The sequence below is a fragment of the Humulus lupulus genome, chromosome 6 (genome assembly GCF_963169125.1).
Source record: "Humulus lupulus chromosome 6, drHumLupu1.1, whole genome shotgun sequence".
NCBI lineage: Eukaryota > Viridiplantae > Streptophyta > Magnoliopsida > Rosales > Cannabaceae > Humulus > Humulus lupulus.
This window is the reverse complement of record NC_084798.1, coordinates 181,648,038-181,720,126: the sequence shown is the minus strand read 5'-3', so window position 1 is coordinate 181,720,126 and position 72,089 is coordinate 181,648,038. Positions and strand designations below refer to the sequence as shown.

General features: G+C 36.1%; 2 protein-coding genes across 2 annotated transcripts; one reads left to right on the top strand and one right to left on the bottom strand.

Annotated features, from left to right (window-relative positions):
* Positions 1-53,366: 53,366 nt before the first annotated feature.
* LOC133785704 (uncharacterized) lies at positions 53,367-56,671 on the bottom strand. Its single transcript, XM_062224922.1, has 4 exons — positions 56,645-56,671; positions 56,073-56,526; positions 54,316-55,977; positions 53,367-54,028 (listed from the first exon to the last, which is right to left on the bottom strand). Exons 1-4 carry the CDS (start codon positions 56,669-56,671, stop codon positions 53,367-53,369), a joined length of 2,805 nt encoding a protein of 934 aa, XP_062080906.1.
* Positions 56,672-69,069: 12,398 nt separating this feature from the next.
* LOC133782776 (36.4 kDa proline-rich protein) lies at positions 69,070-70,803 on the top strand. Its single transcript, XM_062222154.1, has 2 exons — positions 69,070-69,881; positions 70,507-70,803. Exon 1 carries the CDS (start codon positions 69,144-69,146, stop codon positions 69,876-69,878), a length of 735 nt encoding a protein of 244 aa, XP_062078138.1. The 5' UTR covers positions 69,070-69,143; the 3' UTR covers positions 69,879-69,881; positions 70,507-70,803.
* The last annotated feature ends 1,286 nt before the right edge of the window (positions 70,804-72,089 follow it).

The following is a 72,089-nucleotide window of genomic DNA, read 5'->3' as shown; positions in this document are numbered from 1 at the left end:
ATACATTGGCTTGTGAGAGATTCCTTGTAATATTGGATTAAGAAGCAATTTCTGATCGGAAGATTTTGTACAATAATGAAACATATGCATCTTTGAACAGCATATATATGTTTTTCATTGTTATAACTCTGCCACTTGCCATAGATATGTATATATATATATAAATTAATATATGGTAGTGATGTTATATAAAAATAAATAAATTAAAAAGTAAAAGGGAGACCAATCACATCAAAGTGAGGCAAGCAGAATCACGGATTCTACAAAGACCCAAAAAAATCCAGCTTCTCATTAATGGAGATATCCTTTCACCATTCACGGACGTGCATTAGAGACCAAACTGAAGAATAGATCACCACCATCCATTCATATACGTGATTTCATATCCCTATCATCACATTCATATATGCCCTATCTCTCTCTTCACATGCTTTGCCAGCTGTATTGTATCTCTCCTTTTTAATTAACCACTCATCATCTAATATATATATATATATTCTATTATATTTATAAGAAGTTTTTACTGTAGCGATATGCTTTTCTTCTCATCAGTAGGATTTTTTTAATTTTAGCATATGCAGTTTTTAAAAAATTCTAAAAAATTTACGGTGCTCAAAATATATTTCAAAATAAATTATTTCATGCGCATATAAATAGGATAATAATTTGTTTCATGTTTTCGGTACCATAAATTATTTAGAATTTTACAAAAATTTGTGAGAAGTTCTAAATAACTATAATGCATATCGTCATGTATAAAAAAAAAAATATTGTAACATATTCATGTGCAAAAAAAAAACAGATTATTTTGAAGCTTGTTTTATAGGTGCGTGTAACATATTCTTTGAAATCTATTTTCAGCACCATAAATTATTCGAAATTTCCTAAAATCTAATAGAATGTCTATTGTAACTACAATGTACAACATCATATAAAAAAAATTAAGCTATAATATTTTACGTACTAAAAAAATGAAACGTCTGTACCGGTGAGGACAAAAGCTATGTCCTCACTATACAATTTTCATATATTTATATGCATATTTGACAAATGTATATATTATTGTGTATTTCATTCCTCTACGTACGATACAAATATATATATAAATTATAGACCAAAAAATACTATTGTCAAAAAGGTTTCATAGGGTTCTCCAGTGCACCCTTTGGTGTTTTTGGATCGAGAATTATTTTCTCGGAATTTTTTTATGATCGTGTACATTGTATTTATTTAGATCATCCTATAAATTTTCAAAGAAATTTGAATAATTTACAGTGTCGAAAATAAGGTTCAAACAAGTTATTTTACATGCGTATAAAAAAAATAATCACGAGTGCAACAAATTATTTGAACTTTGTTTTCTACACGGTAAATTATTCAGAATTTTTCGAAAATTTGAAAGATGCTCTAATAACTACTATATACACGGACATATAAAAAAAATTGCCCTGAAAATATTTTTCGAGCCAAAATCTAGACGGTGGTATACCGGTGTGCCCATTTTTGAGAGGTGCACCAGAGAACTACCCAAAAATTTTAAGATGTATGATTAACTTATGTTTGTGGGTTAGTGGGTTAGTATCTTGCTTTGATTATCTCAATTATATATTAAGGTATGCATATATATATATATACACTATACCATGACCTAACTAACTGATTAGAAACACAAAATGAGCATTATAATCATAAATCAATAACCAATGCTCATGTAACAACCAAGATCACATTTTATTTAGGGAATTAATTACACAAATATAATCATACCTCCTAAGCTTGATATTGAGTCTCCAATGCTCATCTTTTTTCCTTTTGAATCTGTCCAAAACAACACACAAGATCAAATGCAAATGCAAGAGAGGGCTTATGGAGAGCAAACACTTACCAAATACCACTTTATCCCTAATTACCACTTCATACACTATATGTATGATGCCCTCTTACCCTAGAGGGGTATTAGTGAGCTAATTGAGCTCATTATAATATGAGGTGGTAGACTATAGTTTAATGGGTCAACACATAGTTATTAGGGTGCCACCATGTGTCACTAATGCAATTAGTATGTGTGAACCATCCCATTATGGTTATTGGCAATTGATAGGAACTTTAATTAATGGTTGTGATTATGGAATAATGTTTGTGATTATATTAGTGCATATAATAATTCTAACATTCTCCCACTTGGACAATATAATCAAACAACCACAGTATTGTCTAACACGCATATGGTAGTCAAATAAATCATACATAATATCATACTGATAGGATACACATAGTACATATGACTTGGCCCTGTAGACATTTAAATTCAATAACAACCATTAACTATCAAACTGAACATACATGAGGTGCAACAATTTGAGACTATGTGCATTCGTCTCTTTTTGTACCTGCCATTTCGATAAACAATAATATATATAATAATTACAATGAGAAGTGACTTCAAATATTATTATGCATGTTCAGAACAAAACACAAGGTATAAGCAATACATAAATAACAAAACTCCCACTGAGCTCAACGAGATGGCTCCTGACAATCTCATTCGGGTAACGTGCTCTAAAAACACACATACAGGTAAGCCTTTCGTTAGTGGGTCTGCTAACATGCTAGTGGTAGGCAAGTACTCAATAGAAATGAGGGACTCAGCTACTTTCTCTTTAACAAAATAATACTTTATATCAATATGCTTTGAGCGAGAAGTACTCCTAGTGTTCTTAGAGAAAGCTACTGCTATGGAGTTATCACAATACAATTTCAGCGACCTCAAAATAGAGTCTACAACACTCAATGCTGAAATAAAATTTCGCAGCCATATTGCTTGACAAGTAGTCTCATAACACGCCATATACTCTGCCTCTATTGTTAAGGAAGTTGTGAGTGTCTGCTTGACACTTTTCCATGAAACAGCTCCTCCAGCCATCATATAAATGGAGCCTAAAGTGGACTTTTTATCATCCACGTATCATGCATAATCAGCGTCACTGAACCCAACTATATCAAGAGTGTCAGCTCGCCGGTAAGTCAACGTATGATTCTTAGTACCCTGAAGATACCCCGTGACTTTCTTAGCCGTTTTCCAATGGCTAAGTCCGAGATCACTCAACTAAAGCAATATTAGGGTGTGTGCATACTTGAGCATACATCAAGCTACCAACCAGCGACGCATAAGGAACGACTTTCATTTCATCTCTCTCTTTATCATTTTGTGTACATTGAGCCTTTGAGAACTTGTCATCCTTCACTATTGGTGCCTTCCCAAGAGAACAAGCATGCATATTGAATCTTTTCAAGTTCCGATCAATGTATGTCTTCTGAGACAAATGAAGAATACCATTAGCCCTATCCCAAAAAATCAGAATCCCAAGCACATAGGAGGCCTCACCAAGATCTTTCATATCAAAGTGGATGAACAACAGTTATTTTGTCTTAGACAATAGGTCAGAATTATTAGATGCAAGCAGAATGTCGTCAACATACAATACTAGAAAAATAAAGCTGCTCCCACTGACCTTCATTTATATACATTGATCTACTACATTCTCCTTGAAGCCATTTGCGGTGACAATCATAGCAAACTTGAGATACCATTGCCTTAATTCTTGTTTAAGCCCATAGATAGACTTATTGAGCTTGCAATCCATGTGTGCTTTGCCAGACATCTCAAAACCAACATGTTGAGTCATGTAAACATCTTAAACTAGATCTCTATTCAAGAAGGCGGTCATTACATCCATTAGATTAAGTTCTAGATCAAAATGAGCCACTATAACAATAATGATTCGCAACGAATCTTTGGTAGAAACAGGTGAAAAGGTTTCTTTGAAATCGATACCTTCTCTCTGGCTATAGCCTTTAGCCACAAGTTTAGCGTTATACCTTTCCATTTGGCCATTTGAGTCACGTTTAATCTTATACACACATTTGCATCCAATAGGTTTGCAACCTTTGGGTACTTCAACCAACTCCCAAACTTTATTTTGTGACATAGAACTTAACTCACCTCTCAATGCGTCCATCCACTGCACAAATTGAGGACTATTCATGGCTTCTTGATAAGTGATTAGCTCAGAGTGTCTCCCACATCAAACTCATGTTCCTGCAAATAGACAAGGTAGTCATCAGGAATAGCAAGCCTGCGGGCTCTCTGTGATCTTCTCATCGTAACTTCATCATCCCCAACATCAAGATTTTCACCTTGTTCTTGATTCTGAGGTTCATCATGAGTTTCTATTGGAATATGCTCAATCATAGGGTCATCAATAGGAGCGAAAGTGATAGGTATAAGGATAAAAATGCATTCTTCCCTAAAAACAACTTCTCTTGACCCTTGACTTGAACCAAATTCATCTTCAAAATAGACAGCTTTATCTGATTCTATAACTCTAGTGGTGTGAGATGGACAATAAATTCTAGAACCCCTTGATCCAATGGTGTAGCCTACAAAATAGTCACTAATGGTTTTCAGATCAAGTTTCTTAGATTGTGGATTGTAGGGCCTCAGTCTGCTTTGCACCCCCAAACATGAAAATGATGCAAGCTTGGTTTCTTACTTGACCATAGCTCATAAGGCATCTTTTGGGACAGATTTGCTGGCTACTTGATTCAAGATATAAGTTACAATCTTTAATGTCTCACCCCATAAAAACTCTAGCAAACTAGAATGAATCAACATACATCATACCATGTCAAGAAGAGTGTGATTTCTCCTTTCAGCCATTCTATTATGTTAGGGTGTTCCTGGCATTGTATATCTTGCATCAATGCCACATACCTGTAAGTACCTAGTGAAAGGCCCGGGGTTCCTTCCATTTTCATCATTACGCCCATAATACTCTCCACCTTTATCATAATTAGCTGCCTTGATCTTCTTCCCCTTTTGAAGCTCAGCATTTGTCTTCAGATTTTTCATGAATGAGCTCTACATGGCCATACTGGGAAAATTCATGAATAAAGGTGATTGTAACGTCCTCCTAATCAAGGACTGTTACACTGTGTACTTTAAATAGTGCCAGACTTGCTAATCACGTCCCTTGGTTAAAACACGTGTAACTAAGGTTAATGACAAGGGTTAGGGTTAAAAATTTTGGTCAAAAGGAAACATTCACTTTTCATTTAGAAGTTTAGAATATACATGGGATCCCAAAATAGCATAAACAAGTGTTTAAAATGTTATATACAAGTCAAAATACAAGCCAAGCGACCTAGGCAGCAAAATAGGGGATACAACTCCAAGATAACCCTGATCGTGGTGGTCGAACAGCCGCATATGTACATGCTGCCACCGAAGCTCTCCAACTCATGACTGGTCAAGCTTTTCCTTCCCCTTACTTGCACCACACTGCACCCGTGAGCCAAGACTCGACAAGAAAACTTAAACATGCTCATAAGCAGTTAATAACATATCATGGAATCATAATAAGCATGCCTAGCAGTAATAACCCTACTAATGCATCCATTATATGCAGATAAGTGACTACCATGTCATAATGGGGACAGCTACCTTAAATAAATGATTAATAAGTCATACCGGGGCCATGCCCTAAGAAATGGGACTAATAAGTAACCTCGGGGCCCATTGCCTTATCCTCTGTATAACCAGTCTTGGAGCTGGCCCAACGTACTTAACGCTTCGAATTTTCCACGACATTGGGTTGGACAAACATATGATGCGCTCCTAATTAGGCCTAACCATATCGACCAGCACTCAGTGTGCTATTGCCACCCTTGACTTATAAGTCAATGATTTTCAAGTAGATAATGCAAACAAGTGTATATCATTTAATAATTATCTGGATACAGAGCAGTCAAGCATGCTTAATCAATGATCATAAGCATAAACATAATCATGTTCATTCTCAAGGGCCTGAGCTCTATTCATAATTATATTTAACAACCGGGCAAAGCCCTAATCACATAACCACGTATTGGGTGCAGTTTTTTTACCTCAGGTTCGAGTGAAATGTATAATAAGAACAACCCTCGAGCACGATCCCAGTTCCAAGCCCCTAGTGGTAACCTAGTCATAACCATAATATAGAATCCCGTCAATAACGAGCAAATTAAGGCTTCCAGACCGAGTCCTAACCTTCGGGGCATCGAGTTCTACTAAACCAGGTAGTAAAATTGATCCCAAGCCCCTAAGTCTGAGTTCACACACTCAAGACCTTCCCGGGGCTCAAAAGCCCTTCAAGCACCGCAGCCTAAGGCCCAAGAGTCACGGTCCAAAATGGAGGTTCAACACCTCCTTCTCCCTTATGTTCATGAGAGCCGCAGTGCCCCAAGAACATAGCGCGACTCGACATGAAAACCCACTTTTTCCCTCGTTTTCTTCAAGCCAAACTCACCAAAAACCCAACCAAACATAGCCAAATCCCAAAAACAAATTTTCCAATCAACTCAGCACTTCATAAGCCTTAAAACCATCCCAAAAAAAAAACTTAAAACTCCTCACAAAACCAAATTCGGATTTGAGTTTTAAAAACTCTAAAACTCAGCTAAAACCAGAGAAAACATAAAGAATTGAGGCTAGAAATCGATACCTCTACTGCCAAAACAACGCTAAGCCTTTCCCCAAGCAATCCCGAGCCTAAGCTAGCTTCGATTCCCCTTAGATCGCAAGAAATCTCAAAGAATTGAGAGAGGGAGAGAGAAATAGTACATGGGTGAGAGAGAGAGAGAGAGAAATAGAGAGTTTGATGTTTTTTCTGTGTGTTTTTTTTTTCTGTTTTTGTGTAGTTTACTTAGAGTTCAAGTAACTCTAAGCAAATCCTGAAGCTCGGGGTACCAAAAACGTCCCCGAGGGTAAAATGGTCAAAATTCCTGAAATTCCCTCCTAATCTCACTAACTCTGAATATATCCTCAAATATTTATTCATATTATCCAATATCCTGATAATGTACTAAATACCCATTGACTCACCCCGAGTCGGGTATTTGGTCCCGTTGTGACTCTCCCGCTAACTTGCTCCCTAGGATCGCCTCGTGCTGAGCAACCTAAATATATCCACATAATAATGTGGTCTCACACATATATCATATATATGCACATATATTCCAAATATACCCATAACGGGCCAATTACAAAATTTCCCTTATAATAAGAGTTGGGCCCACATGCATATTTAATACACCTAAACATGCATATCAAGCCATATTATAATATAGCTCACGTAATCATATAATGATACACATATATAACACTGTTATCCCCATTTCCTCTCAGGGTTTTGGGCCCTCGCCCCGGCCCACGGTCAGAGGGGCCGGTTCGGTATTTGGGTCCAACCCGCGGACTACGGACTGGGCCTGTGTAGAAGGGTCCGGGAAGTACCTCCGGGTTCATGATTCAGCTCGAACGGTCCCGGCACTTTCCGGAGTGCCCCGGATCATCGCGGCCATCGCGGCCCGCTCCCGGGCCCAGAATGGTCCGGGCCCGAAGTAAACGCAGCGGGCCCAAGGTAAACGAACCTGGACCGCTTCATCCCCAGGCTATGGGCCAGGCGTCCAGGACACTGAAGCTGCCTCATTTCGCGTGGGTCTTGTCCCCCCACTTTTCACCTGCAGAAAGGGTCTCCTTGGGATTGTCTGCTGGCGTGTCAGGACTGCGCAGCCAAGTACTCTGACCGGTCTTGTCCCCTGAATCTGCCTCGTGATTCGAAGTGGTCAGAGCCAAAGTGCCATTTTGTCGGGAGAATGCTTGCATCTCAGGGTAACTAATTGGGCCTGAGCTGGTTTGGGTTTGATGTACTATATATCTTTTTAGCTCGGGCCTCTACTAGGAAGGCCCCCTGTACACATATTCCAAATGGGCCCGGGTCAGGCCCGGCCCAAACCTGATGTCCCCCTCACTCTATAAATATAAGTTGTAATGCAACGTAGAAAGGGGAGAGAAGGCAGAAACTCTGCTCAAATACAGTTAAACAACTCCATTGTAAAAGCTTATTCTAGCTCTAATACAGACTTATATATAGACTCGTGGACTAAGGCTAGTTAATGCCCCAACCACGTAAAAATCTTGTGTCGATCCTCTATTCTCTTTATTATAATCAGTAAATATCCTTCTTTAAGATAGTTGCCGAAAAACTCGGTAAACAGTTTGGTGCTTTCATTGAGAGCTGAAGGAAGCTAGCGCCAACGTCAGGCCTTTACTACGATGGTGAACACTCGTAACACCACCTTCGACCCTGCCAACCCGGAGCAGAGCAACGAAGACCCACTGCCTTCTCAGCGCATCCCTCAGAACCTGCCTGAAGACGTGCCTCCTCAGACATCTCACCAAGACGAGTCGCAAGACTACGAGGATGAGACGGAGTACGAAGTAGGAAACGAAGAAGAGTACTATGAGGAGGAGAACGAGGGGGAGTATCATGATGAAGCCGCGGATCCCGAGGTCCCTCGCGACGATCAGCAAGACCCGGAGGTGACTAGACTGAGGCAGCAGATCCAGGATCAGGAAGCCAGGATGGCTGAGCAGGCGAAGGCGCACCGCCGGGTGCAAGAGTCTCTCCATGCCCTGCAAGCGCTGATGGCCGCGCAGGGCCCGGCGGCCAACCCCGTAGTTGGCCCGCACCCAGAAACGCAACATCCCGCTCCCCAAACGCAAACCGAGGGCCCCAGGGGGGCCAGCCCGATCCGTTTCCCAGAGCCTTCCCCCGACACGGCTCCGAAAGTCCCGGACAAGGAGCGACAGACGACTCGGAAAAAGACTACCCCCGTCAGTAAAGCCGGGGCACGTTCACGACCGTTACCTAGGAAAGAGAAGGTGTGCCCCGTCCCAGGACGAGGCCACCCAATCGATCCGCAGGGGGTACGGCCGTAGGACGATCAGCCGCGGCCCGCCCCAAGGGCGAACGGAAGGGAAAAGTCTTTGCACCCGAGTGCCTCGGTCAACAAGAACCATCGGGAATGACCCCGCCGCGAGGATCGTGACGCTCTCAGCTCCGGGGACGACACTTCCCGGGTAGATTTACGTGACGGACTGAATGCCCGGAAAGATCGGGCCCGCAAGCAAAAAATCCTTCCTCGAAACGGCGACCTTAGGAACGACATAAACGACAGGCGGAACGAGAGAATCCCCCTGGAGGACAGCGCGGCCAGGCAGCTCATGGAGCAAATGGCAGCATTAAAAAAGGTCACCGACCGCTTGGTCCGCAAGCAAGAGGGCGCGGACACTGACTCTGACAAAGAGGACAAGGAGCCGTGCGCGAGACATATCTTAGACGCCGTGTTGCCCAAGGGGTTCAAGATGCCAACTCTCACCGCCTACACTGGAAGCACGGACCCTAGGGATCATCTGTCCCGGTACAACCGACTCATGACCGTGGCTCACGTCAGCGACAGCGGCAAATGCCTCTGCTTCTCCATCACGTTGGGCGGTCCCGCCGAAGAGTGGTGGAAAAGGCTTAAACCGGGGTCCATCCAAACATGGCCCGGGCTACAGTCGGCTTTTCGGAAGCAATTCGTGGCCGCCATGAGGATGGACATGCAAATCAATGCCCTCGCCAACATTAAGCAAATGCCCGCAGAAACATTGAGGGCCTACATCCAGCGTTTCACTGAAGAAGCCTCCAAGACAAAGGTCGACGACGGACAGCGCCTGGTGGCACTACAGGCAGGAATCCGGGCCGGGTCCCCGCTCTGGGACGACATGCAGCGCAGTAAAGCCGCCACCCTAGAAGAATTTATTAGGAGGGCCCAAGGATTCATCAACTGGGAGGAGGCCCAGATCCAGGCCTTCGGGTGGCCCTCGGCCCCTCACCCAGTCGCTCAGACGATTCCGGGAGGTGCGGGACATTTCCCCGCGCAGTCCTACGCATTGCCCCCCATCGTCCCGGGGGGGGGGGGGGGGTAGTCGCGCCCGGCATTAGTTACACGCCTACGGTGTACGGTCCTGCCGTTTCGGGGTACGCCCCGGCCCAGTCAACGCCCTTCTCCGGGTATGGTGTCGCGCCGGCGGGGCACAACATGGCCCCCGTCGTGGCCCAGCAATCGCAGACCGGGGTAACCGAGGCAAGCGTGAATCCCTCCTGGAGTAAGCGGGCCGGCAAAGGCCAGAACCGGCCGGAATCGGCCAAAAAAGGGAAGAGGGGCTATGAGCCCCAATACTCGGAATACACTAACTTGGTGGATACCCGGGAAAACATCTACCTGGCTACGGAAAGAGCGGTCCATTACCGGAAACCTAGCCCCATGTTTAGGGGGGGGAGGAACCCCAGAGACACCAGCAAACGGTGCGCCTATCACAAAGATGTGGGCCACACCACCGACGAGTGTCGGCAGCTCAAAGATGAAATTGAAAACCTCATCAAGCTGGGACACCTCCATCAGTGGGTAAGGATGCCCATAGGCGTCCCGAGCATGACAGCAAATCCCGCGCAGTCCGCGGTGCCGGCAGTGACCCGTGCATACCCGCCCCAGGGAGGGTACGCGCAAGGGTTCCCGGCACAGACCCCTCAGGGGGCTGTCGCCACGCAGGCCCCCGGTCCTGGGACGCCCTATCCTTCCGGGGCAGCGCCCCCTCGAGTGGACGGGCACGTGTCGACCATTTCAGGCGGACCCCACCTAGGGGGCCCTTCGAAGAATGATCAAAAGCGCTATCTGAGCGAGCTGGACCATGACCAAGAAGTCTGCGCCCTCGTCCAGTACCCTGCTCAGTGCCCCAAACTGATGAACCTCCCCATCACGTTCACGGAAGACGACGCCCGTAACGTCCATTTCCCGCACCACGACCCACTGGTCATAGATGCTCAAATTGCCAACAAGATGGTGTCCCGAGTGTTGGTGGATGACGGAAGCTCCGTCAACTTGTTGTTCAAATCTGCCTTTTCCGCCATTGGCCTGACGGAGGCTAATCTGGCGTCGTGCCCGACCCAAATCTACGGCTTCAACGGTTGGGCCTGAGCTCTGACCCAAATCTGGTCAGAGCCAAAGTGCCGTTTTGTCGGGAGAATGCTTGCATCTCAGGGTAACTAATTGGGCCTGAGCTGGTTTGGGTTTGATGTACTATATATCTTTTTAGCTCGGGCCTCTACTAGGAAGGCCCCCTGTACACATATTCCAAATGGGCCCGGGTCAGGCCCGGCCCAAACCTGATGTCCCCCTCACTCTATAAATATAAGTTGTAATGCAACGTAGAAAGGGGAGAGAAGGCAGAAACTCTGCTCAAATACAGTTAAACAACTCCATTGTAAAAGCTTATTCTAGCTCTAATACAGACTTATATATAGACTCGTGGACTAAGGCTAGTTAATGCCCCAACCACGTAAAAATCTTGTGTCGATCCTCTATTCTCTTTATTATAATCAGTAAATATCCTTCTTTAAGATAGTTGCCGAAAAACTCGGTTAACAAACACATAAACACATATTTCGTAATTAAATCACATATATATTAGTGTGAATCAAATCTAACAATCATGTGCACCTGTCTATTTTACTCTTTCTTATATTGGCAGTTAACTTTCCTTTAATGAAATCAACACATGCAGTGAAATCTGAAAAATTGAGATCTTGAAGTACCCATTCTTTGATCAACCTTTCCATTATGCCTCTAGAGATATGGCCTAAACTTTTGTGCCACAACATAGAAGATTTCAAATCTAATCTTGCACGTTTAGATCCAACACCAGTATTAAGAGAAGAAGTAGAAGCAACAGGAGCAACATCATGCAAAACAAGTTTATATAAATTTCCACATAAAGTTCCATTTCCAACCAAAAGAGAGTCATGATACAAAATAAGTTTTCCAGTTCCAAAAAGAAGACTATAACCTAGTCTATAAAAAATAGATACAGAAATCAAATTCCTCCTAATAGAGGGTATGTAAGCAACATCCTATAACTCTAAAAGGTGTCTTGTATTCAACTATAACCTAACTGTCCCCAAAAATTCAACCTGAACTTTTGTATCATCTCCCATGTACACATGCTGCTCCAAACTACTCGCTCTTCTTCGACTTGTCAGTGCCTACAAGGAATTCGTAACATGAATCGTGGCTCCAGTATCTAACCACCAAGTATTTGAGGGCACATCAATAATATTGGATTCTAAACAAACCATCACAAGACAATTACATTTCTTCTCTATGTGAGCTTTGAGCTTTTGACAATTAGCTTTCTTGTGCCCAAAGTTCTGGCAAAAGTTGCACTTCCCTTTAAAAAACTCATTCTTATGAGCCTGACTGTCCATTCCCTTTAGGTTTAAATGCTTTCTTCTTAGGAGGCTTTTCCTCACTAGAGTTATTGGGAGTGAAGTTTCTCTTGTAAGGATTGTTTGGATTGTTAGGATTTGTTACCATGGAGATGCTTCTTGCTCTTCCTTTTCTCATGGCCTCTTCTTCCTTGGAAAGAATAGCAGACATCTCCCCAACAATCCATTGCTCTTGGGCTCCATCACCAACCATACCATGTAATCTTCACCAAGGTCCATACCCATGGCCTTAAGTTTGTGATAATAGCCCATGAGCTTGTCAATATGAGCCTTGACGCCACTTGAACAATCATAAATGGTGTGATGGAGCATGTTCAAGTGTCCATTATTCGAGAATTTCTTGTGATATCTCATGAGCATCAAGCAACAACGATTGGAGTAATCCTAGTCCTCATAGAATTTCTTATCTTTCTCAGTAGCATCATTAGCAAGCTAAGATGGTGCATCGATTCTCAAGGCCAAGTCCACTTTCATGAAAGTCAAGTTCATTGTAATAGATTCAACCCACTTCTTATGGTTGGTTGCATTTAGTGTCAAGACAGTGGAGGCTCTAGGATAGCTTAGAGCTATAACAAAATCATGTCATTTGTGCTCTTTTCTCATAAATTGATATATCAGTTATATGTAATAAAGTAAATAATTTTGAATTTTATACTCATATAATTGAGGCCAGTTTGGTCATATTGATAAAATTTAAGTCTGGGGTACCAAATATGTACGCTTTCAAATTATAGGGTAGCAGATGAGTATTATTGAAAACATAGGGTACCAAGTATGTATTTCGATAAAACACAGGGTACCAAATGAGTGTTTACCCTATATTATATCTAGCTATATTATATTATATATTCAACTAAGGAAATCTAAGATTGAACAAGAAGAGATAAGCCAACTTCAACAACGTGTCTATTTTTTCGTTCGATACGACCATTTCGCTCAAAAGTATAGGGGCAAGAAAGTTGATGAACCATGCCAAGAGAATCAAAATGAGTTTTAAAAGAACGATATTCACCACCTCAATTACTTTGAAGACGTTTTATCTTAGTATCAAATTGGCGTTCAACCATTGTTTAAAACTTTAAAAATGTAGAAAATACTTCATTCTTTGAATGCAAATGGTAAAGCCAAGAGAAACGACTGAAATCATCAATATACAACACAAAATAACGAACATGGGAGATAGGTTTTTCAAGGGCAACACCCCATGAGTCACTGTGAATGAGTTCATAAATATTTGTAGCTCGGGATACAGATAAAGGAAAAGGTAAACGATGAGATCTGGCTAATTGACAAGCCTTACAAAATTCAAAATGAGAACCAATGTGTTTTGGAAAATTTCAATCATCAGAAACTTTAGAAATAACATAAGAGGAAGGGTGGTCGAAGGCGATTGTGCCAAAGAGAAAAATCCCGAACATAGGTAAGATGAGCACATCAAGGAGAGGAGGAAGCAGAAGTAGGCAGAAGAGAAGAGGAATTTACCTTGTAGAGACCACGATCAAGCACCCCTGTGAGAAGAGTTCTCTTGGTGATCTAATCCTTGACAAAAAAATTGGTGGAATGAAACTCAATATAGGCATTTTTATCTTGACATTTTTTTTGAAACGCTGATAAGATTATTAGTAAGGGCGGGAGTATGGTTGACATGATTAAGAGATAGTGGAACAATTTTAGAGGGTAAAGTAACATGACCAATGTGAGAAATTTGTAAAGACTTATAATCACCAACCTATACTTGCCCAAACCCATGAGAAGGAGCAGCATGATCCATAAGCTGGAATCTAGAGTAAAGTGATGGGTAGTGCCAGAATCCATGAACCAAGACATGGTAGATGGAGTAGAAGAACTCTCTGAGTCGGAGAAACCAGAGAAAAGAGCAGTGAGAGCTATGGGGGTGTGTCATTGTATTAAAATTATGAGAGGATTGAGGGATGTAGGCCAAGTTTGTGCGATGATAAAAAATGTTGGCAATGTGATCAGTTTTGCCACAAATCTAGCAATAGGGGGTGAGGATGTGTAGTTCTTAGAGAAGCGGAGGTTGGAGAATGGGAAGAAAATGGGGTCAAGAATGCCAGGGAAAAGGGAAGAGGGTGGAGGGCTAGAGGGAAAATGATTTGTTGAAGGAGAAAAGGGAGGCGTATATTTCTGGGTATTGTTTGGGTAGTGGTGTTTGGTGAACTTCTTCCCAGTATTTAGTTGAGACAGATTAGCTTGAAGGGAGCTCTGAGTTTCATCAGTGGCATCTCTTTCCATTCTATAATCAAAACTAAGCAGTAAATTGTAGAGGGTTTCCATAGATGGTATATCATCTCGATTAAGAATACCTGTAACATATGCATCATATTCAAGGCCCATATCTCTGAGGAAGTAGACGAGCTAATCTTTGTGTGAGACAATTTCCCTATTCACATCAAGTCGATTGCAATAACCCTTCAACCGTTGAATGTATTGCGTTGCAGTAAGTTCGGCTTTCCTAATTGTCTGAAGTTTGTTGTGAACCTAAGTAATATGTGCCATAAAAGACGCTAAGGATATATCTTCGAGTGCTTCCCAATTCTCTTGCACCGTCCAAAGCTTTACTATCTCTCCAAGCATGGTTTCTGTAAGAGACAAATAAAACCATGACATGATTAATCAATTGTATCGATTCTGAGTTGTATTTTCTGAATTTAGGGATGTAGGTTGATTTAGAAGAAATTTTGATAGACAGGGATGGGTACCATCCAAGAAATTATCGAGCCCTTAAGCCATAATCACATTGAGCAATTGATTTTTCCAAATGAAATAATTGTATTCATCAAGCTTGAAAAAAAATGTATGATTCATTGAGGAGAATTTGAAATTGTTTTGGATACTGTTTGAAGGAGTTTCATCTGGGATAGTAGGTATTTTCAGAGATTGATTTCTACCATAAGAAATTTAGGATGATTCTTGTTCTTGAGCCATAGCTTTGATACCGTTGACACAGTTTTTCACCAATAGTGAATTAAGAGAATAACTGGGATGAAATAGTGCTTAATGATAAACCGTGATAAGAAAAGGACTCTCAAGAATTATCTAAAGGAAATTCCCAATGTAACGACCCAAAATCACTAATAAGGCTTAAGGGCCTTGATTAGTGTGTCAGGAGGGCATAATTGGTTTATGTATGAATTTATTAGTTTAATGCATGATTATGTGATAAGCATGCTTGAATGGTTATATGAATATACATGAAATGCATGTCTACGAGTATTAGTATGCATGTAGTCCCCGTTTAGCTTAAAGGGGTATCTTTGTAATTTTAGCCCGTTGAGAGCGTAAATGTGATTATATGTTATAATTGTGGGGACCACATTATTATGTGAGTAAATTTGCAGCATGCGACTTGAGACAATCCTAGGGAGCTAGTTAGCAGGAAAGTCACAACGGGACCTAATACTTGACTTGGGGCAAGTCAATGGGTATTTCGAGTATTAGATGATTATTTGGGTTATTGAGTTATGGAAATAAATAATCAGAGATATATTTGAGGTTAGAAAGCTTAGGCGGGAATATGGGGGAATTTTACCATTTTTCCTTCGGGGACGTTTCCGGTACCCTGAGCCTCGGGATTGATTTAATTGCTTAGGGTAGATAGATAAAACTTAGAAAATAGTGGAAACATAAGGAACCAACCTTTTCCTCTTTCTCTCCTTCTTTCTTCTTCTCTCTCATGGAAAATAACTGAAAACTAAGGGGGATTTGGCTGGGAATTCAGAGGTTTGAGCTAAGGATTTGGAGGATTAACTCAGTGGAAGCTAGGGAATCAAACTAGAAACTAAGGTAAGCACTGAATTAAATTTTGATCAATTGATTATGAGATTTTTGGGCTGAAATTCTAAGAGTTCTTAGGTTCTTAATTTCAAGGTTGAATTAAGGCAGAAAGCTTGGGAGTTAGCTCAGAATTTTCTTAGAGAAGTGGTTCTGCAGTGAAGTTAAGCTCCAATTTATGATCTAATGCTTGAATTCTGGTGTTTTCATGGCTGATTTTTTTGTTCTTGAGCTTTTGGGTTTCAGAAATTGAAATGGGATTTTGATGAGTTTCTAAACTAGGTCTTTGCTGGATTATGTTGTTGGAATCATGTTAGAAGTTTTGTGATCAATGGGTTTTGGAATTAGGATGGTTTTTGGTGGTTTTGAGCAAGGTTGGGATGCTAAAAATGGTGGATTTTCTGGGCATGAGGGGCTGGGTCGCGGCTCTGTTCTAGAGTGTCGCGGCCCTACGGAGCAAAGAAGAGCCAAGGAGGCTCTGCGGTAGGGAAGCGTCGCGGCGCCACAGGGTAGGGCCGCGGCGCGTATCTATGATCAGAGAGGCCTAGCCTCTGTTTTAGGGGGCGGGTCGCGGCGCAGGATTTTAGGGACGCGGCCCTTAAGGGAATTTTTGGTTATTTGGAGGTTTTAAGTGCAGGAATCTAACCTAGGGTGCTCGGGATCGATTCCACCACTGTGCTTGGTGGAATTCGATGTCTCGGAAGCTAGAAATTTACCCAGAAACCTTTATTCGAATATTAATGGAATCTCTTATCTTGGTTGTGACTAGGTAAAAGTTAGTGCTCGGGAGACGGATCCTGCTCAAGGGGCATTTCTCGTAATTGGAGCATTTGGAAATTAAAGGTAAGAAAACTGCACCCGGTTGTGGATTTATAATGGGACTAAGGGTTCCCTGTTTTGCATGCTTTATAGAGGATGGTATTATGCCATGTAAATAGTAAATTAACGACCTAAGAGTGCCAGAGTTTACATTAGCGCACAGGGCGCGGCTTGGCCACTAGTAGCTAAGGACAGCTTATTATGCACTGAGCTCAGTTTAAGCGAGCTGGAGTAAGTGGGGTAAACAGAGGGTGCGACCTAAGGTGTCGACCCTGACTATCATGTAAACTGACTATTATTATTGGTGGGTGGGTTTTGTCATGCTGAATAGCTGAGTATTAATTGGTTGAATCATTGGATGTATCTACGTGCTATGTGATTAGTGTGGAATGTTGGGTACATGATCATGCTTAAAGGGTTATTGAATTGTTATTATTGCTTGTGATATAATGTGATGTTTTCTTGCTAGGCCTTGGCTCACGGGTGCTTCGTGGTGCAGGTAAAGGCAAGGGCAAGCTTGACCATCCCTTACTCGGAGAGCTCTAGGAGCAGAATGTACATGAACAGTTGCTCAGCCGCCACAGTTGAGGGGAGACAGGGACAGGAGAACCATAAACGTTTGTTTTGCCTTTAGAATGGCTAGTGGTTGTTTGTGCTCTAGAAATTTTGTAAACTGACTTTTAAACGTTGTTTCCTTTTGGGATCCCATGTGTAAAAATGTTTAGTTATATGAAAAGTATCTTTTGAGACCAAAACCTTTTAACCCTAGCACATTAATGATTTTAGCAAACACGTTTTTAACTAAATGACTTGATTAGCAAGTCCTGCACCTTTATAAATACACAGTGTAACGGTTTTGGCTATCCAGAGCGTTACACCCAAGAACACTCATCTTTTTTACGTGGTTCAGTGGTTAAATCAACCTAGTCCATGATTCTATGTTATTACTTTCTTTCTCTCTTAATTTTGATAGAGTTTTAGTATTACAGAATAATTCTCCTTCCCCCTATCCAAGGTCTCACTATTTATAGAGAAAATCCTTGGACAGGTCTTGGGGTCATCATGTGACTTAACACCTATTTTTATCTGTATTACACTTATTATATATATTCCAATTTATCCTAAGGTATGGTTTGTTCAGGAAATAAAACTGATCCTGGATCCTAAGGGACATGCGGACATGCCTTGCCTGACCATGCACGATTATATTACGTGTCCGGGTTTTCAGGGATCCGCGGACATGCCATGCCTGACCATGCACGATTATATTACGTGTCCGGGTTTTCAGGGATCCAAGGACACGCAAGATCTTTAGCGTGCCCCGAGCTAAATATACCATGAGCTCGTGCCATTGACTGCTATGCCTTATACATATTATAAGTTCGTGCCTATCACTTTATACACCCCAGCTCGTGCCATCACCTTAGGAATCGTGCTGTCTTCGTGGAGAGTACATGGATTCATTGGCCATTTTGTTTTTGTGCCTTTACTTGCCAATTGTACACGAGCTAAACAAAGGACTCATGTTGAAATTGGGATGCACAGATATCATGAAAGAAAAAGAGCGTTGAGTGAATTTTTTATATTGAAATATGCAGCTCAAATATTTACAATTACACAAGTTAAGCTTTATACTCAATGGTAGGTACAACTAGAGTGTCACTTGCACATAATAGGAAAAAATAGCTAAACCATATTTATATACATCAATACATATTCAGAGACTATACTACTTATCAATACTAATAATTAAATGAAACCATCATTGGATCATAAATAAGTATCATGAGCTTGGTTTTGAAAATATCAACTTACATCTTTATATATTATAAATGTGAGTTTAACGAAAATTGTTGTGTTTCCGTTAGATTTAATATTTTTTTTTATTGTTTTCAAACACCATTAGTTTTAAAGTTATCTAAATAAGGTAAATAATTTTTTTAAAAATAATAATAAAATTATCTAAATAAGGTAAATAAATTGAAAAAATAAAAAATAAGTAATAAATGAGTCATAATAATTTCAAATCACATATTTTAATATTTTATATTAGAGTATTATAATTACTCTATCAACTATATATATTTATTTTTTCAAAGCTATAATCGAAAATATTAATGTGCTTAAATTTATTTTTTTCTTTTATTAATTATTTATTTTTTCATTTAACGTGTTTTGTTTATTTAAATGTATATGTAATAGTGAAATAATTTATAAATATATTTGTTCTTATTTTATCGTTTAATAGTTGTTTTGAATGAGAAATTAATTATTTTAATAACTCTAGCCATTAATTAAATAATGCATATTTATTTATAACTTTTTGTTGGCTTTTAAAAATTTTCAAATTAAATAATTAAAATTTGATCAAATAAACTTTTTAAATTCATATTTTTAATTTATAATTTTGTTTAATATTTTATTATATTGAAATTCATTAATATTTTTTCTAAAAGGAAATTAGAAAAAAAATATTTAATTTTAAAACTAGAATGCACCATATCTTTATATATAAAAAATGTATATTTAACGGATTCTTAGTTTAACAATTTTGTTATTTAAAAAAAAAACTATAGACAATGTTTTGCTTTAATTTATTTTTAATATGTTTTTGTCATTCTTTTATAATATATATAACATTTTTTATTTATTTAATAATCATATGACAATTAAAAAATATATAAAAATAAGGGTTATTCCACTCATCATTAATTAATTTTGAGATGAAACATATTTATTAAATCCCCACTCTATATTATGTAATTATGTGCGTGTATACATGTAACGACCTGGGTAGCCAGGACCGTTACACTGTGTGTTTATAAAGGTGCAAGACTTGCTAACCAATTAATTAGTTAAAAACGTGTCACTAAAACTATAATTGAACTAGGGTTAAAAGATTTTGGTCATAAAAGATACATTTCATTTAAATAAACATATCATACATGGGATCTCGAAAGAAATAGAGTTTAAATGACAGTTTACAAAAATTTCAGGGTTATATACAACTACAAGCCACTTTAAGGGAAAAATAGACATTTAAGGTTCTCATGTTCCGTCCATCCCTCGACCGTGGCGGCTGAGCAGCTGACTATGTGCATTCCACCTCTAGGGCTCTCCAAATCAAGGCTAGTCAAGCTTACCCTTGCCTTTACCTGCACCACGTAGCACCTGTGAGCCAAGGCCCAGTAAGAAAACCATAATATCATAGCTTGAACAATAGCAACAACCAAATAATTCATTAAGCATAATCATACACTTAGTAGTCCATAGCATCCACATAATCAGTAAATCCACAATCTAATAATCAAATATTCAGCATGTCAAATTTATCAAATTAACATCAATAACCAAGTCATACAATAACCAAGGTCGACGCTCTTAGGTCGCACCCTCTGTTTACCCTACTGAATCTGGTCTGCTTAAACCGAGCTCAGTGAATATTAAGCTGTCCTTAGCGACCAATGGCTGAGTCGCGCCCTATGCGCCAATATTAATTTCGACTCTCTTAGGCCGTTTATTTCATTTTCACATGGCATAATACCATCATATAGTAATGCATACAAGTATAGGGAACCCTTAGTCCCAACATAATCACACAACCGGGTGTAGTTTTCTTACCTTTAATTCTGAATGCTCTGATTACGAGAAATGACCCTTGAGCACGATCCCTTTCTCGAGCCCTAGCGTACACCTAGTCACAACCAAGATAAGGGATTCCATCAATAATAATTAAGTAAGGGTTTCCGGACCAAGTTCTAGCCTTCGGAAAATTGAATTCTACCAAACACGGTAATGGAATCGATCCCGAGTACCCTAGGTAAAGTTCCCTACCTAAAACCTCCTCAAAGACAAAAATACCCTTACGAGTCGCGGCCCTAAGCCCCCCATGTCGCGGCCCGCCTCCTACCAAAGGCCCAGCCTCCCCAAACAGCACATACGGGCTGCGGCCCTACACTCCCCATGTCGCGGCCCGCCCTTCATTTCAGCTCCCATCAGTTCTAGAGGGCCGCGACACACCAAGAACAGAGCCGCAACCCGACCCCTTTGAACCCATAAAAGTCACCATTTTCAACAACTAAAACCCAACCAAATTAACCCAAAATCATCCCAATGACATAATTTAGTTATCACAATAGTTCTAACATGTTCCCAGCAGTAAAACCCAACAGAAAACTAGACTCAAAACTCCAATTCAATCTTCAATATCAAGAACCCAAGAACACTTAAAACCCAGACAAAAACTACAGAGTTAAACAGCTAAAATCATAATTCAATGCTTACCTCAACTTCTGTCTAAACCACCAAATTGTTATTGAATTAGTCCCCAAGACTCCAGCTCAAATCCTTGAGTTTCTAGCGCAAATTCCCTTGGTTTCCACAAGTTAGCTTGAGAGAGAGAGAGTTTGAGAAAGAGATGAGTGAGCTGAGAGAAAGAGAAGGGTCGGTTTACGAGTTTCTACTTATTTCCTTAGTTTTGTTTTATCTAACTTAAGTTACTTAAGTTAATCCCGAGGCTCGGGGTACCAAAAACGTCGCCGAGGGCAAAATAGTAAACTTCCCCAATATTCCCTCCTAAACTCTCTAACGTCAAATATATCTCAAATTATTTATTTTCACAACCTGAGAACCCAAATAAATATCTAATACCCAAAATACCCCTTAACTCGCCCCGAGTCAAGTATTGAGTCCCGTTTTGACTTTCCGCTAACTAGCTCCCTAGGATCGCCTCAAGCCGCATGTTGCAAATATATCCACATAATAATGTGGTCTCCACAATTATAACATATAATCACATTTATGCCCCTCAACGGGCCAAAATTACAAATATGCCCCTTTAAGCTAAATATGGCCCACATGCATACTAATACCCGTAAACATGCATTTCATATATCCACATAATCATATAAGCATGCTTATCACAGAATCATGCATTAAATCATTAAAATCACATATAAACCAATTACGTCCTCCCGACACACTAATCAAGGCCCTTAAGCCTTATTAGTGATTTTTGGGTCGTTACAATACATATACTAGGTGCAAGCAATGTACAATGCACATTTGCTTAGTTTTATTTTAAAAAAATTATTAAATATATTTATTAAGTTTTTATGATTGTCGTATTAATTTTAAATAAATAAATAATATTATATATATAAAAGAATGACACAAACATATTAAAAGAAAAATTAATCCTAAACATTGTTTATGGTTTCAAAAAAATATATATGATAATATTTTAGATCATAAACTACACTCTTTAATGTATTAAGCATTCATGATATTATTCACTTCACACATTTATGATTGGAGAAAAAATTCTTGAAAAAAGATAAATATTATTCTAATTTTTATGTAGTTACACAATCATATTATTTGTACACACACGACACCTATCACTACTACAAAAACACCTTTTTAGGACACATTTTTAGGACAATCACATATATGCGAGTCCTAAAAAAGCCTCCTGGACTTTTTAGGACTCACATTGTGAGTCCTCAATGAATTTATTTTAGGACTCGCGAAGCGAGTCCTAAAAACTATGTGTGTCCTAAAAGTTTGAGTTTTTTTTTTTAAACAAACACCTCCTTGTGAGTCCTAAAAGAATGTTTTTATCATAAAATTTTGAATTTTAAAAAAATTTCAAATTCCCTCCAATTTTTTTTAACAAAAGTATTATTATTATATATTAAAAAACAAAAAAAATCACTCAGCCCATTTTTCACTCTCTCTCCTCGGTTCCCTCTCTCTCTCTCCCAAAGTTCATTCTCTCTCTCCCTCTCTCCCGAAGTGCCGACGCTGAACGACCGCCGTCCCATCTCCGACCACCGCCACGCGCCGGACCAGTGGAAGCGCCGTCCCCCGAAACCCCCGACCCCCGGAGTTGGCGACTTCACGCGCAGCCTAAGGCCCTCAACGAGGCACTTGAATTTCGGTCATTCATGGGTTTCTCCCAAACTTTCCGAGCATATTCCGGCCACCTCGAGCCACCACGAGCTGAACCACCACCACCATCATACTCCTTGCTTCTTGGGCTTTAAAACCCAATAGTTTGTTTTCCGAACCACCACCTTTGAATGGTGGCGCCGCCACCGTCGCCAGAGCCCCACTGCCGGATTCAAAACCCATCAATTAATTTTTTAAAAATAAAAAATAAAACTTTTCAGGACTCGCAAAACATTATTTTAGATCTCGCAATGCGAGTCCTAAAAACATTCTTTTAGGACTCGCAACCCTAGTTTTTAAGGCTCTCAAATAGAGGACTCGCGCTCCACAAGTCCTAAAATGCCTTTTTTGTAGTAGTGTATATGTAATATATTTATAATATTTGTTGTTATTTAATATGAATATATATCTAGTTAAGTTACATTAAGAAATTAAAAAAAAACATGTTTTTTTATAACAATTTATTAAAAAATTTAATAAAAATTAAGATTATGTATTATATATTATTATAATAAAAATATTTTATAATATTTTAATTTATATTAATATAATTATTAAATATCTAGTTTTATATTAAATATTTTTAGAATAATGATATTTTATAATATTTGAATTTATATTAATATAATTAATAAATATATATATTTTTAATACCTTTTAAAAGTATATTCCAAAAATGTATGTTATCTACACACTTTTTATATAGATATTATTAATATATCACACAATTATTTATTCATTCAGATTAATCAATATATGCATATACTAGAGCTATAAATATGGGTCGGCCCGGCCCGACACGGCCAACATTTTTCGTGCCTTTGAATAATTCGGGCCAGGCCCGTATTCAAATTCCTGTCGGGCCGGCCCATATTTGAAAGAGTAAGCCCAGCACGGCTCATAGGCCCGATCCATGTCATGTCGTGCTTGTGTCATGTTGGGCCGACCCACTTTCCTTATTTGGGCCCACTTTTAGGCTCATTTTATTATTGCTAAAAAATGTGAGGATGAGGAATTAAACCATTCACCCCCTCTTTAACAATCAATGGACTCACCACCAATCCAAATATATTTTTTTGTTTAAATTATAGTTTGAGATATTTTTCAACTATACTTTACACAAAATTATATCAAAGATAATTATTAGAATTTGAATACCTACTAATAAATGCTAAATAATTAAACTCACAATTCTTAAAATAAATTAATATAATTATAAAATTATAAACATCAAGAAAAATAATAGACTTTTATTATCATTTTAATTTATAGATAATTGACAAATAAAATTTTATTATCATTATTAATGTCAAAATATCAAGCTTTTTATCGTGTCGTACTTTTGGGCTAGTTTATTCGTACTTTTGTCTCATGCCATGCTCAGGCCCATGTCTTCCCGCGTCGTGCCGTGCCAACTTTCAATTCGTGTCGTGTTTGGCCCAAGCCTATATTTTTATGTGATGTGTCGTGCTCATGCCTCTCGGGCTCATGCCAGTTTTGTGTCGTGCTAGAAAGCTCGGGCCGTATTTACAGCTCTAGCATAAACTATAAAATGGTCCACATATACATATGTATTCATATATATATATATATAGAGAGAGAGAGAGAGAGAAAGAGCGACTGTGGTGCATCCACTTTTTTTACAACACCGGTGCATCCATGTAACGCCCTACTTCCTTAGAGCCGTTACTAAGTGAGTTTTTAAGACAAAACAGTGTGCAATGGACTCGCTAACCGAGGTTTTGAAACAAAAGTGTGACTAATTAAAAGTTAAGGCTGTAATCTTTGAAAATGCGTCATTTCATTAAAACTTCTATTATTAAACATTTGGGATCCCAAAATAAGGTTTGAAAACTAATTACATCTTGAAATAAGGTTACAGTTGAGAAATCATAAAATCATAGATTATTACAGCCATTTTCGAATAAACCCCCAACCAAGGCAGTCGGGCAGACCAAACATGTACACGTCGCTTCACGCTCTCCGTACTCATGGTTGGTTGACTCAGTCATTGCCCTTACCTGCAACACAGAGCACCCGTGAGCCGAAGCCCAGCAAGAAAACTCATGCAGAACATAACATATGCAATGTATACAGTTTTATCATAACAGATAATCCACAAATAAATAAGTCAACCACTTAGACTAAACAAACACATGTATCCACCGGGCCCCGCCCTGATTATAGCATAACACATGAATCCACCGGGCCCCGCCCTGATTATAGCATCCCATGTGCTAGGTGTTACTTTCGGCCCACGGTCGCCCCGGCTTACGCCGTACTCGGCCCACGGCCGCCCCGGCTTACGCCGTACTCGGCCCACGGCCGCCCCGGCTTACGCCGTACTCGGCCCTTGCCGCTCATTTCATCATAATCACACATATAGTACATTCGAAATAATCATTCACACACATCATGATTCATTTAAGGTTTAAACATTTGCACATAATACAATCTGGGGCCATGCCCTAACCTCGGGTGTTATAGTTTTCTTACCTTTCCAATCAATAGCTTAGATCACCTGCGCACACCTAGGCACAAACATAGGTCAAAGTCAACACCGAACCCCAAGTCCGAATACCTAGCCTCGGGACCAATCCCGAGCCCCCGGGAAGTCCCAAATCCCCAAAACAAAGTGGCGGAAACAAGCCCCGAACCCTAGGTCAAAATCCATCATCAAAACTCAAAAATTCCCCTCTGTGAACAGTGCAGCGCTACAACGCTCTAAAGAGGGCGCTGTAGCGCTACAAGCAGAACACCCCTCCAGAAACAGGGACTAGCGCTACAGCGCCCACTGACTAGCGCTGTAGCGCTAGTTGCAGCCCAGAAATCCCAAAATCGCATTTCTGCGATTTCTTTCACCCAATCTCAAACCAAACTTCCCCAAATCTTTACCAAACTCAAAATCAAGCTTATGAACACTCTCCATTCATCCCAAGCATCCCAAATCCTCAAATCCCAAGATCATTTATCCCAAATCTCAAAATCTACCATGAACAACCCTAAACCAGAAATCCAAGCAAACCACAAAGTTAAAGTCTTAGAAATCATACCATTGCTGCAAATTTCGACCTTGATTCAACCCTAGGCCTCCTTAGCTTGCTCTCCCTCAAAGCTTGCCCAGAAATCCCCTGAGATTCCCATCAATCCAGCTCAAAACACAGCTCAAACCATCAAAACCCTTAAAACCGAAAATCTCTAAAACTTACCTCAAACATTGATGTGTTCTTGCCAAATCTTCAAGTCTAACCCAAGATCCTTGATGCTCAGCCTATCCTTGCTCTCCACTAAGCTTTGCTCCAAGAAAAATGGAGCGGAAAGGTGCAAAAATGCACAAACCGACCCTTGTGAAAACCCCTCTGTTTTTCCCTCTTTTCTTTCTTTCCTTTTTCTTTCTTTTCTTTCTTTCTCTCCACAGCCAACACTCTCTATAAATCCCACTAAGTGTAAAGCCTCATAAAACCTATCTTTAAAATCCAAATGACCAAAATGCCCTTCCTATTAACTCTAAGTCCTTTTGTCCAAATAGGGCCGTTTTAGTCATTTTACCAAATTCCCGCTAATCCTCAAGTGTCCCTAATATTTTCCCGTTGCTTTCCAACACTCGATTAACCACCAAATAAATATTCCCCATCATCAAAATAAATCTCAATCTATTCTCTGAATTCCTGTTCATATCCCCAGGCTCGCCCCAAGCTGGGTATAAATTCCTGTCAACACTTTCCGCTAGCCTGCTCATTGGGATCGCCTCGAGTCACAAAGCACAGATACATCCACATACCACTGTGGCCTCAACAATCAACACATATCAATACAGTTACGCCCAATCATGGACAAAATTACAATTATGCCCTTCTAACACGATCCGGGCCTACATGCACACTAACTTACATAGTCATGCATCTCAGATAAACAAATAGTCATATAACATGCTTTAAATCATAACCATGCATTTAAATAATTAAAATCACACATCAATCCCATCATGCCCTCCTGGCACGCTAATCAAGGCCCTTAAGCCTTATTAGTGAATTTGGGTCGTTACAATCCACTTTCTATTTTCGGCACTTGGATAGATGAAATCCCAATTTTTTTTATATGACGGTGTATATTGTAGCTGTCTAGAACATCCTACAAATTTTCAAGAAATTCCAAATAAATTATGGTACCAAAAACAGAGTTCAAACAATTTGTTGCACGCGTGCTTATTTTTTGTATATGCGTGTAAAAGTCAATTGTTTGAACATTGTTTTCGGCACTGTAAATTATTCTAAATTTCTTGAAATTTTGCAGGGTGTCTTAAATGATTACACACTACAAGAAAAGGGCTCTACGACGAAGACATCTATTGTGATGACGCTAAAGTCATCGCTGGATGTAGTCGAATTCCACAAAAAAATTCTCTAGGGTAGCCAACATCACGCCACCAAGCCCCTCCAACTTCTAAGAACCCTGCGGCGATGAGTTGTCACCGCAGGGTTCCTAGAATTTGGAGGGAACATGAGACAGGGGATGACTCTATGGTGACGACACATCGTCACTGTAGAGTTCTCATAGAAAAAAAGAGAGGGAAAAATTTAGTCTATAGCGACGACATATTGTCATTTCGTCGCTATATGGTCCCAAAAAAACGGAGGGAAACTGGACCGCCAAAGTTTGTTGCCAAATTTCACTACATATATCCCCATTTTATCGATTGGTCAATTAAAAATTTAGTCTATAGCGACAAAAAGTCGTCGCTGTAGGGTCCCAAAAAACGGAGGGAAAGTTGACCGCCAAAAAAGTTGTCAAAATTCAACTTCCTATAGTGACAACAACATGTCGTCGCTATAGGTTGGACATGTAGTAAACGAACTCTTCGTGTACTATTCCCTTATCTATAGCGACGATATAGGCTAAATGAAACGGTGTGTGCCCTCTTCAGTAACGATGTTCTTATTTCTTATAGCGGCATGTCGTCGCTATAGGATCATGGCATAAATCCCTCAACCCGAGCCTTCTTCTTTAGTTTTTCTTCTCCTTTCTCTGCAAAACCAGAGCCCCTTTGCCGCCCTTTGGAAATCCAACGCCCCCCCCCCCCCCCCCCCCCCAGTCTGATTCTTGCCCATTTCTTCAAAGTTTAGGTAATCTAAACCCAATTTCTATCTATTTTAGCCTTTAAAATGAATTTTTTGTAAATTTATTTATGTATTTAGTATTTGGTAGAAATGTGTTTTTGAAATGTTTTTTTTTTTTGTTTTCTTTTTAGATTGGAGTAGTGGAGCATCATCCTTAGCCAAAGATGTCTTTGGAAAAAAATTAATAAAAAAGAAATCGTAAAATGGAAATTAAAAAAAATAATTTTACAAGTATAAAACTTTATTGTTAATTTTGAAAAAATAAAAAGTGAAAATTAAAAGAATAATTTGATAATTATCAAGGAAATTAATAATAATCATTAATAAATTTATAGTTAAATATTTTTTTATATAATGAAACTTTATAATACATTCATAAAATTTGATAATATATATTCATAAAATTATAAAGCAGAAATTAAAATAATAATTTTACAAGTATAAAAATCTATTGTTATTTTTAAAAATTAAAAAATAGAAACTAATAATAATCATTAAAAGTAAATTAATAAATTTATAATTAAATATTTGTATATTTAATTAATTTTATAACATATTCCTAAAATTATAAAGTGGAAATTAAAATAATAATTTTACAAGTATAAAACTCTTGCTATTTTTAAATTTTAAAAAGTAGAAATTAATAATAATCTTTAATAGTAAATTTATAAATTTATAATTAAATATTTATATTTTTAATTAGTTTTATAATAAATTATTAAATTTGATAATATATATTCATACAATTTAATAATTTATTCATAAGATTCAATAAGATATCATAATTTACTTAAAAAAAATAGTCATTTGGTGATAAAAAAAAATTATTACCAAATAAAGGTGATTTTTTATGATTATCACATTATGATAATTTATTTTCCACTTGAATCAGTTATGACGATTGACAAGAGTTGGATAACTAATAGACGGCGTAATTCTGATGAGTTTTGAAATGGTCTTCAAGCATTTATACAAATGGCCAAGAATCATGTGAATGCTTCAGGAGAAGTCAGGTGCCCAAGTGTTCAGTGTGTCAATATGCTGAGTCAGAATTTGGATGTGGTGGAAGCTCATATACACAGATATGAGTTTCTGCAGCGATACGCGAATTGGACCTACCACGGTAAAGTTGATATGCCTCCAGTAGCGCACGACGGGGCTCCAGTGACTGATGAGATGATTGACTGCATCAATGATGTTATTGGTGAACAAGACACTAAAGAAGAAGGCGTAAATGAAGGAATTTCATATGGCGGTGCCAGTAGTGCGGATAATCAATTTGATGACTTGTTTCAAGAGGTCAAAGTTGAGTTATACCCTGGTTGTACTTGGTTGTCTTCCTTGAACTTCTTGGTGAAGATGCTGCACATGAATGTTATGAATAAATTGACAAATAGTTCATTTGATGAACTTTTGAAGTTTATGAAATTTGCATTCCCAAAGGAGAATAAGATTACGGCTTCATACTATGAGTCTAAGAAAAAAATGAGGAAGTTAGGGTAAGGTTATCAATCAATTCATGCTTGCAAGTACGATAGTTATTTGTTCTAGAAAGGGGAAAAAAGTCGCTCAGAAAGTGTTGCGGTACTTCCCTTTGACTCCTAAGTTGAAACAATTTTATGGTTCAGGCATATACAACAAAGGAGATGGCATGGCATAGTACGGGATGATCGAAAGAATATGGTGTGATGCACCATCCTGTCGATGGGGGTGCTTGGAATCAATTTGATTCCAGATATCTAGATTTTTCCAAAGAACCCAAAACGTTTGATTAGGTTTGGCTGCTGATGATTTTAATCCATTTGGTAACATGAGTATGTCTTACAGCATGTGGTCGGTAATATTCTGAACATAAAATATGCATCATTGGTTGTGCATGAAAGAGTCATCATTCTTGTTGACCTTATTGATTCCCGAACCAAAATCACCTGGAAAGGACAACTGCCCTGAAGGTTCTATAGCGGAGGGTTATGTTGCCGATGAGGCTTTGACTTTTTGTTCGCAATATCTTTAGGGCGTATAGAATAAATTTAATCATCCAGAAAGAAATGTGGATGTTGTTATTCCTAAAAGGTAGTTGTCAGTTTTTGAATCATAATGTCGTCCAAGTAGCAAAAAGAAAATCATATCCCTTGACTATTTTCATCGAAAAGAAGCAGAGTGGTTTGTACTCACAATTGCCCTGAAATCCAACCATATATGGAGTAATTAGCCCATTTTTTGTAGATGAATTCATTAAAATTAACTCATATCCAACTATCATCTTACCTTAATCCTTGTGCTCTACAGTGAATGCCTTCGAGAAAATCCAAGGATAAATCTTCAAAAAGATTTTTGTAGCTGGTTTAAATTGAAGGTAAATTATCGAAACCGTAGACTTCTTATGAAATTCCAATCGATTAATACTTATCTCATTGTGTTTTCTTTTTTTGTGTCATACTCTATAGATGCGTCCTCTGCGACAAGTAAACTGAGTGTACCGATATACTATTTGCTTTAGCAAATAAATCCAATCAGAATGCATACTCCTACACTTCTTGCATTGTTAACAGTGTGAAGTTTTTGGTATATAGTCATGAAGAAAGACGTACCACTCAAAATAGTAGAGTTTTGATGCCAGAACCAATGGTTAACTTTCTATGGCCAACTTGAGGAGATTGTAGAATTATGTTATTCCCATGGTTACTCGGTAGTATTGTTTCGATGCAAATGGTTCAACGTCGATGTAAGCAAGGGTCAAAATGTGACTGAGAATAACATCACTAGTATCATGATTAATTATGAATGGTACAAGAACGAGAAATTTATTCTCCCCACTCAAGCAAAACAAGTTTTCTACTTGGAAGATCCTTCAAGAACAAAAATTGGAGGATAGTAGAAGAAGTCAATTATCGAAAGATCTGGGACCATTCAAGTATTGATGATGATAACGAGGTTGATGTCGTGCATGATAGTACTTCATCAAATTTTGTACTCGTTGTGGAATTAGGAGAGTTGGAAGTTATGCCTTTGGATCGACCTGGTCACACCAGCTAATTGGGGAAACGTCTCGATCTGTTCTGGATGTGGATGATAATTTCATAAATGACGATGAGGATGCTGAAATTAGTGAAGATGATGTAGAAAGTACATATGATGATGTAGGAATCGACGTTGATAAGTAATAATATTTTCTTGAGAATATTCTTATTGTATGTTTAATGTGTATGTTTTAATTTCAAGACTTTTACATCAATATATGACTTTTCTCAACAATGCTTATTTTTCAATAGTTTTCAATGCATTATCAAAATTTTAATGTGGATGCCCTACATTTTATTACTATTATTTTATAATTGATTTAAAGTTAATAATTATATAAACTATAAAGATAGTTATGTTGTTGTTGCTCGTTCTCATGGTGATGATGGAGCGAGTGATCCTCCTCTAAATCCTACGCGGGTGCCTACTTCGTATGAGACAAGTAATATACTATAATTAGTCTATGTTTTATCAATAAAGGAAAATTTGTTATTATTTTATTCAATTGAATCTTATTGTTTAATTAAAATATGCAACATCTGCTGCGAAAAGAAGAGGTCAGTCTCGATCCAAAAATTTGCAGCAGCTCGTCGATGACAATAAGATCCGTTAACTCTACAATTTGATCTGAAGGAAGGAACCTACAAAGCAGTTGGTGATTTTTGAACATTGCTCATGAGATTTATTGGTAACCTTATTGGTCACCATGTGTTGTTATATTATGATTCCTGGCAGTGTTCCGGATGAGCACAAGATAGGATTGATGCAAAAGATTGAGGTAAATTTATCAACTTATTCACACGTAATTTTTTTTATAATTTCAAAATTCTAACAAGTTTTAATTTTTTTTTTAATGAATTTTTCATTCTTCCCCGAGCTCTCCCTGAGTGGCGACTGATAGAGACTAGCATTGAGCAAGAGTTTCAAGATCGCTACAAGGATAGAAAATGCCGCAAGAAAAAAATACTTCGATGAACATGGAGGGTATGATGATATCTAGACAACCAGAAAGAATTCACCAGAAGACATGGACAACGAGAGTTGGCGGAAGTTAGTTGACATTTTCACCACTCCACAATTCACGACACGCTCAAAGGCAAATGTTGCCAATAGAGCAAAACAGAAGTATCCAAGTCTCCATGGATTGACCTCTTATGTTTCTGCTCGATTTAAGAAGGTAAATAAAAATATGTACATAATTTGAAATATTTTTAGCTATCTTAATAATAATTTCAATATTTAACCAATATTTTTTTTTACATTTTGTTTCCTAAAGATGAATCTTCAGACTAAGGAACTGTCCAATATTATTGATACATTCCATGACATGCACAATCATCTGACACGTGGATAGGTAAACACGAATGCTAAGGATGCCTATGTAAGTAACTTTCTAAGTTTTGTATATATATTTATTATTTAATTATATTATGTATTAATTGTTTTTTTTTCTAAATTGCAGGATGCCTTGCAACAAGAAGTCCAGACACAATCCCAATCCCAATCCCAATCTGAATCTTCAGCTGGAAGTGCCTCTGTTGATGAGACACATGTCTTCTCAAAGATACTTGGTCAACGTCGTGGCCACAACCGAGGTATTGGACACAAGTTGAAGGGCACTAGCACATTTGCCTCAGGCGCCACCAAATCCTCTTCACAGTCAGAGGCATCAGCATTTACGTCCGCCACAATTGGCCCTCCAATGATACCAGTTGAGGTTTTCCAGTCCATGGTTCAACACTTCAGTCGAGTCATTATGACCCAGAACAATAACTTCCAACAAATGCAACAATTTATGTAAGCTATAAATTTGAACATCCAAGCTCCACAATTTCAGTCTGTGAACTTGGACATGAATATGATACAGTCCATGATGACAAACTTTCCAAGCTCGGGCCAATTTCCACCACAGCAGCCACAACCGCCACAGCAACCCGACGATGATGATGACTTTGAGATTAATTTAGAAGAAAATTAGTTTGGTTATATTATTCTTTTAAATTTATTAATATTTTGTGTTATTTTTTACATTTTGGAGACTATACTACTTATGTTTGTACTAAGTTGAACAAAATTATATTTATCTTGATATCATATTAATATTAAATATTATTTTATTAATAATAAATTTGTTTTATTATTTAATTAAGATTTAATATTTTATTAATATAATTTATTAAAAAAAATTATATACCTACAACGACGACATATCATCGCAGTAGGGTACTCTCTGAACACCAAAATCTGATATTTCGTGACCTTACGGCGACGACATGTCGTCGCTACAAGTATATAAACCTAGACACCCCATAGTGAAGACATGTCGTCGTTGTAGATGTTGGCGGTCCATGGACCTACAACGACGACATGTGGTCGCTGTAGGAGTTTTTTAAATTCAAATTTTCAAATTTTGCAACCACTTATAGCGACGACATGTCGTCGCAATATCCCAGTTCAACCAAAAAAAGAGATTTCCTACTACGACCGACATGTCATCGTTGTAGCAAAACCCTACTGCAATGACTGTGTTTTGTCGTCGTTGTAGGTGGCTACACATACGGACCTATAGCGATGTCGTTTTGGCGACAACATGTCTTCGCTTTAGACCTACAGCGACGAATTTCTGGATCTATAGCAACGACAAAAGTCGTCGTTGTAGACCTATTTTCCTGTAGTGACAATGTACACTGTCATATAAAAAAATGGAAAAACAAATTGTCAAGGTGTAGAAAACACAAACTGACTGCTCCGGTGTTGTAAAAAAAATGGATGCATTGAAATCGGTCCACATATATATATAAATAAATTGAAGATTTCTCAATGGTTACTACCCACAGATGTGCACTAAAAATTATGATGACGTGGCAACAAAGTGACTTGGTATAGCAAGTCAACAATAAGTAAATATTTTTTGCTATATTAATTTCAAATTTTCATATATAATGCTTAAATAAGATTTTTAAATTTTTTTAATTTAATAAATATGTGATCGCCATATAACCAGGTAACATTTCCAAAAATTTTAAAAAATCAAAATTTATTTTTAGAAATATTAATTAACAACTATAAATATGGATCATTGATCTTAGTCTAATGGTTAATATTAAAGTAATCATCCATATGTAGTAACTATTAAGAGTGTCTCATATATATATATATACTAGGTATAAGCAACGTGCAATATGCACGTTTGCTTGATTTTATTTATAGAATTTATTAATTATTTTTATTAAATTTATATTAATGTCATATAAATATTGAAATAAATATCCTATTTTAATTAAATAATTTATTTATTTTTGTTTAAGTTTATATTTGTTCTAGTTTTTGAATTTGGGAGTGACAAGAAGAGATTATATATTATATATTTAATGTAATATTAAATATTATACGTGGATTTTAAATTTAAGTTTCTTGCTAGTTTAAAAAAAAAACAATTTGTTGCTAATTCACAGTAGATTATATTATATGTTTAATATAATATTATTCTAATAAGTGAGTTTAAATTTAATTAAATTTTATTTAAGTTATAAAACGTATGATTTTATTATTTTAAAATAATTATCATTCTAAAATATCTCAAAAATGTCATATTTTAATTTGTTTAATTATTTATTATTTTAAAATAATTATCATTGTAAAATATATAAAAAATATTCTATTTTGATATGTTTAATTATTTATTATTTTTAAATAATTATCATTGTAAAATATCTAAAAAATATCATATTTCAATTTTTTAATTAATTATTGAATTTAATTTAATTTTAAGTGTTTACAAACTACCGTTAAATATAAGAATATTCTATTAAATATAAAAATATTTCGTTAAAGTTAATATTATTAAAATAAAAAAACGTTAAAACTAAAAAAATTTGTTATTTACACACTTATTATATAGAAAATATGTATATGGATTAATCTGAATGAATAAATAATTGCCTGATATATTATTAATATCATCATCGAATCGCAGTGTATAAAATAATTATTCATATATTCATTGGATGAAATATGTATATAATATATATATGTATATATATATATATAGTATCTATTATTAGCTAGTTTTTCTTATAAGTTTTCTTCACACACAATAATTAAAATTCATCGCCATGTCAGCCCATTCCATCTACACGTGAAATGAAAACATAGATAACCCGCCTTATTTTTCCTAGTTGCGATATCATTAGCTTGGAGAGAGAAGAATTATTATATTACACAAATATTGTTGATAAAAGATTTTAAAAACATATTGTTGATAAAAGATGCTTAAAAATATAAATTTATATTTATAAGAAATTTTTTTTATAGGGTTTCACTTTAAGCCCTACCGGTGGGAATTATCAGTGTTTCTCGACTCGTAAACAGTTTTTGACGCGATTTTTTTTTACCGTGTATATGTAATTATTTAGAGCATCTTGCAAATTTTCAAAAAATTCTAAATAATTTATAGTACCAAAAACTAGGTTCAAACATGTTGTTTTCTACGCACATAAAAAAAATTAGTCACGCGTGCAACAATATGTTTGAACTTAGTATTTGGTAATGTAAATTATTCGAAATTTTTTGAAATTTTGCATAATACTGTAAATAGCTACAATATATATGCTCATAAAAAAAATTGCGCCAAAAACTGTTCACGAGTCGAGAATACTAAGAGTCATACCGATAAGTCTTAGAGTGAACCCTTCAAAAAAAAAAAAACTCCTATATTTATACAGGTATTAACTCACCATTATTATACGTATATCTCTTTTAGATTCTTCTATATATGAAAAAAGGTATTGGATTTGACATAAATCTCATTTTTGGTTTATTTATCAAACTGAAAATGATATATTACTAAGATTGTTTGATATATTACCCTATTTAGAAATGATAATTTCTCCCCTTTACATTCTCTTATTGTTTATATTTTTTTATTGTTCAACAATCTTTTAATAATGATTTTATTACGAACTATATTTTATTTCATTTTTTCGAAATAATAATAGAAAAGGCGTGAAACTAATGGAGAAACAACTAACTAAACTTTAAATTAATTTACTACAAGCTCTCTAACATATTAAAATTAATAAAAATACATAATTAGATTAAACAATAAAAATTCAAGATTTTACAAAGAACTCAAATCCAAAACAAAATCACTCATTGCTACATATCCCAGCCCAGTCAAACATTCTATATATGTATGATTAGCCACGTGAAAAAATTAAAACATGTAACTTAAATAAGAGTTACTCTTAGGAAATTGTTAAAAAAAATTGAATTCCATTTTAGAATTAATAATAATATTCTCACATATTTTCTGTGGTATACACTATACTCTAATATAAGTTAACATATAAAAGGAGAGACCAACTATAGTTGGGAAAATATATACCATAGCACCATAACAGAACAAGAATGAAGAAAACTGATGATACAAGTACACTCAGATTTTAACAAACCTGCTAGCTCTGAATACTTCAAAAGATACACAGCTTATTCATGTCACTATTAGCTCAATTATTATTGTGAAAATTTTGAGCCCCGTGACAAAGTAAAAATGACACATTGATCTCATGATGAGATCTCTTTAATTAAATTCCTAAAGTGCCAAATATAATAAATTAATTACTGTGGACCCAAAGCTCTTTTGTAAAGAAAGTCTTTACTAAAACTGAGATTGGTTGATTAATAATAAATTTCAACCTCATATAATTAAATAGAGATCATATATATTAGGCAAATAAAATGATCATGATGATGAGTAGACTTTCACATAATTGAACAGTCTCATTTTTTTTATTAAACACGACGTAACTTCTAAACATACATGTGATGTTGTAGGCCACTCCAATTTATATACAGCTCCTTTGCGCAATTTTAGCAAAGGTTACTTTAACTATTAATGATGTAATTTGAAATGATTGATATGTATTGCAATTTGCAAAGAATTAAAGAAATTGAAAGAAAAGATTAAATGGTTGGTCTTTAATTTCTTTCTCTGATCGGCCACTTCATTCATACACTTCACTAAAAGGAAAAGCACAATTCAAACCCCCATTGGCCGTTAATTAGTTCATTATTCAGATCTAATTTTTGAATTTTAATTTCAATACTAGTTAATTTTAATTAAGCAATATATATGTGTATTAACTGTTAAACAGTACTAATTTGGACAAAACGTTTTGTTCAAAAGAAAAAGAAAGGAACATCAAATATAAGATCCATATATGTCTTTGTCTAAGCCAGCTTTGACGTTTGCAGCCAAAAAATAAAAAATAAAATGGTTGAAGGAAAAAGATAAGATAATCAAATTAAATTAAGTAGACTGATCAGAAAAAGAGAGAATATATATATATATATATAGATAATAATATTGACTAATAGATATCTAATATATAATTAAAGAAAATCCCGATATTGAGTTTTTCTACTTTAATTTTTAAAGAGTGATGAATAAAAGTTCATGCCTTCGATCAACCCATATATATATATATATATATATATATATAACGGAGTGCTTCAAGAATATTACGTGATATTCTAAAATTCCTTCAAATCACTTTTTCTATTTTCTCATTTAATCTAATTTTTTATTCATTTTCTATTTTCTAAAATATCTTAACAATTGAAAATATCAATATATATACATATTAATTTGATTAAAAATTTATTTAGTTAAATATCTTAACTACTTATTTATTGAAAAATATTATAAAAATTAATTAAAAATTACGTAATAATTTTCGATTATCTATATATCTATTTTTCTTATTATATTATAATTATGTTTTTTTATTCCAAAGTAAATAGTTTTACAAAATATTTATATCTATATCTATATATAAATGAGAATGTGGCATCCTATATTTCTTACAATCTATTTTTACTATTTTGTTCTGTTAACCAAATTATAATACACATACTTATAAATACATTGATTCTAATATAGTCATACGTCACAGTAGTTATCCAATAATAATAGCATGAAAGAGATATCAATGAGAATTGTCACATATGGTTTAACTAAACAGTTATCACAATTAGATTTTATTATATTATTATATCATTTTATAATTAACATTTTACAATCTAAAGTATCTAATTTTTTATTTTCTTTAATATTTTATTAATTTTTTCAGTTTTAACCCATAAAAGTATGTCGTTACAAAATAATATGTTGCTTTTGCAGGCAGTTCTCTTCCTTAGAAAGAGAACTACCTTGATATTGGTAAGAACATATAATACCTGAATATTAATGAGAATTACAATTTATTATTGGGTGTTAAATCGCTTGATGCTGTCATTTTTATTTAAAATTCTAATTATTATTATTTTCACTAAAGAAAGTAAACTCTGAGTATATCGATTTACACTGCATATATGAATTTTAAAGAACCCACGTACCAAATTTTCAATTTTTCTTTTCGCTATGTAATTCAGTAAATATTAAATCTATATCCTTATATCTATATCTATATATAAATGAGAGTTTCGAGAAGATTACGTGAGACTCTAAAATTTATTCAAAGCACTCTTTTTATTTTCTCATTTATCTAATTTTTATTCATTTTCTATTTTCTAAAATATCTTAACAATTAAAAATATTAATATATATACATATTAGTTTAATTAAAAATTTAATTTGCTTAAATATCTTAACTATTTAATCATTGAAAAATACTAAAAAAAATTAATTAAAAATTACATAATAGTTTTCGGTTCTCTATATATCTATTTTTCTGATTATATTATAATTATGTTTTTTATTCAAAAGTGAATAGTTTTACAAAATATTATAATTATTATCATCAATCATCAATATTTATAATTGTATTTTTCTCTTATTTGATATCTTACTAAACTTGTGAAAATAAGATATTACTAATGACATTCTTTGGATTTGTGATTTGTTTTCACCATAATAAATAAATATTTTATAAATTGTAATTTTAGTGGACATTCCCGTAGCAACAAAAGATGCGGAAGTTGATGTGAAATACGAAAAATTCTTTTTAGAAATAAGGAATACATTATGAATGAAAAATAATATTACTAAAAATAAAATAATGCACAACAACAAAAATAATAAATGTTTATTTAAATTATTTATGTTTTTTTTCATTTAAATGTAATAGTTTTATAAAAATATATATGAACAACATGTATAATTTAATTTAAATTTGATTTATTTCAACGATGTATATTTTGAATTTAAATTTGATTAGATATTTCATTACAACAACTATTTAATTAAATTATAAATATAAGTAAACAATATTTTTTTCTCATTTTTTATATTACTTTTTTAATTTATATCTATTAATTTATTAAAGATTTTTTTTTATCTATTTTGTCTGTTTTCTTTTTTCTCATTTTTATTTTAATAAAAATTATAATAGATAAAAATATCTACATATAATAATAATAATAATAATAATAATAATAATAATAATAATAATAAAATCTATCTATTTATATTTTAACTTTTTGACAAAATACAGGATCCAAATGTTAATTTTTAACAATAAAATATTCAAACGGGTAATCAACCAATTTATAAGTGGTTCAAATAATCTATCTTTACATTCCTATTTTTTAATTTTTGACAAAACACAAGGTCCACAAGTTAATTTAAAAAAAATTAATGGTCAAAATAAGTAAACAACTAAAATACAAGGTGAAAATTATAGTCAAGATGTCTTCACGTGTCCATATAAAGAACATGTTGTACGAATGTTGTACGAGTATGGTGAAAATGAATCACCACCCCACAATCTCCCAAAAAATATTTTAAAATATATATGTTTTAATAATTACAAAAGACTGCGCGGAACTCGGTTATATTTTATAGTTAAAATATAAAGTTAACCCTAATTATCATTGTTTTAATTAATTTATAAGGCATATATAATAAAATGCATTAGAGCTTTTCTCCAGTCCCGTGATCGATCATTGCATGTACGCAATGACTTATTATATGAACACATATAAATTTATATTATATAATCATTAATCATATGAACGAAAGATAAATATATTAATTTATCTCTATATATTTAAAAAAATGTATTCGAGAAACAAAATAATAAGAACAAAGAATATCAGGTATAGAGAAAGGGAGCTGAAGACTGTCATGTGATTCCCAGAAATCTTGTTAATTAATAAACGACGATATGTATGTATATATATATATATATATATATATACATATATACACGATTTCAAGAGAAACGAAAAATCATTATAATTTGGTCAAACAAATATAATATTTATTAGTTCCTTTAATAAAATTATAAAGCACCAGTAATAATAATTAGCTTCTGGCAGGAAGTTGAGAACGGTAATTATATCTAGATATAAATAATTTATGCACAATATTATCACAGTTTGCTTTCTGAAATGTATAATTAATTGAAGATATATATGTACTTCTGGACCATTGTTTTCTTTTATTCTCTTTTTCCAATATGAACATTTAGTCAATTAAATTAGATTTAAAAATATAAAGTGGTAAATTTTGTAGTTATTTGAATTATTATTTTTTATGTGAGATTATTTCAAACATGTCTTTGATTATCAAAGAAAAAGAAATAAACTTTGAAGGATTCACTGTTGACATAAATTACACTTTAAATATATAATTGATACATTTTATAATTATTGTGACAATTATTATCATTGATTATAAAGTTTTTTTCTTCATTTATTTTATATTTATTTACTAATATATGTTTTGTTTATTCGCAGTCAAAACAAACACTAACGACTACTTGATTTCCTCTGTAAATTTGTAGATGATGTTCATGTAGTTGGTCTTCTTATAGTTTGTTTACTTAAGATGTTGGAGAACTTTTACACCTAGTGTTGCAGAAGTTTTTTGTTGTATTTTCTTTTTAGCTTCTATTCTTTAAGTATCTTGGGAATGCTGAGTTTGTATTTTTCTGATATTTCTTATAGTATTTCATTTTATTTCAATGAGATTTTCTCAGAGGAGATATATTTTATTTCAAATGATGTTTATTGAATTAGTCATATTAAGCATATAAACGAGTTCACTTTGTAAGAAGAAATTCTACCATGTGAGAGCACAATGTACAATAATCACTACAAAAGAAATTGGCTTAATAAGTCATATCAATCTCGGTGGATCCGTGTGTGTCCGTTGAGATAAGTATAATTTTTCTTAAAAGAAATAGCATTTGGAGCCCAAATATTGGGCCTATCTCGGCGGGCCCGTGTGGAACCGCCGAGATTGGTACGTACTGAAAAAAAAAAAAAAAAAACTTAGTCGTGGCACTCATTCTTTCCCTCTCTTTCTTTTATCTCTTTTCCCCTCTCTTCTTTCTTCTTCTTACATCAGCCGGCCATTGAAATCTGCCACCATAGCCAATTTTTTTTGGTTGAAATTGAAGGTTTTTGGGTATTTTTCATCACCATATTCATCTAATATCAAGAGGAGCTTTGGGTGCTTGGTATTGGTAAGTAATTTGAAGTATTTTACCCTAATTTTATTTTTATTTTTAAATTTGAGAAAATTGTAAAATGTATGTTGTTTTATGGATGTTTTAGGTTGGAAATAGGGTGGGTAATCTTCATAGAATACTAAAGGAGCTTGAGACATTAATTTGGAGCTATCTTAGGTAAGGTTTGTTTTTTTTTTTTTATAATATTTGGCCGAAAATTACATTATCCTAGGAGTGCACACGGGACCCGCAAAACCCGAAAACCCGCCCGACTCGAACCCCGAGAACCCATTTTTTCGAAAAACCCGTCAAATTCGGGTCTAACCCGACCCGAACCCGAAACATATCGGGTCAGGTTCGGGTTTAAGAATTATACACATTCGGGTTCGGCTGTAACCCGAAACTGGACTGAAATTAAAAAAAAAAAACTAATACTAAATAAATAAAATCTGAACTTAATGAAACTAAACCCTAAAGCTAAACAACTCTACCCCAACCCTTTTTTTTTTCTTCTTCTCTTTCATTTCATTCAAGCTTCAGCAGCCTCCTCAAGCATGGCCGCCGAGTGCCACTGCCGACCCACCGAGACGAGAGCCTCCCTCACCCTCAGCACTCACGCGGCGGCACCACCAGATCACACGGCCACCACCAGCGGCATGCCTCGCCTCGCCAGCCAGCTCGCCTCCGGTCTGGTAAGTTTTCTTTCTGTTAGTTTTAAGTTTAACTGTTAAAAATAAAAAGTGCTTTTGTTTTTTACTACATATAAAGCACCTACCTCTCTAGCTCCATATTGAGGTTCAATTTTACAGTAATTAAAATTGATGAGCTCATTTTGTATTTAGTATATATGTTTTCTTTCTGTTAGTATATCTGTTTTGTATTTAGTGATGAGCTCATTTTTCATCAATATATATATAATTTGTTGGGATAAAATTAAATTTAATCTACGTTCGGTGCATATGATACTTGAATTTGGTTATAGAAAAAAAAAATTTGTTCTTGTAATTAATATACTAAAATGATGTATTTTGCTTTTTAATTAGTAGTGTGAAACATATAATATATGTTCTATTGTTATATATTATACCAATGGCCAGATTTTTTAATTTTTATTATTCAGTATTGTTATTGAGAGAGGACTCTGAAGATTACTTCAAATGAATGACAAAATTTTCACTGTTGATGTCTGCTATTTTTTTTTAGTAACTTTTCAAAGAATAATGTCATTGAAAACATGTTAATTTATGGTGCTACTTCTTAATAATGGAATTGAATTCTTTAGTTAGTTAAGTTTAATAAATCTCATGTTGTGAACTTAACAATTGATCTCTCTGAACATGTGCTATTTTTTTTTTAATTTAAAGAGGGGTAGGGAGAATAAAGAGTGTATGTATCAACAAACTAAATTCCAAACCCTAAATTGAAATGTAACTAAGAATGTTTCTCTCACTGTTGTATTTTTACTTTTGTTTAATGTTTCTTTTGAAATAAGAAAGAGTGTATTAGGTCATATATTTGGACTTTAGTGAACTATATGCAGCCTTTCGGTTAAAAGGGATGCCTATTTTCCTTTCTTCAATTTCCTTTTTATCTACATGATCTTTCTATGATATGAAGTTTGATTTTTAGACGTGCATGCCTTTACTTAGTGGATTATAGGCTTGTGTATTGTTCTGTTGATTAGTTGTTGACGCGGTTCTTCGCCAACAGGTAATTAATAGAATAAGAGAATGAGATTAGTGCTAAGTAATGAACCGTAAAAGATGAATGATCTTTTAATAAAATGATGATACGAATACTTTTTTAGGTGGTTCAAATGTTAAAATCCTTCTACTCCACCAGCCAATATTATTGCTAGCTTTCTGGTATTCTTTACAAGGTATTTCTTTACACAACAGAATCCAACCCTTTGCAACTCCCAGGGTCTCCATATTTATAGGAGAGGGCACCTGTGGGTTGGCAAGGGGGGTCATCCCGTGACCTTCCTACCCATCATGTCACTTTTGTGACATTCATGATTAATTCCTAAAACCTGACAAATGAAGTGTGGTCTAATCAATAGGTAAGGGGGATAATGGGCTGCACGGCCCAACCCAGTCGTGGGTGCCTGAACACGCACGTTTATGCCGCGTGTCCAAGAATTCAGGGATATATCAGACACGTGATGTCTGATATATGCATGTTTACATTGCGTGGTTGACTTTATAAAGGGTCACAGCTTCTAACTCAAGTACGTCCCTCGAGCTGGATGTCTTCTTAGCCTGTGGTGTCTATACTCCTGACCCGACTCCTTAGTAACCTTAGTAATCCTTTGGTTATCTCGAGCTAAAGAGGTGGGACCTGGTAACAGCAGCTCCGGGTATGTGGCATCCACGTGGCTGATATAATTATGTCCTACCTTAGATCGCTAATAGCATGTGGAGAATTAGGGCATACATTAGTTTTTTCTTAAATATGTCGTATTAGGTAATGGATATTGATGAGGTAGATGAAACTCTTCCCCCGATAGATGATCAAGATCAACCACCTCTCACTCAAACTGAAAACCCTACTCCTCCTACTAAAAAGGGTAGAAAAACTAGGGCTAGAAAGAGGGTTAGACCTCCCATCCCTAGTGCTAGTAGTACCGGGAAAACAAAGGGAAAATGGTCATCTATTTGGGATCATTTTACTAAGGAAGATCCTCCTCCACCCTCGACAGATCCTAACGAAGAGTCTTTTCCCCCCAAGTGTATATGTAATTATTGTGGGTCTGACTTCTTGTGTGACAGTAGAAAACATGGGACTAGTCATTTGTGGAACCATTTTAAGAAAGTATGCGAGCTAAGTCCGTATAAGATTGATGAGCAGAGACAAAAGACTTTAAGCTTTCAGTATGTAAAGGGAGGGAAAGAGGGGGAGACAAGCTTAGTAGCAGTAGCTTATAACAAAGAAGATTGTAGGGTAGTCCTCACACAATATATTGTGTTGGATGAGTTGCCATTTAGACATGTCGAGGGTGAAGGGTTCAAAAGATTTGTCAAAACACTCCAACCTAGGTTTGAGATCCCTTCTCGAATGAATGTTGCTAGAGATGTATTGAAGTTATATAAGGAGGAGAAGGCGGCATTGAAAAATATTTTGAGTCGTGAGAGGATATCGATTACTACCGATACTTGGACTTCCATTCAAAATTTTAATTACATGGTCATCACTGCTCATTGTATTGATAATTCTTGGGAGTATCAGAAAAAGAATTATCAATTTTTTCCAAGTGGTAGATCATAAAGGGGAAACCATTGGCCATGAGATCGACTTACGTCTTTTAGATTGGGGCATCTCTAAGTTGTTTACCATTACGGTAGACAATACTTCGTCTAATGATGTTGCCATTAGATACTTGAGGCAACAATTCAAGGAGAAAGAGAGGGGCCTAATTTTGGATGGAAAGTTTTTACATATGAGGTGTTGCGCTCATATTTTGAACCTAATTGTCACTGAAGGGTTGAAGGAAAAACATGGGTCAATTGTAGCAATTAGAAATGTTGTGAGTTCGTTAGGTCTTCTCTAGCTAGGCTAAAATTTTTTAAGGAGTGTGTCATGCAAGAAAGGATTGAATGTAAAGGGCTTATGTGTTTAGATGTCCCAACAAGATGGAACTCCACATATCTAATGCTCAATTGTGCAATGAAATTTCGAAAGGCATTTGACAGGATGAAAAGAGATGCTAATTATATGAAATACTTTGATGAGGTTGACAAAGATGGAATACCAAAGGAGGGGCCCCCCACTATTGATGATTGGGAAAATGCTTTAGTGTTTTTTGAGGTTTTTGGAGACTTTTTACGAAGTAACATTAAAGTTTAGTGGGTCTACTTATGTTACTGCTAATAAGTACTTCATTGAGATCTTCAATATGCAATAGGAGTTGTATGACTTAGTAGCTGACGATGATGAGAATGAGTTATTGAGGACAATGGCAATGAGCATGAAACTAAAGTATGACAAGTATTGGGGAAAACTTGATAATTGCAATGAGGCACTTCTAATCGCCTTGGTCCTTGACCCAAGATACAAGCTTGCCTATCTCAGTCATTGCTTTAGTGCTACTTATGATGAGATGACGTGCAAAGAGATAGTGAAAAAGGTAGAGAAAACAATGTGGGCAATGTTTGATCAATATAATGATACAACATCAAGTCTTCATCCATCGGCATCTATGACTCAGCTACATTCAACCTCTATTGTTAGTTCTTCATCCACATTCGTCATGCCTGTTAGTGGTCGACCTAGTGCCAACAAGAAGTCACAAAATTTGCATGATGAGTTTGTGGCACGGAGATTGGAGAAGGATGATGGAGTGACAAAAAATGAGGTCGATAAATATTTAGAAGGGGAACCTGAGCGACCAACTGAGAATTTTAATGTTTTGGGATGGTGGGCTAGTAGTGGGTGCAAGTACAAGATCTTGTCACTCATGGCTCGTGATGTGTTAGCTATACTGGTTGCCACCGTTGCTTCTGAGGTGGCATTTTCTATAGGAGGTCGAATTTTAGATCCTTTTAGAAGCTCACTAAGCCCAAGGATGGTCGAAGCATTAATTTGTCTCAATAACTGGTGGAGCGGATCACATCAACCCATCATTGTTCGAGACTATATAGATGAAGAGGAAGCGCTTCAAACATCAGAGTATCTTGAGTCAGGTAGTTTATTACATTTTATTTGGATTTTCTTGGTCTAACTTGCAACTAAAATAATAACTTATAAATATTTATTTTAAGTGTGTGAATGTTTTTTTATAATCTAATATTTATCTTTTATATTAATAAATTTGTAGAGATGACCAATGATCCTACAAGTGCTGGGCCTGGGCCTGGGCCTGCTTCATCCTCTGTCAATTTTCAGTCTTCAGCCTCATCTGCTGCACAACAATCTACAAATTAAAAGAATTGCTTGTAAGAATTTATTCGTATCTACCTGTCTTTACTTAGTATGTTGTTATTTATTATCCTTGATTTCTTTTCTTTAATAATTTTTAATTTGAATTTTGAAAGGAATGAAGGAAAGGGCATGGACTTTTCATGTATTTTTTATTTTTATGGACTTAATTTAATGTTTATGGTTGTAGACGATTTATGGACTTTATTTTGGTTTTGTAGTTAACTAGTTATGTACTTAAGTTTATGGACTTTATCTTTGTTTATTTATGGTTGTATTTTGAGACTTTGACATTTTTAATGTTTGTAATTGGTAATTTGAACTTTGTTTGTATTTTAAGTGTTTGATTGACATTATATTTTAACTTCTTTTTTCTTTTCTTATTTAAAAAAAAAAAGAAAGGATGTATAATAACATAGTTTAAATGACAAAACATTTGGAAAATAAAAATTACATTATATAGACAAAACATCCTTTCAATTTTAAAGTTTTGATTTTTGATACGTTTTTTATTAATGAATGAATGTTTCATACAAAGTCTTTCAAGTTCCAACAAATTAGAATTACATAAAAGTCATGCACTCCTTTCTAATATAAAGAGAACACAACAATATTCCCTAAAATGTAGTGTTTGAAATGATGTATAATCAAGACTTTGCTTTAATAATAAATAAATGTCTTTTTTATACTTTTTTTTCTCTTTTTATTTTTTTAATATAAATTAAATTCTTTACGAGATTTTTTTTTAAATCACACTTATCCATTAATAAATAATATATTTCATAAAGAAATTCATTTCTACAATTCATTGTCTAAAAAAATAAAGCATTTAATATAACTCTTAAATTAAAAAAATAATCACAGCTTTTAAATGTTAAATAAAAAAATATATAAACTTAAATAATTTTAATCGTGTATAAAAGTATGCACTATTATAATCGTGGCTTATAATTATAACCAAAACTTTGATAAACCACAATGTTTTTTTTAGCAAATAAACAACAATATTTTTGGAAAAAATGGCATTTTTGCAAATTTGGGCTTTTCGGCCCAAAACACAAATGGCCCAGTCAACCCGAAATGAAACCCGAACCCAAACCCAGTGAAACCCGAAATCCGAAAAAACCCAAAAATTTCGAATCGGTTTCAGTACCATTTTTCTCAACCCGAAACCCGCAAAACCCGAACCCGATGAACCCAAAACCCAAAAATTTGACCCGTGTGCACCCCTACATTATCCTATACTTAGTTTGTGTTATTTTTGTATATTATAGAGTTAAGTATATTGGGTCATGTTAGTAGTGATAACTAAAATGTTATATATTAATTTAGAATTATTTAAACAATTTATATATATTTAATTTTGACCGAAAATTAATATTATAATTTATTATTTCAATTTTTTAAATATTTTAAATTGTATATTGTGTTAATTAAAATTTTGTTGTAGAAATGTATTATGTTAAATTGGTTATTTTGATGATATAATTTTCACTTTGAAAGTTTGTATTTTCTTAGTTTATTAGCTTAATGATATATTATTTTAGAATTTAATTTTTGTTTATTGTCTAGTTAATATCTTCACATAATATTGTTAACATTATAGGTGGATTTGGAAGGACTTAACACTTTGAAAGGTATGTTATCATAAACTTTATGACATATTGATATATTATGAGAAATATTAATTAATGATTATTAGAGAATAATTAGGACCTGGGACTTGTGTGTTTCAGAGAAATAATGATGAAATTTATTGTGTGGTATGGTTTGATTATTTCGTTGTGATTTGTAAAATTATGGATAGTATGTAGAAATAGGGGAAACTTGCTCAATTTTTTAACCACGTAGATAATTTTCAATTCATTGTTACTAAAACTGAGTAATATGTAAATAAGTTATGACATATTGATATATTATGAGAACGATTATATCAATATAATTATTTAATAAGATAAATTAACACTTACTTCAATCTCATAGGGTGAACCGTGCAAATTATTTGTGGAGCAATCATTTAAATTAGTAGCAAAGGGTTATATAATCTGTACCGAGTCTTCTAAGATTCATTGCAATGGATCTGGGAATAATCTTCTAGTTCATATAACTGAAGTTATTGTTGGCAATGCATATTTGCTAATTCCAATCTCAAATGACATTGTAAAAGTACAAGAAGCGGTTAGTTCTTTTTTATCATGCATGCACACTTAGTTCAAAAAGGATTTGAGGTATCATATTGTACTTATTTCTACTATTTAAGAAATTTGTCTCTATTACTTATTAATATAATTGGTTATTATATATGTAACGTCCCAAATTACCTAACAAGATTTAGGGCATTGATTAGGGGGACAAGATGGAAAATTATGGAAATTATGTGATTATGTTATATATATGTATCAATATGTGATTATGTGAGTTATATTATAATATGACTTGATATGCATGTTTAGGTGTATTAAATATGCATGTGAGCCCATTTCTGATTAATTGGGCAACTGTTGTAATTTGGCTCGTTATGGGTATATTTGGCATATATATATGATATATGTGTGTGGGATCACATTATTATGTGGATATATTTGGAATATTCGGCACGAGACGATCCTGTGGAGCAAGCTAGTGGGAAAGTCACAGTGGGATCAGTACTTTACTCAAACTAAGTCAAGGGGTATATTGGGTATTTAGCACATTACCAGGATATTGGGTAATGGGAATGATTATTTGATGATATATTGGGAGTTAGTGAGATGAGGAGGGAATTCTGTGAATTTTGACTATTTTACCCCGATGGGCATTTTTGGGAACCCGGGCACTAGGATTTGCTTGAGGTTACTTAAGCTCAAAGTAACTTTTCATAAACATAAAAAAATGTTCAGTACGTTCTCTCTCTCTCTCGTTCCCTTTTTGACATTTGTTATTATTTTCGAAGGAAACTCGAGTTTTAGGACTCAGATTCAAGCAAGGTTAGAGTCATAACGATTCTATGGAGGATTAGAAGCTTATTAGCCAAAGGATTTAACTGGAAAATAACTCAATCAAAGGTAATCCAAGTTTTAAGTTTTGAGTTTCGGAGTTTTCAAGCTTTGATTGGGTTTTATGTTTTGATGAGTTTTTGAGTTGTTTGAAGCTTGGGTTTTGATGGTTTTGGGCCATTAGGAAGTTTGGGAAATTTGTTTTTAAGATTTTGGATAGGTTTTTGGAGGATTTTGAGATGGGGAAAACGAAGAAAATGGCTTGGTTCGAGGTGGGGTTGCGACCTTGATATTGGAAGTCGCGACTTGTGTGAACCTAGAACCAGGAGGGGTTCTGCCTGGGGGGCGCACCGCGACCCTAGGGGGCAAGTCGCGGCACGCGCACTGAAGCTCAGGCAGAGGGTTGTCTGTTTAGGAGGCGCGCCGCAACCCCCAGGGCCAAGTCGCGGCTTGCTTGTACATTTTTTGCCAGGTTGGGTTTTTAGTCGTGGAAACTTAAACCTAAGGGCTCGGGATCGATCCTACTACCCGATTTGGTAGGATTCGACGTCCCGGAGGCTAGGACTCGGTCTAGAAGTCTTTATTTACTCATTTTTACGGGATTCTATATTATGGTTGTGACTAGGTTATCGCTAAGGGTTTAGAGTCAGAAGCGTGCTCGAGAGTCGTTTATTGGTAACCTGTGCTTGGACCAAATGTAAGAAAACTGCACCCAGTATGTGATGCATGTGATTATGGCATGGCTTGAATGTTGAATATGGAATTGATCAGAGTTTGAGTCTCTGTAAATGTGCATGATTGTGATTATGCTTGTGATTATTGATTAAGCATGTTGAATGCCTTATGTCTGGATATTTGACATATGATATATGCTTGTTTCCATTACCTCATTGAGGAAGCGCTGACTTATCAGTCAGAAACGACAATAGTGTTGAGCGCTGGTTGTGAAGCCATGACTTATCAGTACAAAACAACAATAGTGTTGAGCACTGGTCGTGTGGCATTGACTTATCAGTCAAGAGCGTCAATAGCGCTGGTCGTATTGGTTAGGCTAACCAGAAGCGTTAGGTATGCTTATACAGAGGATATGGCTAAGAGACCTGAGGTGACTTAATAGTCACATATCCTAGTATTGGCTTATTAGTCAAGAACAACCTTAGTATTTTGAGTGCTAGTCAACGCTAGGTACGCTTATATAGAGGATATGGCTAAGAGACCTGAGGTGACTTAATAGTCACATATCCTAGTGTTGGCTTATTAGTAAAGAACGACCTTAGCACGTTGAGTGTTGGTCAGCGCCAGTTATGCTTATACAAAGGATATGGCTAAGAGACCTTAGGTGACTTAATAGTCACATATCCTAGCATTGGCTTATTAGTCAAGAACGGCCTTAGCACGTTGAGTACTGGTCAGCGCCAGGTATGCTTACATAGAGGATATGGCTAAGAGACCTGAGGTGACTTAATAGTCACATATCGTAGCATTGACTTATTAGTCAAGGTCGGCAATAGCGTTTAGCACTGGACAAAAGGCGCTGACTTATTAGTCAAGGACGACATTAGCATGGTGAGTGTTGGTCGAAAGGCACTGACCTATTAGTCAAGGATGACGTTAACACACTGAATGATGGTCGTAAGGCATTGGCTTATTAGTTAAGCAGGGAAATAGCGTGCTAAGCGCTAGTCCATATGATCTAGCCTAACCAGAAGCGCTTCATACGCTTGACTGAGCTATTGGTCGTATACAACCTAGCGTCGAGTATGCTAGATCATCTCAAAAGCTAGTTATACAGAGGACAGGGCACAGGGCCCCATGGTGACTCATCAGTCCCATGTCATAGGGCGTCGAGCCATAAATGATTCCATAATCATTTATTTGTTTGCCTGCATGCATGAGTAGGGTTATTACTGCTAGGTGTGCTTATTATGATTTGGTGACATGTTATTAACTACTTATGAGCATGTTTTCTTGTTGAGCCTCAGCTCACGGGTGTTATGTGGTGCAGGTAAAGGTACAAGAAAGTTGGATCATCATTGATTTGGAGAGCTTAGGCGACGATGTGTACATATGCGGCTGCTCGACCTCCATGGCCGAGGGTTTAAAGAGGAAGTAGGGTTAAACCCTAATTTGCCGCTTAGGTCAGCCGGTTGTAACTCTTTTATTGTAAATACCTTTTCAAATGTATTTTGGGATCCCATGTATACAGTAAACGTTTTAGTGAAACATTTGTATCTCTAACCAAATTTTTTTAATTCTAAACTGTCAATCCTGTTTAGCTACACGGTTAGGGCCAAATGACTCGTTTAGCGAGTTTAATACTATATAAAATACACAGTGTAACGATCCCTGGGTAGTAGGGCGTTACAACTTGGTATCAGAGTGAGCCAAGGTTAAGGGTTCCTTTAGACAAGCTTGGCATGTACACTCGTCACTAGAGACAAGCTCCACTCAGGGTAGGGTAATTATTTATGTGGTTATGTGCTTAACTACTTAAATAAGATATAAATGCTTTACATGTATGCCTTATTAGGGAGCATGAGATTCTGTTAGGGCTTAGCCTTTGAATATTGATATGATTATGTGATTACCTACTCATTGAATATATGAATGTGTTATTTGCATGCTGGGGTTGAGAGCATGGTATGCATGTTGGAAGAGCAAGGGTTATGGATTGATATATGCATGTTGTGGGCGTGTTTTTAGCACTACAGTGGTTTTTTAATGTGGTGTTGTGTGACTGTTCTCGTGGGGGAAGGCTTTTGAATGTGCTCATCATGTTTAATGGATCAAGTTATTGATTGCAGACTCAATCAAAGGTTAATTACCCAAGGCAGTTAATGGGACCCAATGCTGGTTATACTAAGGCTGGGAATTACAGCCAAGGCTTGAGCCCTCCGCCTGCCCCTCAGAATTGGCAGTAGGTGTTTACTGAAATGCAATTAAGATTGCAGAGGCAAGAGGAAGAGATCAGGTTTTTAAAACAGTAGCAGGTTTTGTCAAGGAACATATCTTCCTTTGCTATGCCAGGAGTGGCACCATTATTGGCTCAACCTAGGGTTGAGAATAGGTGGGAATTTCTTTGTGAAAGATTTTAGGAATTTTACCCTCCAGTTTTTTAGGGAGGCCTAGGTCCATTAAGAGTTGGGCAATGGACGGGTATGCTCAGTTCCACCCTCGATAGTATGGGTGTGGTACGTCACGATATGGTAATCTGTGCTACATATGTATTGCGGGAAGATGCCCGAACATGGTGGGAAGTGGTATCCCAGACACAAGATACAATTGCAATGAAATGGAAAGAATTTAGGCAGTTGTTCAATGAAAGATATTATTGTGATGCAGTTAAGACTGCTAAGACAAATGAATTTCTGAACCCGGTTCAGGGAAATGCAACAATAACAGGGTATGTTAACAGATTCGATGGGTTTGCCAAGTTTGCTTTTGATATGGTACCCACGGATGTAGCTCGAAAGGAACAATTTATCCAGGGATTGAATCCCATAATAGCTCAGGGCGTTAGATTCGCCCCAGTACATGAGATCTCTACCTATGCTCAGGTGGTAGGAAGGGCCCTTGTTGTTGAAGGCACAAGAAATGAGATTTGGAGGGAGAGTGCCGGAGAGCGCGAAGCTCAAGCAGTGATACCTCCGTTTATTGGATTAGGCAGGGGCAGAGGTCTCAGTGAACAGGAAATAAAAGTTATTAATGTATTCGGTACCTCTGGATTAGAAAAGGGGTTTCGAAGTGCTCAGATAGGCCATCAGGCCGAGGACAAGGATTGGAAACTCTACCCAGAATGTGCTTGGTGCAAGAGGCGCCATTTGAGAGAATGTCGAGCAAGAGCATGTTTCTTATGTGAGATTATTGGGCACCTCAAGAGGGATTTCCCAAGGTTAAGGAAGGATGAACCAAAGGGGGCGGATATCTCGACTCCAACTCGAGTGTTCACTCTGACGCAGTCAGAGATTGAGACTCAGGCTAGTTCCTTAGTGGTGGCAGGTCAGCTTTTTAGTTCTGATTTTTGTATTATGCTGACTAGTTTTGATGCCATGTTGTTCTTTGTTTTGTTGCATCTGATAGAGGCACATACTTGGTCTATGAATTATGAGATTATGTTGTGATGAGAATTGTGCACTCTATTTGTAATTTTAAGAGATGAGTTAGGTTATGGGAAGGGGAAGCAATTTCTTCAGTAATAGGTACAGTGGGAACAACTGGTGGAACATATAGGATAGGTGGGTCATCATCTTCACTAGATGCAACTTTATCCTCAGATTCATCAAATCTCACATTTACAGATTCCATGACGGTATGAGTGCGCTTGTTGAAAATGCGATAGGCTCTACTGTTTACTGCATACCCCAGAAATATTCCTTCATCACTCCTTGGTTCAAATTTGGCCAGATGATCTCTGTCATTCAGAATAAAGCACTTACATCCAAAGATATGAAGATGAGCTAGATTTGGAGTCTTACCCTTCCAAATTTCATAGGCAGTCTGAGTTGTCCCTGTTCTGAGATGAACTCGGTTGCTAATATAACAAGCGGTATTTACTGCCTCTGCCCAAAAACGAGTGGCAATCTTCTTCCCACAGAGCATTACCCGAGCCATCTCTTGAAGAGTTCTATTTTTTCTTTCAACCACACCGTTTTGTTGAGGAGTTTTAGGAGCGGAGAACTCATGAGCAATACCAAGATGATCACAAAATTCAGCAAAAAGACTATTCTCAAATTCCTTCCCATGGTCACTTCGTACCCTGTAAACTTTATAACCTTTTGGAGTTTTTCATTTTGAAGTTTAAGGACAAGAGCAGAAAAAACTCCAAATGTATCAGACTTTTCTCGGATAAAATTTACCCATGAGTATCTGGAATAGTCATCTACACACACCATCACAAATCTTTTCCCACTAATGCTCTCTGTTTGCATTGGTCCCATCAAGTCCACATGTAATAGTTCTAAAACTCTTGAAGTCTGCAGAAACTTCACTGTAGGATGAGAGACCCTTGTTTGTTTACCCAATTGACAAGGTGCACAAACCTTTTCTCAACTGACTTTACACTCTGGAACTCCCCTAACTGCCTTGAGCTTGATCAATTTCTGCAGGTCTCGGTAGTTTAGATGACCCATTCTATGATGCCACAAATCTGATTTTTCGAGAATAGTTCTATTACACAGAACTTCACTGTCTAGCTTATAGCAGTTGTCAATTGATCTTTTGCCTGTTAAGACCATTCTTCCATCTGACGAAACAACAGAACAACAACTATTAGAAAAATTCACCAAATAACCTGAATCACACAGCTGACTTATACTGATCAAGTTAGCTTTCAGCCCCTCAACGTACAGAACATCCTTTAAAGATGGAAGATTCTTCAAAAGAAGTTCCCCTTTTCCTTGAATAGCACCTTTGTTTCCATCACCAAATGTAACAGCTCCTTCTATCTTATCTTGATAGTTGATCAATAGGTGCCGGTTTCCAGTCATGTGTCGAGAACAACCACTATCAAAATACCACTGGTCATCCTTAAATGCAGACAGAGATATATGAGCCACACAAGCTTTTGTATCCTCAGAACTTGTGTTAGGACAGATGTCAAAGGGAACATGAACAATCTTCTCTGAGGACCTCAATCCCTCCTTTCTCTCAACTAACTTTTGGAGATAGTTCTGTAACTTGAAACACTTTGGGCGTATATGACCTCGTTTGTTGCAGAAGTGACAGACTGGAACAAATCTCCCACTAGTGAATTTTTTTTGCAAACTTGGCCTGCTCCAGGATTCATCTTCTTGAGTCTGAAGATTTGTAGATAAACTTGCATTTGACTGACGGCTTTTGGAAGAAGAGGGATCATCAATCAGTATCTCCTTTCCGCATTTGTTTAAAAACCTTACCTTGGTTCGAAACCCCTCTGCTCCTAATTCATCACGAGGTTTTTTAACTTTCAAAGCTTCAAAACGTAAGGCCTGCAACTGCACATTCTTATCATCAATCTCCATTAGTAATCTTTTGAATTTTCCCTCAAGATTTTTATTACTCAGAATTAATTCTTGATTTCTTCCTTCAACCTGCTTTACCTTCTTGATCATAGTCACCCATTGATCATACATTTGTTCATAAGCAGATTGTTGATCCAGACTTTCCACATCAGATTCTCCAGACTCACCATTCTCACTTTCATTCTTACAATTTGATGAGGCCATAAAAGCAACCACGCATTTATCTTGATCTGACTGTTCACTGCAAGATTCTTCTTTCTCTTCATCACTGTCACTCCACGTTACTGCCATAGCCTTTTTCTTCTTTAGAGTATTGGCACATTCAGCTTGCATGTGACCAAACCCATCACATTCACGACAACGAATTTCTCTATTTTTCCTTTCCTGTGAAGTCACAGATCTTTGATTAAAGGGCATAATCCTTTTTGGACCATTTTCTTTTCCACCAAGATTTCCTCTCCTCATATTTCTTTTCAAGAACTTGGCGTAGTTTTTCGTAAGAAATGCCACTTTATCTTCAGTCAGGCCATCTAGCATATCACCTTTCTCTACCTCCTCTTTGTGTACGAAGGCAAGACTGTTGCTGCCCTTATCCTTCTCTTTTTCATGTTTCTCTTTTCCCCATCGTTTTAAAGTCATCTCATAGTTTTGTAAAGAACCTATCAGCTCATCCAGATCCAGTTCTTCAACATCATGTACCTCTTCAATAGATGTAACTTTAGCTTTAAAATCTCTTGGTAAGACAGCTAGAACCTTTCTGACAAGCTTCGTGTTTGAGTAGGTCTTTCCAAGGGCATATGACTCATTTGAAAATTACATAATTTGGCATGAAATTCTGCAACAGTCTCTCCCTCCTCCATATTCAAGTTTTCAAACTGAGTAGCTAGACCCCTTAATCTTGCTTTCTTAACCGCTTGAGTCCCTTCATTCTTTGTCTTCAGTTTTTCCCAAGCCTCTTTAGCAATTTCACAGTTGGCTATGACTTTCATCTGATTTGTAGAGACTGCATTGAAGATAGCATGAAGAGCTTTGGAGTTGAAATTAGCCTTCTCAATCTCAGTTTCAGACCATTCACTCATCGGTTTAACAATTTCTACCCGATTTTCAGTAATACTCGGAGCTTTCCATCCATCCACCACTGCCATCCAGACTCTTTCGTCCACAGCTCGCAGAAAAGCCCTCATCTTGGTTTTCCAATAGGGATAATTTGACCCTTCCAACATCGGAGGTCTTGAAGTAGATCCCCCTTCTCTGAACATATCAATTTCTTCCTGCACACAAGATAAGCAGATACAACACGAAAAAGAACAGACAGAACAAGACTTTCCCAAAAAACAGATTCACAGAAAAATCACAAAAGCAAAGAAACCCAAAGTAAAAATATCAAACAGATAGAGATCGATGTTTAGAAACCATGCTCTGATACCAAATTGAAAGTGGGTGTGCTACTTTAATGATTGTTTCAAATTACTTGCAGTAATCAAAGAACCTAATACTCAAAGAACTCAATTATTAATTGACCATGAAACACTTGTAATCTTTCAAGAAGATTTATTATAGAACTGAAATTAATCAAACAGAGTTTACAAATACAACTTACAAACAGCAATACAGAATATAGATTGACTGTACAATCAAATCAATCTATGTACACCAATTAGTAACCAATTACGATCTATAGCAAAAACTTGACAGAGATCCTTCTTCGAACTCCCTTCAAAGAATCGACTGAACTCCCTTCAGTGAACGTCTGTTCCAAGCTTTAGCTGCTCCTCTTCAAAAGCCCAAGTAGATCACTAGCTTCTTCTCCACACTTATCTCTGCACCACAAAGAAAAGTCCAAGAAACAAGATCTACAATCTAGGGTTTTTTTCTCAAAGAGTTAGTTGTTCTGTTTAGCATAATGATCTATATATAGAAGGAACAGAAACAAGTGACAAGGGCTTGTCACGTGGACTGCCAGCTGGAAAAGACCATTATTATTTTAACTAATAACTAACTTGTCAAAACAGTGATAACCCTTTATACAGTTGAGATAAAACAGATCGAAAGCTAGACAAGACAACATGCATAATTTTTGACAACAAACAGCAAGAGCTAAAACTTGACATTAACATATCTGATATATGTGTGTGGGACCACATTATTATGTGGATATATTTGGGTTACTCGGCACGAGGCAATCCTAGGGAGCAACGGGATCAGTACTTGAATTGGAGTGAGTCAAGGGGTATATTGGGTATTTAGCACATTACCGGGATATTGGGTAATGGGAATGATTATTTGATGATATATTGGGAGTTAGTGAGATCAAGAGGGAGTTCTGGGAATTTTGACTATTTTACCCTGGGGGCGTTTTTGGGACCCCGAGCACTAGGATTTTCTTGAGGTTACTTAAGCTCTAAGTAACATGTTAGAAACATAAAAAGAATGTTCAGTACGTTCTCTCTCTCTCTCCCGTTCCCTTTTTGACGTTTGTTAGCATTTTCGAAGGAAATTGGAGTTTTAGGACTCAAATTCAAGCAAGGTTAGAGTCATAACGATTCTAGGGAGGATTAGAAGCTTATTAGCCAAAGGATTTAACTGGAAAATGACTCAATCAGAGGTAATCCAAGTTTTAAGTTTTCGAGTTTTTAAGCTTTGATTGGGTTTTATGTTTTGATGAGCTTTTGAGTTGTTTGAAGCTTGGGTTTTGATGGTTTTCGGCCATTAGGGTGTTTGGGCACTTTTTTTTTTAGATTTGGATAGGTTTTATGAGGATTTTGAGATGGGAAAAACGAAGAAAAAGGCTTGGTTCAAGGTTGGGTCACGACCTTGTTCTAGGAAGTCGCGACCTGTGTGAACCCAGAACTAGGAGGGGTTTTCTTGGGGGCGTGCCGCGACCCTAGGGGGCAAGTTGCGGACCACGCCTTGAAGCCCAGGCAATCTTTCTGGGAGGCGCGTCGCGACCCCCAGGGCCAAGTTGCGGCTCGTCTGTGCATTTTTGGCCAGGTTGGACTTTTAGTCATGGAAACTTAAACGTAAGGGCTCGGGATCAATTCTACTACCCGATTTGGTAGGATTCGACGTCCTGGAGGCTAGGACTCAATCCGGAAGTCTTTATTTACTCATTCTTGATGGGATTCTATATTATGGTTGTAACTAGGTTATCGCTAGGGCTTCAGAATCAAGATTGTGCTCGAGGGTCGTTTATTGGTTACCTGTGCTTGGACCAAACGTAAGAAAACTGCACCCAGTATGTGATGCATGTGATTATGGCATGGCCTGAATGTTGAATATGGAATTGATCAGAGCTTGAGTCTCTGTAATTATGTGCACGATTATGATTATACTTGTGATTATTGATTAAGCATGTTGAATGCCTTAGGTCTGGATATTTGACATATGATATATGTATGTTTGCAATACCTCATTGACGAAGCACTGACTTATCAGTCAGAAACGACAATAGTGTTGTGTTGGAAATTGTGCCCTGAAAGCATATGTAGTAGACATTGTTTTATGAAATAAATAAATGAATTGAATTTGTTATGCATATATTTTATGGACTATATTATTCTGTGATAATATTAAGTAAATATCAGGAAAATTCCTAAGTTCATATATGTGATCTCAAACACGTATTGGTACAGGAGGATTGTGTTTGAGATAAATGAACTTGAATAGTTCGTAGTAAAATAAAGTTACGGAATATTTAGATTAATTACTGCAAGTACGGTCCACTGGTATTATGAATACATGTGATCTAAATCCAGATCACTAGTATGGTAGGACACTTTAGTGGAGGTGCTTTATATATTAGAGAATATATAAAACTGGACCATATATGTTTATTAATACTTAGTTAAATGTCGTTTCGAAGTATTAATTAAATATATCAACTGATGATCATATACAAATAGATCTTAATCCTGAAGTTACTATGAACTCTTGTTTATGTTATATGATTTCTTTGATTCACTAGAAACGTTTGTTTTGGGAACGTTTGTTTACTATGAACTCTTGTTTATGTTATATGATCTTAATCAGGCTAGAAACGTTTGTTTTGGGAACTCATTAATGTAGATGGCTGGGGACATAGTATACAGATATGGAATCTATGCCTTCTCGCAAGAGATTGAATGATGGTTCTCTTAAGGGTTGACTTTTGGGACTGAAAGGTTATTGAGCTCAAATTCATAATTTACTTATGAATTACCCTTCACTAGTAAAGTCAATGGTACTTAAGGAAACAAGAGATAATTAAAAGGGTAATTTTATTCCCGATTAATTATGAACCATTATTAGAGGGTCAAGTTGTATGCAATGATTACATCAATTGACGCTTTATAATTATAAAATACTCAGTAAATGAAATGTCTATAATTACAAGAGTGCAGTCTCATATTTATAGTGGAATAATCACAAGATTAATAAATTAAGATTATTTAATTAAAGAGTTTAATTAATAATCTCAAATTTATTGGAGCTTGGAATTATAAGTCCATAGGTCCCCATAGCGGCTATATCAACACTATTCAAAGTAAAAGTTGATATGAAGGGAAAAATAGTTTAAAGACATATTTGAGAAGAAATTTGTTCTTCAGGTCAAATATGCAATTATATGATAATAGTGATTAATTAATTAATTAAAAATTAGTTGTAGTTAATAAAATTAATTAATATTTAATTATTGTATAATTTTCAAAATTATATTAAATAATTAAATTAATTTCAAAATTTAATGAATTAATTAGTTATAATTTTCAAAATTATAATAAATTAAATATTTATTTTCGAAAATATTGGATTTAATTAATTGGTAGAATTAATTAAATATATTTATTTGAGTGGGAGATAATAATCTGATAAATTCAAATTGGATTTGAATTTAAAACATTAATGATTATTCAAATAATTAATTATATTTGATAATTAATTAGAAAGATAATTAATTTAAATTTGAATTCAAATTTGAATTAGTTATCAAGTTGTTATATCTTATCTTACAAAGTAGTTTGAATAAATAATTAAATAAAAATTAAAAAAAACCAACATCCCTAAAAATAGGGATGTTACACGTGCACACAGTCCATGGACTGTGTGTGGCGTGTAAGGCTATTTTCAGGGATAGAATTTTTATTTTATTTATTTAATTTATTAATTAATGAATAATTCAAAAAATTAGTTTTTGGATTTTTTTCATTAATAGAATAATTAATTAATTAAAAAGTAAATTTTAAGTTGGTTACAGATTTATTTTTTAAGTTTGAATATTTTCTTTTAAGTATGACTAATCATAAAATATTCAGATATCTGAGACAACTCAAAACATTCGCTCTGTAAAAAATAGAACAATAGTTTTCTCTCCTTGAAAAATAAAGAAGCAATTCTCAGGTCTATTCTCTTGATCTCATGTGTTGAGTACATCAAGTAGAATCACAAATAAACTACCATTCATTCTCTAAGTGCCCACACACTTCTTGAGGTGTAGAGAACGCTTTGGGAGATCTTGGTGTGAGTACCTGAAAGCGGCTTGGATAAGAAGATCGTTCTAAATACAAAAAGATAGCAATGACACTTAATACACTTCAAGAGGTATGAATTCTGTTCTTAACTTGCTTATGATTAATGTATGTATATTAATGGATCCGCATATTTAAAGGTAATTTAAATATGTTACAAAAATTTTGTTGTACACTGGGCCAACCCCACCACATTTCCGCTGCGTATTAGGAAACTCGTTCCTAACATGTTGAGCACTGGTCGTGAAGCTCTGATTATCAGTCATGAACGGCAATAGTACTGAGCGTTGATCGTATGGCATTGACTTATCAGTCAAGAGCGGCAATAGCGCTAAGCGCTGATCGTATTGGTTAGGCTAACCAGAAGCGTCAGGTACGCTTATACAGAGGATATGGCTAAGAGACCTGAGGTGACTTAATAGTTAATATCCTAGCATTGACTTATTAGTCAAGAACAACCTTAGCACGTTGAGTGTTGGTCTACGCCAGGTACGCTTATACAGAGGATATGGCCAAGAGACTTGAGGTGACTTAATTGTCACATATCCTAGTATTGGCTTATTAGTCAAGAACGGCCTTAGCACGTTGAATGTTGATCAGCGTCAAGTACGCTTATACAGAGGATATGGCTAAGAGACCCAAGGTGACTTAATAGTCACATATCCTAGCATTGGCTTATTAGTCAAGAACGGCCTTAGCACATTAAGTGTTGGTCAACGCCAGGTACGCTTATACAGAGGATATGGCTAAGAGACTTGAGGTGACTTAATAGTCACATATCTTAGCATTGACTTATTAGTAAAGGTCAGCAATAGCGTTTAGCGCTGGACGAAAGGCGCTGACTTATTAGTCAAGGACGGCATTAGCATGGTGAGTGTTAGTCGAAAGGCACTAACTTATTAGTCAAGGACGACGTTAACACACTGAATGTTGGTCGTAAGGCATTGACTTATTAGTCAAGCAGGGAAATAGCGCACTAAGCGCTGGTCCATATGATCTGGCCTAACCAGAAGCGCATCATACGCTTGACCAATCTATTGGTCGAAGAAAACCTAGCGCCGAGTATGCTAGATCAGCTAGAAAGCTTGTTATGCGGAGGACAGGGCACAGGGCCCCAGGGTGACTCATCAGTCTCATGTTGTAGGGCATCGAGCCATCAATGATTCCATAATCATTTATTTGTCAGATCTATAAAAGCAGCAGGGGAATTAGTCAATCCAAAAGACATGACTAAAAACTCATAATGCCTATACCTAGTACAAAAAGCAGTCTTTGGTATGTCTCCCTCCTTGACCCTCAACTGATGATAACTAGAACAAAGGTCGATCTTTGAGAATACCTTCTTACCTTGCAACTGATCAAACAAATCATCTATCCTTGGCAAAAGATACTTATTCTTGATTGTTAGCTTATTCAATTCTCTGTAATCAATGCACATCCTCAGAGAACCATTCTTATTTTTCACAAACAGAACTGACGCTCCCCAAGGTGAGAAACTAGGTCTGATAAAACCCAAATCTAACAGCTCTTGCAACTGTACCTTTAATTATTTTAACTCAGCTGGGGCCATTCTGAAAGGTGCTCTAGACACTGGCTCCGTCCCTGGTGCCAGTTCTATCACAAATTATATCTCTCTGTGCGGTGGCAACCCTGGAAAATCTTCTGGAAACACATCCAAGAATTCACAAACTAATCTGGTCTCTTCTGGTCTCACTGGCATGACTTGAGTGGTGTCAACCACACTGGCTAAGAATCAAATGCAACCTTCTTGCAATAGATCCCTAACCCTCAAAACATAAATCAATGGTATGCGAGGTCCATGCACAGTACCAACAAACACAAAAGGATCCTCACCTTCAGGCTCAAAGGTGACCATCTTCCTTCTGCAATCAATGGTTGCCCCATACTTTACCAACTAATCCATACCCAATATCATGTCGAAGTCAGTCAAAACCAACTCTATCAAATCCACTGACAATTCTCTGCCCTCCACTGTCACTGGCAAAGATCTGACCCATCTCCTGGATACCACTAATTCCCCAATGGGTAATAAAGTTCCAAACCCCATAGCATAAAAATCACAGGGTCTACATAGTCTATCAATAATACTACTAGCAACAAAAGAATGTGTAGCACCAGAATCAATCAAAACATTATAAAGGGTTCCAGCACTAAGAATCTGACCTGTAACAAATGAGGGAGAAGCCTCAGCTTCTGCTTGTGTCAATGCGAACACTCGAGTTGGGGCAAACTGTCCGCTTTCTTGGGTTCCTCCTTTCTTGCCTTATGGCAGTCTTTCTTAAAATGAGCCACTGCTCTACACAAATAGCAGGCATTTTCCCTACACTCTCCCAAATGACGCCTCTTACATCTAGAGCATTCAGGACGAGTCTTCCAGGCTGCACTACCACCTTGACGACCCATAGAAACACTACGGGGCCGCCTATCAGGACCTAGAACTGGGAAGGTATCAGGAACCTTCCTTTTCTGATCACTGAGGCCTCCACCCCTACTTGAACCCACAAAAGGAGAAATTGTTCTCCTAAACTCCTTTCTGGCTGCATTATCTCGCCAAATCTTATTTTCTGCACTCTCAGCTGTGAGTGCCTTCTCAACCACCTGTGCATAGGTAGTAACCCCAGCCACAGTGGTTATGCGAACATCACGAGCTAACCTAGGTTGTAACCCCTGGAGAAGTCTCTCCCTCCTGGTCCCATCAGTGGGCACCAGCTCCATGGAAAACTTTGCCAATCGATCAAACTTCAGGGCATACTCAGTCACTGACAAACTCCCCTGAAGCAATCTAATAAATTCCTAAGCTTTTTCCGCCCTGATGGCATCATTGTAATACTTCTCGTTGAACAGAGTCTGAAACTCTTTCCAACTCAAGGCATTGACGTTTCTGGTCTGGGTTATAACCTCCCACCAAACTCGGGCATCCTCCCGAAACATATACGTGGCACAAGCCACCCTCTCATTACCAGTCACCCTCATGAAGTCCAGGATGGTGGTAATCATGCTCATCCACTGCTCAGCTTTAGCAGGATCTGCACTGCTTTCAAAAACTGGAGGTTTCTGCTTTCTGAACCTTTCATAGAGAGGCTCCCATTTGTTACCAACCTCAGGCAGTTGCTTAGCTGCTGGCACCGACACAGGAGGTGCCTTAGATACACTGGCTACTACAGGAGCTTGCTGTTGTCTCAGGAGGCAGAGTTCTTCTCCCTGTCTCAACATTGTAGCCTGTAGATCATTAAACAACTACTACCAGTTTGTAGGAGCTGGCTGTGGAATCTGACCCTAGTCATTCTCTTGACCCTGATTATTATTATTATTCTGGCCTTGATCACTCTAGCCAGCTGATGTATCTGTCTGCTCTGGATTCATTCTTATCAACTTAAACCTTGCTGAAACAATCAATGCGGCAAGTTAAGCAGTATTAAAAAAACCTCTTGCCGCCTCACGGTCCAAGATCAACAGATAATCACCAAATTCCACAGTTATACAAATACACAAATAGATACATGATTATAGCATTTAACATTTAACATGTATCAAATAATAGTCCACAATGAACAATACTAATGAATATGTTCCAGCAATTTCAGTACTATTTAGCACACTGTTACTGAAGATGCATTATTTAGGGCACAGTCTTAACATGATATCTCATGTAAACTAGTAAAGCATTTATACTGTATTTAAGCAGTTATACATATAACTACATAAATAGTTACCAAACCATGAGTCGAGCTTGTCTTCCCTGGTGAGTGTGCATGCCCAGCCAGTCTACAGGAACCCTAAACCTTGGCACGCTCTGATACCAAGTTGTAATACCCTGGTTACCCCAAGACTGTTACGGTGAACGTTGAACCATGAATTTAACTCGCTACCCAAGTTCTTTGGTTAAAAAACGTGCTTCTAGGTGTTATTAACAGGTTAAGGTGGAAAACTAATAAAAAAGAAATGATATATTTTATTTAAAACATAAAACTATTCATGGGCCCATAAAAACATTTACAAGCTATTTACAATGCAAAATGGTCATTACAGTTTGAAAATTTACAACCCGCTGATCTAAGCGGCAAAAAATAGGGTAAACCCCCTAGTTCCCCTGAGAACTCCTTGGCCGTGGTGGTCAAGCGGCTGCATATGTACACAGCACCACCTAAGCTCTCCACTCAAGGCTGGGTGAGCTTTTTCTTTCCCTTTACTTGCACCACATAGCACCCATGAGCCAAAGCCCAGCAAGAAAACACAATAATGCAAGTATATAGTATCAAATGATGATCATGATAATCATACAGAGCTTATAGCTCTGAACATATGAGTGAATATCACTTTGCGATTATATTAACCATGAAGGAGCTTATACCTCTTAATCAGATGAGTGATTTAACACTTAAGGTTCTGGTAAACCATAATGAGTGATTGATGAGCAAGTCACTAGCTTAAACAGATGAGTGAATGATGGATAAGTCACTAGCTTAAACAGATGAGTGACTGTTATGTAAGTCACACGGGGCTTGACACCCATAGCCATGTGACTAAACAGTCACCGGGGATCGCTGGCCCTGGCTCTAAATGACTAGCCTTTGGCTAGACAAGTTCTTATTGTATTCATTGAACTTGAGGTCGGTCCAACATTGATGCTCATTTGAGTCATTCAATGCAGATGTCGATTATATCTAATCTTTATTAGCTCACGTTAACACGCTAAGGTCGTTCTTGTCTTATGAGTCAATCCCATGTGACCAATGCTTAGTACCACTGCTGAACTTGACTAATGAGTCACAACTTCACAGTTGATACTGACATCATTGCCAATTCCGACTATTCAGTCAGTGCCATACACAAGTGAAACAAATTTGCTAAGCATTCAATATTCAACCCATGTCCACATTTAAACATTCAACATGCCTCATGAATAACCATGCATGTCACATATGGGATGCAGTTTTCTTACCTCTGATTCGAGCGAGAATTAGTAAAAAGAACGACCCTTGAGAACGATCTATCTTTTAGTTCTTTAGCGGTCACTTAGCCATAACCAAATATGGGATTCCATCAATAAAATGAATAACAAAGGTTCCCGAACCAAAATCTAGCCTTCGGGACATCGAATCCTACTAATCTGGGTAGTAGGAACGATCCCAAGGCCTAAAATTGAGTTCCCGTGATCAAAACACCCATTTGGCCTCAAAAACCCTCATGAGCCGCGGCCCCCAGCCAAACCAGGAGCAAGCGCCACGACACACCTTACCCAGTGCCGCGGCCCCCAGCACACACAAAACCCACCATCTTCAGCTTCGAACTTGGGTTGCAGCGCCCAAGAACAGGGTCGCGGCCCCACCTGGGAAACCTACCATAACTCTGATTTCTCACTTTTAAATCCTTCCAAAACAATACCTAAACATCTCCAAATCCAAAAATCAAAGTTCCCAAACATCCCAATGATCCAAAATAATAAAATCCCGAGGCTCAAACAACTCAAAAACTCATCGATACACAAAATCCAAATCAAAGCTTAGAAACTCTAAAACTCAAAACTTAAAGCTTGGATTACCTTTGATTGGGTTGTTTCTCGCCAAATCCTTCAGTCAAGAAGCTTCTAATCTTTCCTAGGATCACTATGCCTTGATCCTCGCTTGATTCCGACTCCTAGAACTCAAGATTTCTTCGAAATTGCCACGAATAGTCACAAAGGTTTACGGGAGAGAGAGAAAGTGTTTTAACGTAAGATTTTTGTCTGACAAACTACTTCAGGCTTAAGTAACCTCAAATAAACCCTAATGCTCGGGGTCCCAAAAATACCCCCGGGGACAAAATAGTCAAAACTCCTAGAATTTCCTCATGATCTTAATATCTCCCAATATATCATCAAATAATTACTCTCATTATCCAATATCCCAATAATTGACCCCGTTATGACAAAACTGCTAATTTGCAACATAAGACCGTCTCATGCCGAATAGCTCGAATATATCCCCATAATAATGAGATCTCATCCATAAATCACAACATGCACCAAAATACAAAAATATGCCATCAGCGGGCCAAATTACCAAAATATCCTTATAATCAAATGTGGACCCACATGCATGCATTTAACATCATATTATAATATAATTCACATAAACATGCATATAATCATTTAATGGCATAATAAAACAATTATGGTCCTCCCGACCTACTAATCCAGCCATTAAATCGCATTAGGAATTTTGGGGAATTACAACTATCCCCTCCTTACAGAAATTTCGTCCTCGAAATTTACTTGAACAGCTCGGGATATTGACTCTGCATATCTGACTCCAGCTCCCCGGTCGCTTCCTCGACCTTGCTGTTCCTCCACAATACCTTAACCAAAGGTATCATCTTATTTTTTAGGACCTTGTCCTTTCTGTCAAGTATCTGGACTGGTTGCTCTTCAAATGAGAGATCTGCCTCAAGCTCCAGATCTTCATAGCTCAAAACATGAGTTACATTAGATACATGTATACTTCCGAAGAGCTGAAACGTGAAACACATTATGCACGACTAATAATGTCGGAGGTAAGGCCAACCTGTAAGCTACCTGAGCAATCCTCTCCAAGATCTCAGATACATAGTTTAATATTGACTTTTTTTTTTTTGTAGTGTCATGGCAAGACCATATATGCAATGGATGAGATCAACACTGTGCATAAGGAATGGGTGGACTACTTCACTGAGTATATGGTGGCTTGATTACTGTACTTAGACTTTCAGTTAGCTTTGTTTATAGGCTAATAACTACTAACTTGTCAAATTTATTTTCATTTATATTCACAACATGTATACATTTTCAATGAGTTTTTGGGTACATAATATTTAGATAGCATGTTATTAGATATATTATATAATATGTCTATCTGCTATAAATTGTTTGGGCCTGTTGTAAATACAGGATACAATCAATGAAATATAGTATGCGAAATAGAAAAGAAAATACAAAATTATTTTCCCCCCTGCAATACCTTATCTCAACAGGTCGTGCGAGAACCGTCGAGAAAAGCATCTCACACTCAATCTCAACGGGCTAGGCCCGTCGAGGATGCTCCACACGATGTCTAAAAGTATCCTATCTCGGCGGTCGTTAATATGTCAAATCTTGACAGGCTAAAACTGCCGAGATAGATAGAAATTATCAACCTCGGCACGAAGATTCTTGACAGGCCTCGCCCGCCGCGATTGTACAATATCAGTGAGGTCGGCTCGTCAAGAAATAGCATATTTTAGTAGTAAATTTTTATGTATATGAAACTGGTCTTCTTGTAAAAATAAATAAATACATAAATAACACCTCTCATCATTACCTAAATAATTAAAATCAATGATATATATTTAATAGTCTTAATTATTTAAATGACAATAAGCTACAAAATTCTAATTAGTGTCGTTAATCTATCTTTAGACTGAATATTTGAATTCAAACCAAACAAATTCCCGACTATAATTTATACTGACAGGTCAACGTAAAAATGAGTACATGTTAATAATTAAGGATCATATATAGGATGGGAGCTCATGATTTCTTTGGTTATTCTGATCTCTACGCTCTAATAACCTCTACTCGTGAGAGAAGACATCACTACGATTTGATGACATGTGTCGAGCTGAGACTGGCTAATGCAATATTGGCTCGAAATCCATAGTGGATATACGTTTGTAATTGTATGTATATGTATACATAGTAATTAAAAAATGTTATATATATTATTGTAGTAATTTTGTCCAACCGAAATCTTATTATTGGCTTTAACTAAGTAAACAATAATCTAAGTGATCTTCTGAATATGATGCATGTAATATATATTTATATATAAAGGAGTATATGCATCATCTCCTCGAGATAGTATTCTCCAATAATTTAACTAATAATTTAACCACGTGAAATATTCTTTCTCCTCTGAATAAAATTCAGAGTCATATGCAAACCCTAGCTGTATAGATATAATATATCTTTAGTAGTACGTATATACTAGAGATCATTACAAATTTATTTTCAAAAACATATGATGTATGATATAATTATCATCTCAGTTAGAAATATTCAGATTATATATAAATATTTATATATAAAGTATAATATACATGTATGTATAGTAGTTGCCAACTAGCAAAATTTGGAGTTATCAAACATAAAAAAAATTGGCAGCTGCCTTTTTAGCTAGCTTAGCCCCATGTTCACGTGATGTTGCTTAGTGATCAGTAGTCCTCATGTTTTTTTGTTCTCTTCCACTCCTCTTCATTCTTACTAGTCCTATATAAAACCCTCTTTGCACTTCAAACCCTTTACCTCTCTCATTATTCTTTCTTTTCTTATTAAACCCAAAAGAGAGAAACACACTATAACACAGGCCACCATGGATTCCTCAAAGCTTTCAGCTTTGCTTCTCATTTCCATGCTCTTCATATCCACAGCCACTCCCATTCTGGGCTGCAACTACTGTGGAAAGCCCCCACCAAAGAATGGAAAAGGAAAAGGAAAAGGAGGTAGCCCAGCTAAGCCAACTCCAACTCCTAGTCCTTCCACTCCCAAAAATCCCATTCTCCCTCCAATCCCTGTCCCAATCCCTCCGATTACAGTTCCTCCAGTCACTCCCATAATCACACCAATCACACCCATTATCCCCAAGCCACCAGTCAAGGTCCCTCCGGTCACTGTCCCAGTCCCTCCGGTTAAGGTTCCTCCAGTCACTCCCCTACTCCCTCCGGTCACCCCCATTCTTCCTCCCATTCCGATCATCGGTGGTGGCGGTGGCAGCCCTCCTTCCACGCCCAGCCCAGCAACCCCAAGCCCTGGCAAAGGGAAGCCCTGCCCGCCCCCCAAGAGTGATGAAACTTGCCCCATTGACACGTTGAAGCTGGGAGCCTGTGTGGACCTTCTGGGTGGGCTCGTTCATATTGGCCTCGGTGACCCTGTTGTGAACCAGTGCTGCCCAATTCTTCAAGGGCTCGTTGAGGTTGAAGCCGCTGTTTGCCTCTGCACCACTTTGAAGCTCAAGGTTCTTAACCTAAATCTTTATGTGCCTCTTGCTCTTCAGCTCCTTGTCACTTGTGGAAAGACTCCTCCTAAAGGCTTCACTTGCACACTCTAGAAAGTAAGTACACTCTGCTACTTCAACTAATAAAATTGTTATTATTTATATGATAATAGTAAGTGATTAATCATTAGTACATTACTATATATATATGGAATGATGTGTATTTTATAAAAGAAATTGGCTAATTTAGTGTTGGTGTGTGTAATATTGACTTATATTTAAAGTCAAAACTAATAATAATAATTATGAGAAGTTGGTAGTAGAAAGTAGAAAGATAGAATGAATGTTGTGCTTATATTAACCTAGCTAGCTACCTAGTTTTGCTAAATTGTTTATGTTCGTATTTTAATATTTGAATATAAAATAAATGTGGTAGATTTTGGCAGTATTTTAGATAAAGCCACATATATATATATGATGATTAGAGGTTATAATGCTTTGTTTTTGCAAATTAAGTCTCGGAAAATATATATATTTTTTGGTTTTACTATTTTGGATGTAATGACTATTTTTAAGCTTTTGATTTGAAAATCTTGCAAGAACGGAAAACCAATCATTTTCTTTTCTTTGAAAAAGTAATAAGAAAAAAATATATAAAATAAATGAGTGTAATTTGAATATATTATATAATTAAATTTGCATGAATAATAGTGACTCACAGAAATAATGTATTGTACTGCAGGTCTGCAAATTTGATTGGTACAGGATTGGATTCGTCATGAGAGGATGTCGAGCTGCCTATATCTCTCTCTCTCTCTCTCTTTCTCTCACCCTAAAAGAATTATCTTTTTTATTTATTTGTTAATTGGTATTTGGTACTGAGATATTACAATGTTTGTTTGGTTAAAATTAATCATCATCATGTGCAAATTAAGTACCATTATTTGCTTTTTTATTTAATTTATCATCAGATTGTTGCATGTGTGTTCCTTAATTTGAGAAGGATTTTAATCAATCAAAGATATGATTATTTCTGTCACCCTTTATATTTTTATTATACTATTTATATATATTTAAATATGACTAATAAGCTAATTATTATTTATAATTATTATATATTCGATGGTAATGGTATTGAGAAAGCCAAACGACCAACATACCAAGCTTTAATTCAAAAGCAACATTTAATTATATGTTCACATGTGAATTAATTGTTTGCTCCTTCAAGTAATATGTGACTTAATTTTATATATATTTACATATGATAGCTTACTGATTTCATTCACCATTAGAAAAAAAAAATTACAAACATTATAATTTTTTTTTCTTTTCCAACTTTTCCATAGTACGTACGTATATGATTCTAACCAAGACCAGAAAACAGTGAATGAATAAATACATGTGTATTTAATGATTATATAGAAGAGAACAAGATTGCTCACAGCCTTTCTCCCATTACATATATTTGTTCGTACATTTCAATTAATAAGCTGGGATTAGTCAATTAATATATATATAGATAGATAGATAGACGTAATTAATAAATAAAGACTTCATCAAAGAAGAATTGGTAAAATAATTAGGTTTCTAAGCTTTAATGTCACGTACCTGAATATATTCTATAATTACATCGATCATTAATCAGACATGTATCAGTACAGAGAAGGAAATTAATAAAATTGTATCTAGTGTAAACATTAATTATATATATCTTGGATAAATTTGACAAACTAATTATATATATTGTAGCTAAAAAGTGAATTCGCTATAAATGAACTTATTGCAATGTTTAAACCATTTTTTATATACTATAGAAATATATATTATATATAATACAGTATTCCCCATACTTTATGTAAACCCTACCTACCTTATTTTATATACAATATATTATAACTAGTTTCAATATAAAAGTTCACCAAAAATAAAAACAAAAAGTTTCTTACAAATTAAGTTCGCTTGGGGCTACTCCCATTTAAGTAATTTTATATATTTTGATATAATTTTATACCGAATAATGTAATTATGAATATATAGTGCAGGATATAATAATATAATTTCTAATTGTTAATAAAAATTATATAAATATTACTATTATTATTCAAATAATACAAGGACAAATGAATATTACATCTTACACCATGTTAATACATCTTGGAACAATATCTTTTCTGGAATGTACCATGATTTTTCCTTAATCTATAGCTCTTAGAAACACATGAACAGTCCCCATTATGCTTCATATACATCAATTTTAACAAAAAAAAAAAAAAAAAAATCTGCTTCCCCTTAAAAAAGGTGCAAGCTGGTTTTGAATTGTTTCCA

Coding starts and splice junctions, on each gene's coding strand:
- LOC133785704 (XM_062224922.1), bottom strand. CDS start 56,671: ATGGTTTCTAAACATCGATCTCTATCT. Junction 55,978..56,072: donor AGAATTTCATGCCAAATTAT/GTAATTTTCAAA, acceptor GAGATTTTAAAG/CTAAAGTTACATCTATTGAA. Junction 54,029..54,315: donor AGTTAGGGGAGTTCCAGAGT/GTAAAGTCAGTT, acceptor AAACTCCAAAAG/GTTATAAAGTTTACAGGGTA.
- LOC133782776 (XM_062222154.1), top strand. CDS start 69,144: ATGGATTCCTCAAAGCTTTCAGCTTTGCTTCTCATTTCCATGCTCTTC.